The sequence below is a fragment of the Aphis gossypii genome, chromosome X (assembly GCF_020184175.1).
Source record: "Aphis gossypii isolate Hap1 chromosome X, ASM2018417v2, whole genome shotgun sequence".
NCBI classification, from domain to species: Eukaryota; Metazoa; Arthropoda; class Insecta; order Hemiptera; family Aphididae; genus Aphis; species Aphis gossypii.
In genome coordinates, this window is record NC_065533.1 from 51,128,606 (window position 1) to 51,184,128 (window position 55,523).

Sequence of the window (55,523 nt, forward strand, 5' to 3'; positions counted from 1 at the left end):
GTACAATTCCAATTCCTAATTAATAGATAGGCACCGACTATGAATTATGATATTTATTATTTGTATTGCAGATGGTGGATCCAATGCTGTATAATATAACTAATATTTGTTAGTTTATATTTAATAGTGTTTACATTACAATATTAGTTTACGATATCAACAACTAAAATTATTTATATGTAAAGTAAATAGGTACCAATATGTATACAGACGACAGTAACAAATGAATAGGTTTTAAAACACTAAAGAATTTAGACTATAGTAAGTAGGTAATAACTAATAATAAATAATTTACTAATATAGCTGGTGTCGGTGTATCAATGACACATATTGGGTCAGTTGATTATATGTCCATATTATTTTTCCGGTAAACGTTTAACGGATTAATATCATTAGGCATACTTCATTTTTCAGTTTACCTCTCTCGATGTTCTCAACATGTTCGCTTGTAATTTATGAATTGAAAATTAATTCGATACAAGCAACAAGATGGTATAATATAAGTAATATGTTAATAGAAAACACAATACAGTATAAATGTATAATATAGATTGAATTTGGCACGTCCACCCTGTCAGATGTAATATATTTTTTAAGGTTCCCTTGATAATATCATCTCATACCTACACATTGTCAATTATATGAAACAATATTTTTAAGGACGTGAAAAAAAACGTAAAGTTCTGTACAATAGGTATTACTGTATTAGTTAATAGTTTATATTATTAGATACAATACAAGAAGCGATTTAAAAGATTAGTAGATATATCATATACTTATGTTATACTGTGGTATAAAAAATAACGTGAAATTAATAAATTTTATAATTAGAAAGATAAAAAAAAATCCAGACGTAATATCTATCATACGAGTACCTGTGCATCAATTATACACTCGTGTTATATTGTAATAGATCCAAAAAATGTGAGTTTTTAATAATATGATGTCTGAATATCTACCTACCTAATTCTATAAACACGAGTTAATGGATTGTTCACCGACAGAAAATCGAGAAAACCACAATGTACAAATATAATAATAATTAATAAATCAGATTTTTCGAAGGCCGCCGCGCCACTGCACCGGGACTCGTTTACGCCGCTCCGCGATGAGTACAATGTGCACAGCCAGTCACCCCTTCCCGCCACCCGCTGAGAGACCAACCCGTTCGGTCGGTAGCTGCTGTAACAATTATTATATAATAACGTACACCTCCTGACAAAATTACTAAAAAAAAAAAAAAAAAAAAATCATAATATTATGTCGTTTAGCGGTGGCGGCCTTGGCCGGGTTACTCGATTTATTATGTCAACAATATTATTATAATATTTTCGACACGATAATATTTTGTACACGAGCGAGACGTAGCGAGTATAATATTATTATTTTGAACGCGCGGCTCTCGCGATCGTCGTCGTCGTCGTAGTCGTTTCGCAACGCGCGTCACAGCTTTTAAAACGCATTTACACACAAACGGCGTGTGTGCGTTGTGTTTTGGCCGTATCGCGTGTACGCAATAAGTCTATTATTTTTTTTTTTTTTTCCTATGTATACAAACCCGACGACTTGCGAGTAAGTTACGGTTACAACACCGCGGCGGCGGCGGCGGTAGGTAGGTATAGACGATTTTATTTGTTCGAGCGAACGCGCGCGCGCTCGCCCCTGACACCTCCTATTATTATACGTGTGAGAAAAAAAAAATATTAGATTAAATTGTATTTATTTTTTCATTATAGGAAATAGCGCGTCCGTCCGTTCATAGTAGACACATTGCCAACGCCAAACACACGTCTATTTACCACCGCCTCAGCGCCGCCGTCACCGTATCTATAGATAATAATATCATAGTCCAAGGGGCGGCCGGGCATCGGCAGGCGGCTGGCGTGCGGCGTTTGCGCGTGCGCGGCGCCGTCGACGACGTATTATCACAAGCCCGCACACGCACACACACACTCACGGGCGCACACTCGCACACCGACGGTATCATCAATCGTGTGTCTGTTTTTCTCCGTAAAAAAAAAAAATACAAAATATAGGTATTGAAAAAAATATCGTAGAGTCGTCGCGAACGGCCGACGGTTGCGCGCGCGTTGCTCACCGCTATCCAGGCACGGCGGGCTCGCGTTTTTGATTTGTGTGCGGCGACCGAGTGGACCGGACGGCCGTGGAGTTTAAAACGGCAGCAGTTAGGTAACCGACGACGGAGATTAGACGATTGTTTTTTTTTTGCAATTCGGGGTTTAATTTTTTTTTTTTTTTCGCGCTATCCGCGGGCACTCGCCGGCCAGCGGCCCCCTTTTGCAACACCTACACGCACACACACACACACGAGTGTTGAGAACGATTGTTGCGTGCACGTGATGAAAGTGATCGACGCGGACGGTACCGAACAGACCACTCTTCGGTACGTTTGGCCGCAAGACGACCGAGACTCCGTAGCCGTCGGTCCGCTGCTGCTGGCCGATTAGGACGATAACCACCCCAGCCGGGTGCCATGCATCGTGCCAACGTCGTCGGCGGTGGTAGCGGTGGAAACGGTCGTCGCTCTGCTGTGGCCGTCGAAGAGTCCGATGTGACGGCGTCTACAACGTTTATGGGAGTCAATGGACGTGACGATGACTTTGCCGTAGACGACGAGGCAACCACTACGACCCTGATTTATGTTAAAAAAGAGACTATGGATGATGACGATGAAAACAGCAAACATCAATTGATCCACTTGCAGCATCAACAGCAACACGACACTAACGAAATAGAAGACGTGAGTATTGTAGATATACAAGATGTGATCTATATTGTTATATTATGTAATTAATCAAAAGAAATTTGCCTGTTATAAATATGTCTTACGTCATAATAGAAAAAACAATCAAAGAAAAAAAAAATTTTGTTAGGAAATACCTATTGATAAAAAAAATTATAACTTTACTGTTATTTTATGTTCTTCACTGTGGTTTATAAAGTAATTTATCTAAGTATTTTATTAATTGTGATCAAAGTTTTTTACTTGTAATTGTCATTAAAAATGTTTTGTAATTATTATATTTTTTTTAAAAAATAAGAAAACTTAGTTATATCTAATTTCTTGTTTTTCTTTTTATGTAGATTTTTAAAAATCATCCACCAACTTAAATTTTTTAAATAGTTAAGTATTAGATTTTTTTTATTTATTATTGATCATATAAATACACAATGTACTGATGTTGATTATTAATTAATTTTAATTTAGTAAATAGTATGAATGAGAACACTATGGTGATTTAGAGTTAGGTTGAAATAAAAACTAATAGGTATATTTAATTAACTCAGTAAAAACCAAAATAGATATGAAAGTTTAAAACAATTTTTGTAGCTAATATTTTCTTAATTCATTTTTGATTTAGGTACTCACCTATAATATTAATTTTTTAAATTAATGTTTCCTTCAAGAAAATAACATAATTTATACTGATCTAAAACTAGATCATAAATCTACTCGCATCATATGGACAGTCCATAGGTGCAACTTTTAATTGATTTTAAGGAATGCTAAAATTGTTAATAGCCCACTAAAATCTATCTAATGAATCTTCATCCCATTTTTCAAAAAAATATTTAAATTAGATGTAAGTAAAATTCATTATTTAATTCATTTTATAATATATTTTTCCCTATTTTATAAATAGTTTTTTTTAAATGCTTATACAGTATAATAAATATCAACAAAAAGTAAAAATTAATACATCATGTTGGTTTTCATATGTATATATTTCAAAACTATTTCTTTTGTTTTTATACTGTACTTATCTAAAACTTAGTTAAACTTAAGTTATTCATAATAGATCATTGGAAAATTAAAAAAAAAAGATAAATCAGTGAACTGTTGTAACAAACTTATCTTTAATCAATTTTATAATCACCAAATGTTTGAAAAACTGCACTCGTGTTTTCCAAAGTTTGCTGCATGAAAGCAATTTGAAATAATTTATACAAGTTAAGAAAAAGTTATATTATTTTTGAAAAGTATTTCCCTAAGTGACTAAGTATAATAATATCATTAATAATAATGACTGTGGTAACTATTATTATTATCAAACTATTCTACAATTAATCTAAAATAAATGTTAAAATAACAAATTTGAATTACACTATACTTATTTTACTTATTTAAATTGAATATTTATCTATCTAAAATTGAGAATTATGGTTTGAAATTTTGGAGTCTGTGTGGGTGCTAAAGATCTCTTAATGCCCCCCTACTCTTACCTATAATTCAGTCAGCCTACTATTACTAATTAGTGGAGTACTGGAATAGGACTTAAGCACCTGAAATCATTAAAATAATGTTTAATTTAATACTTAAAAATATAAGAATAAGTAAAAAATAATAATCTCATTTTCTTAAATTCTAATAAAGCAATAGGTTCTCCCCTCATAAAATTGTATCTGTTTTCTCTTATGTTTTAAAATATTAGATATTTCTATGTATATTAAGTATATTTTACTAAGACTTATTAATCATAAACTCAGAGTAATCTTTTTTATTATTATTTGAAAACATCTTTATTCTATTTAAGTATTTGTTTACACTTAAAAGAAAATCACATCATTATAAAAACAAACATATTTTGATCTTAGCTTTTAATTTAAGTTTTTTATTTTTTAAAAATTAATAGTATTTAATATTGCTTATTGTAACCAGCAGTATACCAGTTATGAATTATAGTTTATTCTTCAATAATGAAGCGTTATCATTTGAATGTTTGAATATTTTTATTGCCTTATAATATATGTGACCAATATGTATAACAAATAAAAAAAAAAGATAGAATACATTGACATTTTTTTTTTAATTTTAGTCCCTGTACACTGAAAAAAATTATAGGAAAAAGATTTGTGTTTTTGTTTAATTATCATATGCATTATATCCATGTAAAAAATATAAAAAAACTAATTAAAAATAAATAATAAATAAAGACCTTCAGTTTTAATAATTGAAATTATAATAACATGACATAAATTTCAATAGCATTCTGCTATATTTTATGTCACACTAAAAAAAAAAAAAAATGTTTCATTTCTTGAACTTACTTATTATTAATTAAATATTATCTAGTTCCACTGTACTTAGAGATGCTTTACACAGAATACTTGAACTATCACTGTTAATTTTTATTTAATTATTTTCTTGTTTACAGATTTATCGTCGTCACCGCCGGCCAAGATTAACTGCTGCAGCCGCTAAACATCAACAACTCCAGATTCAACATAATCAGCAATTTGATAACATCACATCGTCATCAGCATCAACCACTACCACTAATCGCCAAGAAAGGCTTATGCTTGTATCTGTCGATTCTGGTAGTGTTGGAAGCAGCCGACACCGACAACCATCGTCATCGGTCGCTCAATTTTGTTGTTCAAGCACCACTGCAGCAGCAGGGATACAACAGCAACAGGTAAAATTGTTAAATATTAGTATTTTTATTTTTTTTTTTTTTAATTATAAAATATGCTGAATATTACCATTAATAACACTGGACTCAAATTTTTTAAAAAAAATAGACACATTTTCAAATAAGTGATTCAACTATGATATAATTTTGCATAGTAATTTTACTTATGGTATCTACATGAGCCATGAAATGTGTCGTAAAAGATGTCATTAATACTATTATTCACAATGTATTTCTCGCCGATATATATTCGCATGCAGATTAAATTTGACATTTAAATAATACTTGCGGATGCATTTGAATAATTCATAGCCGTATAATATCGTTATTGCACTATACTCTTGTGTGGTAATAATAGTGGATCACCGATATCGCGATGCAAATGCACATATTATTACGATATTATTGTTGTTATTAAGTCGTCAGTGGGTTGGTTATGTAATAATACTGATTTGTGCCGAGTTACGCTGTAATAAATCGGTTGTTGTCATTTTTTAGCGCTACGTACCTACTGATACAATTACACGTCCGCCACTCACAAAATGTGGGTACCTAGCAATATTTACTGTTACCGTGCACAATTGTAATAAGCAATAACCAATTTATATTACCTTCAATATAATCACATATTATGAGTATTAAGCTTTAAAAAATAATATTAAGTACTTACTTTTTCATTGTTTTGTTTTATCTGTAGCATCAACACCATCATAACCAACAGCAGCAGCAGCAACAAATTCCACCTTCTACTACCGTTGTAATGATCAAAGAAGAAGATGTATCCATGTCAGCTGTGGTCGGTGGTGATAGTTTGCATCACCATCACCATCATCATCAACAGCACCAACACCATCATCAGCAACAGCACAATATGAACGCGGCAGCGGCGGTGACAATTGTCACTAACAATAATAGCAACACCACCAATGCTACTTCCTCGTCACCACCTCCACCACGACGCCTGTGTCTGGTATGCGGCGACGTTGCTTCAGGCTTCCATTATGGCGTAGCATCGTGTGAAGCGTGCAAGGCGTTCTTCAAGCGCACCATACAGGGTTTGTACAAGCCCATGTTCAATTTTTTTTATATAAGCCTATTATCCTACACTGCACTCTCATTTTTTGTACTTAACCAATTCTTGAATTGCCTAACGTCTGCAAGACGTGGTATCCTATCACGTCACTATTTTAGTAACTACCACTGTTATTACAACCATTATCACTACCTCTAAATCCCCCGTCGTGCGCAATTGTGGAGTTCACAATGGCAATTGGTAGTTACTAACTATAAAAATTATAATACATACTGTATTTCTGTGATAAATTATGTTAGGTATGTATAACTATAATTAATTTTAATATGAAGGTAACATCGAATATACATGTCCTGCCAGTGGAGATTGTGAAATCAATAAACGACGGCGGAAAGCATGTCAGGCATGTCGTATGCAAAAGTGTCTGAGGACCGGTATGCTCAAAGAAGGCGTGCGACTGGATCGGGTGCGTGGCGGTCGTCAAAAGTACCGAAGACAGCCATCTACTCCTATACCTACTGCGGCGATATCTGTCGTTCAATCGGCACCGCAAACTGTGCATCAGCAACAGCAATCTACTGCAGCGACAACTGTCAATAATTCTATTCACCATCATCATCATCATCATACGCACAATAATGCCGCCTCGTCTATACATCATCACCACCATCAACAGCAGTCTTTTAACAATGCTTTTGGAAATAACAAAATTATCTCCGGAAATTATCATCACCACCATTCATATCACCATCAACAATTGAATTCAGTGCCTCGCCAAATGTGTTCAAACGGTAGTAATGGTACAACCGCGACAGTGTCAGTACACAACAACCAACATCATCACCACAGATTGCTTAACAGTAACGGAAGAGGAAGTGGTGGTTGGAACAACAATAATGACGATGGCGTGTGTATTAAACAAGAGTATGATCAGCAGTGTTGTTGTAATGATGCTGTAACTGCAGTGGATGCAATCAAGGAGTGTGGTGAGTTCTAAAGTTAATATTATAGTTATTTTATTCAATAATTTTAAAAGGTTTAAGTAAATTAGCTGTAGCATTTTTGAATTCAAAATTTTAAGTATTACTTTTATTCGTGTATAATATTTTATAACTTGTCAGTTGAATTAAATTGTGATAATAACTTAATAATATACATCGAACCCTTGTGTATTTATTCTATCTATCTTAAAAACACACACTTAACAAATAATATACGTTCTGCTTCTGCAGAACCAATTTTGTGTTATTAACTTACTGGATGGTTAACCTAATCTAATTTTAGCTAACCTAGATTACATTTACCTATTATCTCACATATTATTAAGCTTGAAAATAAAAATATTATCCAAGGCGATTTAAAATCGTTATTTATATTTCAATTTTAAAACAAGTTTTATCCATTTTAAAATTATAATATTTTACATACCTAATTATAACTCATTTTAAAATAAAAATATTAATATAACCCCACATAATTACTTATTTATATTATATTCTTACTGTTAAGTTTAAAAATATCAATTCACACTAATATTAAAGCTAATAATACAAAATTAATTTGCCTGAATGCAGATTTGGTATGTTTTACTAACATTCATAAGACTGAGACAACATGTTATGGGGATTTGGCGGCCTCTTAAATATTAAACATGTTAATATGTTCTGTAGTTATTGTTGTGAATGTCTTGTGTTTTTTACTAAAAAAATTAAGTAAATAATAATTTTGTTTGTTTGGTTTTCTTAGAAAAAATGTTGGAAGCCCTTAGACAATGTGAACCTGAGATGCCAACGTTATTAGGTGCCGGAGACGGATTAACTAACGCCGCCCTCACAATGGAGTTTTTCACACAGTCCTCGACCCTAGGTGTACAGCAAGGAACAGTGGTAACAATGGGTGGTGGTATAGTCGAAGACGGTATATCTTCAACGTCTTCGCCATCATCAACGTCATCATCATCGTCATCAGCATCAGCAGCGTCATCACAATCGGTGGCGGCCACTATGGTTGTGCACACGCTCGCTGAACTATATGACAGAGAGCTGGTAAGCACCATTGGTTGGGCCAAGCAGATACCCGGTACGTATACAAATTAATTTATACATGCATACATAATATATTAATATATAGTTATACAAGTATATAGATTATAGGTATATTATAAGTCCCGTGTTGATGAGAAATGTATTATTGAATAGAAAATGATAATGACAAATTCTCCAATTTTTAATCTATCTATTCTTATTTAAAATTAATTTATTAAAAGTAGAATTATCATAGGTATAAATACATTCAGAGTTTCTTCGTTTGTTACTTAAGGTACCTAAGTCATTTTAAGTGCGTTTGGTATACTTTTTTTTTAAGAAAAAGTCACTTGGTCTATGAGACAAATCGATTTGACATACGTTTATATATCGATATATACGTGATTTAATATCGACAAAATGTATTTTTACCTGTAGGGTTCACTGACCTATCGCTCAATGACCAAATGCGCTTATTGCAATCAACTTGGGCGGAACTGTTGACATTAACCACGGCATTCCGTTCCTTGGAACAGTTTAATGGTCAAAGTGGTGACGGCGGTAGTGACATTAATAGTATTGGCGTTGTCAGTGAAGAATGTAGTGGCAATGGTCTTAGGTTGCGGTATGCTACAGATTATTGGTTGGACGAGAAGTTAGCTAGAGAGTGTTGTTCTGCAACTAACGGCGCTTCTTCATCGTCAAATGGTACAACTGGTGGTTCGGGAGTGATCACGACTCCAACTGTGCTGGACATTTACAACTTGGTAAGTATCATGAACCGAACAAACTTCGAGATATAATTAAAATAAATGTATGAGTCCTTAATGTTTTCTTTTCCTTAAAAAATCCACCAAATAATTGTTTACTATAGTAAAATAAAAAATGTGAAAGAATATTAACTAAATCATACTTATCTAACTAATTTTAATCACGTCTTAAAAATCATCCACCAACTTAAATTTTTTAAATAGTTAAGTATTAGATTTTTTTATTTATTATAGACGTTTTATACACGTCTTATAAAATTTATCAATAACAATTAATAATTGAATTGCTTGTTTAAAAAATGATCAAAATAATGTTTATTTACTAAAATATTCTATAAATAAAAGCAATTCATTAACATTCTTTAAAAATATATTTATACATTTTTCTTCTTAAAATAACTAATTAAATTTTATAAATTATGATTTATATTTTAAGAAATACAAGCATTTGTATTACTTTTATTTATTCTTAAGTTATTAAATACCTATAATATAATTTGTATGATAATTTTCTGACTTGTATAAATGAGAAATGTGTTTCCAAAAACTATTGACAAGATAAAATATTCTTATTATTTATATTAAAAGCAAAGTGTTTTATCTTATTTATATTAAGTATTATGTAATTTATTATCAAAATTTACAAAAGTATCCGTTAAATAGAAATCGTTAATAATATACTCGTACATTTAACTGTACGATACAAGTTCGACATGATAGTGCGTATTATTCTTTCATCCTCAGTACATCGGGCTCATATTAGATTTATTGTCCCTATATCAACCTAATACTTATTTACTTTATATGCCGATTAATTAATCGGCTTCGTATGAGTTGATTACCGGGTTATTTAATTTTTTTTTCAATATTTATATATAATATATATTGTATTATATTATATTTATTATTTATAAAAAAAAATATTATTAAATATTTTTAGTAATTTTGTAATCATTTATAACAAATTGTTTCAAAAATATGGTATTTGGTAATGAGATTACCAGTATAACGTAACATAATTTCTCTCAAAAATTTGTTTTTCTTGGTTTTTCTTAAATTTTCTAGTCCTATTGCTCCTGAATTTTATATATGTTTTCGACTGCGTTTATAACAATAGAAATTCAACTCGTATATATCTAATAATAACCCGAGAATCAACTAATATGTAAAGTAGGCTTGGGAATCAACTCACTTACTACGAATTAATTATCATTACTGCATAAACTATTGATCGTAGTTTCATCGTATTTCACTTACATCAACAATTGTTAATAAAACTAATAATATGTTTTTTTCGTGTATTTACTAGTATAATATAAAAAGTAAAACATCGTTATTTATGAACCATTTTATGTGATCACTTTATTATTGTATATATTTTGTGCTGATACTTACACAGAATAATAATGCAGATTTTTTCGATGCTCTTTACTGAGCAGCGCCTTAAATATAATAATATCTGTAAAATATCTAATTAGGTTTAATTGCTTGAAAGCAACAAAATCAATGTTTAGTGTACTTGATTTAAGATTGTAAAATAATAATAATAATAAACTTATTTTATAATAATAAGTATAAAAATGAATACTGTATAGTTGTGACTTATAAATAATGTATATAATTGTATATAAATATAACATTAACAATGATCTGATTTTTGTTTTTGTGCTGCTTAGTCGGCTCATATAGTTCGACAATTTAGAGCAGTAAATGGTGGAGAAGGTTTAACTTCAGATCAATATTATCTACTCAAGGCGTTAGTCTTGGCTAATTCAGATGATCTAACATTAGCATCATCGGCGATGACAACAGCAGCTGCTGGAAAGAATCATGGTACCAATAGAACAGTGTCTAAAGGCGATGATGTGGTGGTTCAGCAGCAGCAGCAGCAGTCAGCTGTCAAACAGTTTCGTGCTACCATTGCCCGTGCTCTTCAAACGCATCTGGAGATGACTGTGGCTGTGGCGGCAGTATCAAATTGTTGTTGTTGTGATGGTAGTTCTAATTGTTGTTCTACACCAGCCGTGACTATGGATTGTTGTAGCAACAATGGAGCCACCACTGCAGACGGCAGTGGAATGACTACCAATTGTTGTAGCTGTTGCTGCAAAAGCAACAGCAACAACAATACTACATCTAATCAACTTGACAATGGTGGTGAAATTGTTGTCGTTGTTGACAATCATCAACAGCAAGTTCATCGCCAGCCACAACAACATATGGATACCTCAGGCATATCCACTACAGATGCTTCTGCGGCTACAGTCGTTGTCGTCGGGTTAGTAACATATTTAGAACTATCAATGTGTAATATTGTTTGTCTATTCATTAATAGTATTATTATATTAATTAATACATTTTAACTTTAACAGTACCACCAACAACGTAGTGATGGACGATGACGATTGTTGTGGAGGCACTCCATTAATTGACAACCAACAACACCATCATCACCATTCTCATCAAACAGAATCCACAGACTCTGCTTCGTCAAAACTCATTCAACTGCTTATGTGCTTGCCCGCACTACGACAGGCTGATCAACTAATCCGGCAGTACTGGACCCGGGTTCACCGGGAAAATCAGCAGCAATTAGCTGCCACCACTCAACCACCACAACCACAAAACACAGTTGCTCCAGGTTCTGGAGTAGGTTTTACTAGGCAATCTGCAGCTGCTGACCGACCATCATCTATAGGTAATGGCAGTGGTAGCAATAGTACAGCTGTAGTCAAAATGAACAAATTGTTTGTCGAAATGCTGGAGGCCTGTCTGCGGTAATTACATTATTCAGTGGTCGTCATATTGCTCTTCTGTATTCTGGGTGGTGTTGCGGCATTAATAGCAGATGTAGACATCACAGACTTTTAAACTACATAAGATAAAATAAAAACTCGTGTAATCAAATAAGGCATCATGACACATTTATTTGGTTGGAAAATTAACATAGATATAAATAGTCATTGATATTGTATAATATGTAATAATATATAATATATATATCTATGGATTTTTTAAACAACCAAAAACATGATAGATAAACATCAACTTTTTATATACATTCCGGGTTATTTATCTAGTTTAGTCTAAAAGTCTGTGGGTAGTGTTTAATTAGTTTTACAATAGTGGTAGTGTTTTGTTTTGTTTTATTATTATTTTTTTTTTTTATCAATATTTATAGCGGTGGCAACAGTGAACGTTGATATAAGCGTTTATATATTTCCAATAAATAATAAATTCGCTACTGCCATATATCTTTATTTTTTGTTAGAATTTTTGTGACACTTGCGTTATCTTTTTTTTCATAATTATTTTCCACAATACCCTCCTCTCATAAACACACCCAAATCATTGTTGTATGTGTAAATTGTATACGAACATTGTGGATGTACGTTTATGTATTAAAATATAATAGATATTTATATTATGATTATTTTAATTATAGACGAACATATATTTTTAAAAATATGTACATACATATATATACAATTTATACAATATATATGTATGTATAGTTTTAGTTTTGTAATAATATTTTATTGCCAATCGTTGTTATTGTTGAGATTGTTATAGTTTTTTTCTCTTTTATCATCGTTTGTTGTTAAATATTTATAATAATATAAAATATACGTAACTATACGAATATCCATAAAATGTATTTTAATATATTTTTGTATTTTATTGAGAAATTTAAGAATGGTAGCCACTAGCCAGTGGTAAGCCTTTACTTGTATGTAATCACATATCATTTATCAGAAACTATTTTAAACTATGTTATTTATCTTCTCTGCAGCATCTGGATGTGGTTTCCAGCATTTAAACGTCCATTCCAGGATATGATCAATGTTTAATGTCTATCGTCTAGACTATCTAACACTACAGGAAAAATTTACTTATCGCTAATATATACAACACAAAGTATGATACTATATAATTTTATCTTTTTCCAAGGTAATAAGTTATATTAAACCCCAAAAATCCTCGCTATTTGTGTCTTAGGTTTTACCCTTTTGAACCAATAGATAATTGTAGTCTACAGTTTCATACCATCACTCTTATACTTCTTGTTTCTAAAATTAAACCATATAATAAACTACTTACAGTAGTTAATAGTAATAGATTTATAGTATGATTTTATAAAAATTATGACTTCATAATAACTCCCATTTTAATATTTTTATTTTATTGTTACAATTTATTTTGATACAACACCAATAATTTTTTTTTTTTACAAAATAATTCAAATTTTGTATACATATTATATAAAACAAATTTTTAAATTTATAAATTGTTAGTAAAACAATTTAACTCAAAATGTAATAACTAATAAGTAATTTTGTTGGATTTTTAATTCTTCTTGATAGTATTATTTTTGACATTTTTCTTTAGAAAATAAACTTTAGAAAAGTCTATACCAGCGGTTCTCAAATTGTTTTTATTGCGTACCACTTAGGTGTATTATTAATCTGTCACGTACCACTAATGACTAAAAATAGAACGATCCAAATTTTAAATACTTTACTTATTAGTTAAATACATTTATTTTAAATAATAAGGCAGTAAAATACTACAATTAATTATTATTTTTATTTATTAGTTTTTTAAAATAAGATATGAATTAAATAACACATTTTCAATGAGATTAGAATCAAATATTTATTTTTAGTTTTCCGTTCTAACACTATGTGTTCATGCGGCCTTCGCATTCCATCGTGTAATCTTTCGCGTACCACTGGTTTATTCTAATTATTGTTAGTGGATGTTTTATGATATAAAAAAAAGTATACGTATACCTATGTACTTTTTAATACACATACAAATCATTTAGTATAGTAAGATTCTATAATTTTAAAATAAGATAAAATTTATAAAAATGATATAATATTAACAATAAACACCTATAGGTACTGATTTCAGTTATTTTGTTGTAATTCAACTTTTTTTTTGTGGAGACTTAGAAAGTTAAAACTTTTACTTATAGGTACCTATTAATATATTTTTATATACCTAACCTTCACAACTACTACGATGATAATTGTATAAATACCTATATACAAGTATATTAATACTTAGTAATTAGTGCCTACTTATAATATCCCGATATCCAAACTCTCTCCGCTCAAAATCGTTTTGTAAATGCAATGATTTATCATTGAGTTCAAATTGAATTCATATTTTTTTTAGATTATAGTGACCAACTCAATGACGAACTAAGCTACATTCCTCGACTCGTATTACGCAGTAGAATAGTTACTTACATACTCACTTTTTCAACTAGGTATATAGTTATTTTGATTGTCACTGCATAATAACGATATTGACGTAAGTACTAATATTACAATATTTATAGTACCTATTTTTTTTATAACCTATACCTCTATAAAACTTCAAATTTACTATAAATTATTCAAATTCAAGGATAATAAGCTGATAAGCGTTTCGATGATAATAATAATGTTTTTTTTATTATTATGTTCTTTAAATGAAAAATGAAAAGAACTAATATATTTTAATTTGACTATATTGAAAAATTGACAATTGTGTTTTTTTTTTAAAGATAAAAATTTGTTTTACAGGATTTGAGCGTAGTTAACTCAGCTAAGTCAGCTTAGACATCATCGAAACGTATTGTTGGAGCCAATGCATTCTTCTTAGATAAAATAGCAAATTAGTTAAATCGTTTTGACTCATTGTTAATATTTGTCGTGTTTTCAGTGAATATTCCAACTTATAGAAAGACTTTTCTACTTCTGCTACAGATACTATAGTACTATAATACGCCTATGTTTGATGTATAGGCGTATAGCTACGAGGTAAGAGGATAGGTAATAAAATGCAAAAAAAAAACGATTTATATAATATATTTAAAAATATGTATATATAATATGTTTGAATTTATGTAAATCATATTTTATTTTATCATTTGGAGTAAAGAAATCATAGTTCCTGTTGCTTATTGATGATAAATTAAAAATAATTACCTAAATATACCTATTACCTAGTATTAATTTTTCAATAACCTGGAGAATAATTCACTAAAATCGTATCCTGTAGATTTATATATAAACCCGAATTATCTGGGTGAAACGCGGAGAAGTGGTAACCCTGGATTCAATACACATTTGATTTACATTTTTTCTAAACTTTTGAAAATTAAGTAGTATTAAACTATTCTTACTATAAAATTACCTTGAGGGGATCAGATTCTAACCGTTTTTAAGTAGTTTAATAGAATAAGTAATTATATGTGTACCTACTGTACCGTCTGTACCTATTATTGTAAGTGTGTGAGTACAAATGATCATCTGACATCTTCATATAAAAATGGTGTATAAAATAAATAGAAGAGAAGATAGTGGATAGCTAGTTGAATTTATTTTATATTTTAGAAAGGTCAAAATTCGAAATTCTTTAAATAATTGGTAAAAAAATACAGTATTATTAAATAAAAAAAAAACGAGAAATTATATGCAAAACCAATTTTCGACAAAATAATCTAGATATTTTGTTTTTGTAGTCTAACTTAAAATAGATTACCTTAAATACTTGAAATTTTTGGAAAATGTGTATGTTGGCGTTTCTTGTGCATAATATAATATTATTTTTCTAAATATGCATGTACAATTCTCTAAATCAGAATTTTTGAAAATTTAATACCGATACGAGATTTCATATATGATCTTATATCTGCTTAAAAATTAATTTTATACAACTAGGTACAATAATTTACAATAAGATGTTATTACATTTTGAGTTACATAAATTGATATTATAAGGCATAAATTAATTTTTTTATAATAATTGAATATACTAATAAGTAATAAATAATAATATAATACATTAATGCAATATTTTCAGAAACAATTGTATCCGACCTACCTTCGGTTAGGTTAAAATTAGTTTAAATATTAAATGTAGAATTGTGTTAAACTTTTTGTAAAATTCTTTTAAGAGAAAGTTATGTGGAACTTTGTAAATATTAGGTACCCCCTACTCCTAAAAGTCTTAATTATCCAAGAATAATGGGTAGGTACAGTGCCGGCGGAAGGCATGTGCGACTGCATAAGGTGGCAAATTTTTTTGGAATTTTAGGGGCGGCATTGCTTATAAATAATAATATATAAATTATATAAGAGCGGCATATTATAGGTAATTAGCACAGAGCAGCGAAAAACCTAACGCCGGCACTGGGTAGATAAATATGTATAATATTAGTTTATAAAATGACCATAGAAAAATATAGGCTAATTTATCGTTTTCATTCAGAGTAGGTAGTTGTTCCTGTAATAATCTCTTAAAGAATTTTAAATGTTAAAACTAATTACATTGAAAAACAAAATTTGTATGTTTACATACTAAACTTTTATTACGCTGTGTTAATTTTTGTTATATAGGTATAAGTATATTTATAAATAGATTATTGTTTGTGAAATTCTTCGCCTTTTTTGTCAATGTACTCCATCAATCGTAAATTGTTAGGCTCATATACACCATTAGGTGTTTTAATGGTACGTAAAAATTGTACTACTGAAATAGCTTGCATTTCATCAAAATCGCTGGAATCTGCCTCTGGCTTAGATGCTAAAAGTACTATGAAATTGATCGCTTCTTCGAGATTATCCATGAGATTGGTGTCATTAGCTGGTGCAGTTTCATCCAACCATTTTTCGTACTCATTTTGCGTTTCACCTTCATAAAATTTAAATTATTGATTTTAAAATTGTTGAATAGTTAAAAAATAATTTAAAAATATTAATAAAACAAAGTAGGCAAATCTGATGTACAGTATGCGTTTGTGTATTATATAATATACACTTATATCACAGGCCATAGCTCAAGTACATCATTTTTGAGTAGGTAAGTTGTAAGTTACTAAAAATATAAATGTAATAAATTTGAATTCAATGATAAATCATTGCGAGTACCTATGAAAAATGATTCTCGACGCAGACATCAGCCTGTATAGTGTAGTTAATAATACTTGTCATATTGAATTATTTTTTCAAAAATATTCATTTGAAAACGTCATTATGAGTATATTGTATAAAATATAATAATAATAATATATTATGTTAAAGTAGGTATTCACAATATTATTTTTAAGTTTCAAAAAAATAACAAAAACATTGTTATTCGTATAAATATTTTTCAACTTCTTGTGAGGAACCCTGTATTAATATGAATATATTACCAATCGATATTTGCGACATTTAGGTATAGTAACAAAATAAAATAAAAATGTCAAATGTCTATAAATAGGTCAAAAAGACTCAAAATATTTAAATAATTAAGCCATGTATAATAAATTGATAATACTAAAAGCTTACTGAAGTATTTAAATGTCTATAGAACTATAGGGTCTTTCGTTTTTGAATTAGGTACTCTAAAAAAAAAATAAAAATTAAAGTGAGTTTTTTTGGTTAATGTTATTTCTTCTTTATAAAATTTCTATTTAATGAGTATTTTTTTTGATTTATAGAAGTTAAATTATATTTAAAAAAAATCTTGATAAAAACGTAATTAAAAATATTATACTACATATTCACAGCATAGGTTTAACATAGGAAAAATATGTACCTAGTTCCTAGTCATAAAATTAAAATGAGCTATAGTTATTCATAATATCTAGTAGGTATGTCAGGTACCTATGTGTTTGTTTCTTCAGAGTCAATACTGCCGTTTTCTTCACTCAAATAGCCAATAGGTACTCAAAATTTAAAAATTAAAACTTTCAAGATAAATTGCATAGGTATTCCTAAGCTCTCAAGTGTCAATGAGAATTGAGAAATTCACACTAGTCACAGTGAGTCACACCATGACACAAAGCAATTTACGATGTATAAAACTTTCGATCACGCATTTTTTTAAATTTTTTTTTATATTGTAAGCTTAAGTTATATAATAATTAATTACTATGTTGTTAGTAAAATAGTTGATATTATACACTGTTCAGTGTACGTTACCTCTATTATTACATTATTAAATATTTATATACCACTATCTTCATTTTCAATTAGACATTTGTCAAACAGCGATTCCTGAGAAATTTTTGGTAAATTTAAATTTCTTATCGGTGTTATCGTTGGTGGCGTAGGGTTTTTAACAACCGTCTTTTCAGTGTTAAATTTATTCTTTTCCATATCTTCTACTCTACTTATTATATTTTGGTATTGATCGAATTGGAGTACTTTATTCTTCTTTTCTTTTACATCTAATTTGATTTTCAAAAAACCCCCAGGTCGTGGAGTTGGCCTAAAAGATGACCAATGTGTTTAAGTGATACACAAACAAAAATTTAAGTAGGTATAATTACGTAAAACCCATTTCAGTAACTTTCTTGTCTTCTCCTTGTGGTTGCTTAGTCATTTTAAAGTATGTTAATTATTTTCTCTTTAAATGTATTTTAAAAATAAATGTTAATTAATTAAGTACTTAATTCAGATTTAAAAAACGAGTTATTATATTACCTGCTAAAATGTTATAAAACTATTAGTTTATATTACCGTTGTTACTGTTTATATATTTACCCAATTTATTTAGCCATTAAGTAAATATTTCTTTTTTATTATTATTTTTATAATAGCTCAAAATTATAATGATAAAAATATAAAAATTATAACATATTAACATTAACGTACAATTATTTAATATAAACATATTTATCTTAAAACATTAAAAGATTTCTCGTAAGTAGTCCATATAGAAACCATAAAATGTAAATGTATGTATAATGTATAAAGGCAATTAATTTTTAATTTTTTATAGAATCGATATTATTTTAGTTCAAATTTTTACAAAATTACTTATTAAAATTTTAAATAATAAATAACTAAGCTAATTATTTTGTTATAATTTAAAAAAAAAACATTATTTGCGGAAATTTCAAATTTTTACGTCATTATAGCAATACGAATTTTACTATACTTACACAATACACAATGACGTTTTTAATTTATTTTAACTTTAAGATATTATCTATTTATGCTATGAATTTATTTATACTGTTTCATGGTATTTACAAATAGGTAGGTAGTGATAATAATATAATATCAGCATAGTAATAAGACATCATTTTTACATATTCAGATCTCGTAGTAGTATTTTCATTGTATTGATCAATAATTTTGTCCATTGTTTGAATTTTTTTTTTTTTGATTTGGTGTTTTGAAATTTATAAGGTTAATTTATACTATTAATTTTTATTTAAATTTCGGACTGTAACTCTAATATTTTATCCATAAAATTATAATTATGAAGATGAAAAGTATAAATGCTTTTTTTTTAAATTATTGTGGAAAGATTCACGAGCATTAGTAGTTCGTGTTAATATTGAAGAAGCTGATGCCCAAATATTCGGAGGAAGATTAGCAAATAAAATTGCTAATATTATAATAATTAACGGTTAATTAACAGTTTATTGGCTTTTACACCAATAAATGTATAAAAGTATTTAAAATGGATGAATTCAAGGTCGCACTTAGATTAGGTATCACGGGTGCATTTCACTACATAAAAATGTATACCTGAAAATTACCGGGCGCAATTTACAATCGCCCAAACTTTTACGTAGGTATATTAAGAATTTAACTATTTACACAATTAAAATTTTAAAATATATAGATTAATTTTAAGTAAGGTATCTGTTTATAATATGCACTTATCCACAATATTTCTTCTATACAGAATAACATTTTTATATTTTTTTAATGAATTATTTACACAAAAGTATTTTTGTTAAAAAAAAGCTCGTTAGTCGTTATGTACTTACACGAGCATCATATTTAGAGCAATTTATTTAAAAATCGTTTACCATTGCAATATAAATTTATTATTAACTTACAAGTAGGTAACAATTTTGTTTGCCTATAGGTAGCTTTATTATCTTGTGAGTAAAGTTATCAAAGTATATTGACCAAGTGGAATTTACAAGTAGATAAGCTGAAATTATAATTTTGGAACATTGGGTTAAATTTCGTGCCTTTTTTAAAATATGACGGAATAATATTTGATAGATACCTCATTATTTTTCTTAAAATATTTATGTATTTTTTAGGCATTAGCTTCTCTATCACTGAGTTTTTAATCAGATAAAATACCTATACATTGTAGTCTTTTATTATTATTCTACTTATATTTTGTACCAAAGGTAATTCAAATTGTAGTACACTAGTACCTATATTAAATAACGTTACCGCTATTCTGCAAAGTAGATAAGTATTTGTTTTATAAATTGTTATAATGATGTGTGTGTTTTTTAAATTAAATATATGTCTCTAAACATGTGCCTGAAGACACCTTTTATATTAGAGTAAATACTTCAATCTTCAATGTAAGTCTGTTTCTGCCTTTCCATTAGCAGATTGGAAATCGGTACAGAGTGTCAGAGTATATCTATATTTGGTATAATTCAAGTATAAGTACTTTTCTTAATAGTCAGATTAAAAAACAATAAGATAACTAAAATATTTAATATGCAATATCAGTTTAAAAAAAAAAATATTTTGTGTTTAATTTAACAAAAAAAATGTAAGTATCAACAAAAAATAAAAATGTTTATGCTTATTAAAAAAGTTTGAAAATTAAATTAAAGATCTTTATTATAAATTGTACATAATTGAAATAGTTCAAATAATTTTATATAATTAAAAATTCATAATATTTCTAATTTAATGCTTGAAAATATAATACAATTTTCCACATTAATCAATCTTATAATAATAACATAATAACCTCTAAAATACATCAAAAGCAATATTTTCTTATGATATTATAATATATAGTTAATAGCAGACTCGTAGTTTACCTTTTTTAGGAGGGTGGGCACAAGCCAAGTAGCGGCATGTCTTAGGGGCACCAAAATGAAATTTTAGTACCTATAATATTAATGTTGTTAATTATTGGGGAGTGTAACATAAATTGGAGCTCCAGTTTTAAATACGGTCCTAGTTAAACTAAAGAAAAAATATATTATTTGTTTGCATTTGAAATGCTTCACCATTGTGTGTATTATTACTTAAGTACTATATGACATTTTTATAATCATATTTACATAATTTTAAGCTATTTATTACAGTCATTACACCATAACCTATTCACACCATTCTACGGTACTTTGGTATTGACTTATAAGTTATAAGATGTAACTTATATAAGTAAATAACAGCTGACAAATGCAATCCAGGATAAGAAGCAGCAAATCACCTAGTACAACTCGGTGATCCGAACTATATTTTGGTAGATTTAGTATTAAATTTATTTATTCTAAATAATGTAACAGGATTTTGGCTAATACAAATATTAAAACTCGGTGGAGTGGTATTTACTATTAAAGTCTATCTAGCACTGTATAAATGGTAATATACTTTACTCAGTGGTGTAATGTACGGTACACGTTAGTTTATGTACCCATCTAAACATTTGTTATTTGTCCATGTACTCTAATAGCGAAAATGATGCTACACAAACACGGGCCATGGGAAAAACGTATTAAGTTACCCCTTTCCTAAAGAAGTTAAGACTATATTGAAAATTGGCTAACCAAGATGATTGATATACAAATACTTATGACAAGTCAAGAAAAGTAAATATCAGCATGATAATAAGACTAAAATCTACCAATTATTGTATAATTTACAAATTGTGTAAAATTTGTTACCTAATAATAAAAATGTTTAATTTTTATATTTTTATTAAATTATACTGTTTTTCAGTTTTTATTTAGCATAATATGTTTTTAACATTATTCACGGATTAACAAGTTTTAACATCAATATTTTTTTTATTAGGTAATATTGTATACGTAAAAATATAAACGGGATAGTAATGATAGTGAGAGCCGAGAGGTGTGAGGGGTCACAGCCTCTACATTGTTTCTATTAATGATTTAGACATGTACTCGCATACATTTTTTAGGACTCACCATTAAGGTATTAACTATACTTAAACTTAGACAGAAGTGATATATTTTTGGCAAAATTCAGTATAACCTACTAACTGGCACTCGACATCTACATATTACACTACACGGCAGAATGTCTAGTTTTGATATTAGAATAAGGGGCTGCTTAACCTACCCTAGTAGGGTTGGGATTTTTTTTAACTTGCGGGACACACAATTTTTAAAATTTAATATTGTAAAATGTCGTCATATTGACGTCCCGCTTTATTAAAAAGCGGGAATCGGAACACTAAAAAAAAAAAATTATAAATAAATAAGGTATCGAAAATAAAGTAAAATAACTATGAAAAATTATGAATATTCTTAAATTAATACAACTGATATAAATTTATAATAATATATAATATATTAATATATAAATAGGTAGGTAGTAATAATAGTCTATACGATAAGATTAAACTTAAACGATTGCCGAAGGTAGTTATTTCCTATAATTTATAGACTATAATCTGTTTTAATGTTAGATGCTACAAATTTTTTTTGCTCCAAGTACTTGTAAAAAAATCGGGACTTTCTTGTCCCACTGGCTTGTAAAACGGGACACGGGACAACAATTAAAAAAATCGTGACATATGCGTCCCGCTAAAAATTTAAGCGGTATGGGACAAGTATATTAAAAATCAGAATGTCCCGCCAAATCGGGACGTATCCCAACTACAAACTCTTTTTTTTTGAATACGTCACTAGCTGTATTGAATATTTTATAATAAGCTAATAACTAATTTTTCATAGGTGAAAAGTAAAAAGTAAAAATCATATAATTTCTTATAAATTATCAGATTATTTTAACATACGGTATTGAACAAATTACAGATGTAAGTATGTATTCGTATAGTAAATACTAAATAGTAATTACCTGTTTATATAGGCTATGTAGGAACCTTCAAATTATTTTAATTTGATTTTACAACATTTAAAATAATATTATTATTATGTAAAGTAAATAGTAAATATAATTGTTCATAAATCATAATTCATAATAGTTTTAAGTTATATAATTATACACTGATAATTACTATTATTTGTTTATGGGAAATATATATTTTCTTCATTCCTAGTTGGCAAGTTATAGTTGATAATTATGTAACCATATACAAGTTATAATAGTTACTTTAATTACTAATTAGTCTAATTATAGGTATCTACTATCTAAATACAAGTTTTACATTATATAACAATTTATTAAGAGTAGGTACTTATAACTAGTGTTGTATCGTGCATATTGTATATAAACATAAACATTATTGATATTAAAACTATTAACTAGGTTAAATAAACGTACGTATGTGTAACAAAATTTAGTATTAAGACTTAGTCAGTAAGTTTAAGTAAATAGTTAAATATTCTTACTTTTTTAAAGATATTTATAGACAATTGAAATTTTCAATTTTTTTTTTTTTTTGAAATGTCAATAAAAATGTTTAGTTATATTTCTATTATAGTGACCAATTAATTATTATACAGCAGAGCGTTACTCACTTGACCGACCGCGTTTTTTTCTTGGTAATAATAAAATTACTAAGAATTACAACATTTTAATTTTGATTCACCAAAACACCAATTACTAGATCTATTTTTTTTATTCTAATCGTCTCCATTCCAATTGTTGAAAATCAAAACATTTTTTTTTCTCAAAAGTTGATGACAGATAGAAAAAAACACATACAGCATTGTAAAATCAATACATTCATTGCTCCGCTGAGAATCTGAAATCTATTTGTATTATGTAAATATATGTAATTTATAATACATATCACATAATATGTGCAATGTGCATTGTGCATACTATTTACATCACATACAGGCATTATACAATAAATTATAGTTATGAATTCATTATTAAGATGAATTGTATTTGATCGCCATCGATGCCAGCCGTCTGATGGAATACTTAGCAGCTTATTTGCAAGAATAGCGCAATGTAGCTGCGTATTTAATCCTGATTGTTCAGACAAAAAACAATCGACTTTAACTCATCTATAAAATATAATTTAAATCATATTAATATATTATTATTATAGGCTATAGCAGATACGTACACCGTTAATGGCGTACGGTATGAATATTCATTGCTTAAATGCGTAATGTTAGATAGAATAGGTTTAAAATATATAATTTGAATGTTTAAAGATAAAATAAAATAATATTAAATATACCTATATTGCTATATAAATATATAATATAATATTTAATATATTATGATATAGGTACCTAGTATACCTACATGACATTATCGGTATTTCTAAACGAAATAATGGAAAAAACGTAGATTCTTGCCCTCAGAAATATTGTCACAATTCAATTTTATAATAAGTATATTTATACTGTAGAACCAAAATTGTGCGAGTTGTACTCAGACTGCGTAAACGCGTTTTGTCTATGTCGTATGTGTGTAAGACGGAGACAATACACGCGGGTATGGACCTCCACACCAACATTTATTTTCTTTGTCTATCTCCCACATATTATAGGAACAAAGATATTCCATATTTCCAGGATTACGACTCTCTGGTTTAGTTTATCGCAAAAGCAACTATTATATATTTTATAAAGAAGAATATTTCCTATTTGCATCGACCGAATACCTAGATTTTTAATATTAATATTTTTTAATAAGTTATATTAATAGTTAAAAATAATCGAAATAATTTTAAATTAAAACATGTTTATATCTATAAAAAATGTAAGTATTAAAAATCCATACAGTAAACGAACAGGAAATTTTCTTCTTTAAAAATATATTATAGGTGCCTTGGCCCTAAGGCCTAAACAGAATCAGAGAGACAGAGAGTCGTAATCGTGGAAATATAAAACATCTTTGTTCTTATATTATGTAAGAGATAGACAGAGAAAACAAAATAAATGTTGGTGTGGCGGCCTCTTAACAAAATTCACGTAGGTACTAATACTTATATTATCAATACTACTCAAATGACTGTTAAAAATATGTGTAGCTTTCATCTAACGGAGTTTAAAATAGAATAAATGGATAACCCGTCAGAATATCTTTAACAACAAAAATACCTTTGAATATAACATCAATAATACTGGTTTTTATAGACTTAATGAATATATTACATTTGAAAATGATATTTTATACTTAATTTTAAATAATATTTAAAAATTTGAAAAATTAGTTTTCAACTAGTTTTCTAGGTTAATATTATCTACATATTATAAATTATGCCATTAAAATAAAAATTGTATGGTCCATACCAGCAGTTTTCAACCTGTACGTAACGCCTCCCAAGGGTGTCGTTGTTTATTAAGGGAGCCGGGCCCCATCAATTATTTAATTTATTTTTATACGAAACCTCAAAAAAAAAAAAAAATGATTCTTATTAGTTTTTATTATTAATTACATGTTTATTTCGTCATTAAATAATACAGTATACTTTACAGTAAATATAGTACAATAATACTTTACCGTCTGTGTACACCATAATTTGTCAAAATAAATGCTTCAATTTAAAATTTCAGAGTTGATTTCCAATGCCAAATTTAATATTCATTCTTGATTCATTACACAGGTCAAAAGTTTTCAAAAAAATCGGGAAAATTTACAAAAAAGTAATGGAAAATCTTCCCTCAGTTTAAAATTTATCTAATCATGTTTTTGACTATGTATCACGGACATGGATTACAGATACAGATAAAAAAAACACACACACACATCATTGTAAAACCAATATAAACATTGATCACTCTGCTCAAAATCTAATGTAATATTAATATACCCAGAACAATTATAAAAAATATTTTCTAATCCTTTTGATTACATTATATAATAGGAATTAATCTTTAAAATGTATAAAGAAGTCAAATAGACTTCAAAAATATTTGAAAGCAATAAAAATTACTTCATACAACATTTATAAAATCTACAAGATAAATCTACACCTAAAATAAATTTACATTTTAATATGTAGCTTTAGAAATTATATGAACTTAATTATCTAATTATTTAGTAAGCTTTAAAATATAATAATAATTAATCATTTTATATAGATACATGCAATACTAATTTATGACGGAAACAATTAGAATTTATTTTGTTATGTAAAATGTTATACTTAAAAAAAAACTTATGATTTTGAATTAATAGTTCAGTCATCTATTTTGATAAAAGATTAAAATATGAACAACTGATATGTATAAATTAAAATGTTGTAATAACATGTTGTATTGATAATTTTTTTATATTATATTTGCTATTTTATATTCCGAATAATTCATATAAATATAATTTGTTAATTGTTTTAATTACTAATTGACCTGGACACAGTATTTTGTTTATAATAATTAAAAAATATGTATATTTAAGATTAACTTATTAAGTTGAAAATTCTCACTTTTATTCATACAATTAATTGTAATAGCAATTACCCAAATTTTGTATAGGATAACTTATTTAAAGGTAACACATTATAATAAAATAACATTTATTTATATTATACACGATTTATTATTGTTCACAAGACAAAAAAAACATCATACACATTTACATTTGGTTGAAATAATATTGGTTGTATATATATATATTATATATATATATTTAAGATTAATTATTATAATTAATCGTCAATATATTTCTATTACATTATAAAAACCCTTAAACGCGAATCAATCGTTATGTTATACATATTCTTATCGTGATTTATTTATATATATACATTGATAATAATAATAATCAAATTAATTATATCTAAATGCGGACGAAAAATCTTAATTGTAAAAAATGTAATTATTTTTTAAACCATTTCAAGTAATAATATATACACACACAATATATTGTTGTAGTCACAATAGTGTAATAATAATTAATATAATGTATAATCAATATTGATAGAATAGTAATAATAATATTAAGTAATAATAGTAGTCAAAAATTGTCCGCGTCTATAAAAATTCTAAAAATGAATTTCTTTCAATTATAATAATTGTCACTGTATTTACAAGATAATATTAATAATAATAATAATATAATAATAATAATAATAATAATAATGATAAAATAAAAATAAAACAATCAATAAAATTCGCCGATTTTTGCGTATACTTATTAAGCGATGTAAATATTTTGATATTAACATTGTTTGTTTTATACTGTGTATGTTTGGTGTGCACATGAACAAAAAATGACAAGACATTTTAAGTATTATGTGTATTGATTGGCAGTGTTATTTACAATCCCATGTGTTGTTGTTGTTGGGAAGCGGCAGATGCTGGAGACTTTTTATCTCCACCGCCAGATGATATAGAATCACCGACGCTATTTGGACCACCATTGCTTCCAGGGTTACCGTTACCTCCAATAGATGATCCACCTCCGGCTCCAGGATTACTTCCTGGATTTTGTTGCTGTTGCCCACCACCACTATTTTGTCCAGATTGGCCACCATTTGGAGGTCCCCCACCACTGCCACCACCACTAGGTGGTCCAGTGACCCAAGAGTTTTGTTGTTGTTGCTGAAGGCCATTGGGATTATTTGAAGATGACGACTGAGAAACTACACCTCCACCACCACCACCACCAGTTGGCGTGCCTGGAGCGCTGCCATCTGCTCCAGATCCAGGTGGTGGAAATAGAGAATCGCTACCCATAAGACCTCCTGGTCCCATTTGTCCTCCAGGTCCACCAACATTCATCGGTCCTCCAGGTCCCATCGGTCCTCCTCCGCCACTAACTGATCCCATACCACCAGGTCCACCTCCACTACCTGGTCCCATACCGCCAGGTCCGCCTCCGCCACCACCTATATGCTGTTGAAGATCATTGCCTCCAGCTGATCCTACAGATCCTGGACCACCAGGACCAACACCCATTACTGAAACCGCAGCTGAGTTAGCAGCTGCAGCTGCCGCTGCAGCGGCGGCGGCGGCGGCAGCAGCTGCTGCAGCAGCATCATACTGGGTGTTTTCCAGTCGCGTGATCAAACGTTCATCTTCGTCCCCAAATTCACCGCCCATCAGCGATGGTTCTCCAACAACCATCACGTCCTGCTTAGTACAAATACAATAATAAATACAAATAAATATATAATTCAACATTAAATTAATTATTAGAACACGATTACACACGTCATGTTTGTTGTTATATACCGTAACCATACCTGTGATGCTAGGTTGAACCCTGCGCCACCAGCTCCACCGCCCCCACCACCACCACCATTTGGTCCAGGGCTCCGTTTCTTCGAAGCAGCAGTCGGCCCGCCACCGGGTCCGCCACCAGGTCCACCACCACCAAGTGTAGTAGGAGGACCTCCGCCAGCTCCAGAGTTACTACCCTTGCGCTTGCGCCTTTTATTGGCCGGTCTCTGCGATTCTATTAAGTACACAGAAAACATGTATATGTAATAATTTTTATCTCACAAAATCTGCAATACATGTTACTGAATGTGTTTATATGCTACAATATTATTATCTTAATGTTAATATTACCTGGTGGTGCAACCATACGTTGCCACTTTTGAAATAAAGTAGTCTTCAGACAATCTCTAGGACTGAGTGCATAAGCTTTGTGCCTGGACATCAATTCTTGCATGGGTTCCAATATGACACATAACTATTGGAAAATATTTAATAAATTTAAAAAATTTAAACTAATATAACTAAAGCTAAATATAATAAAAAATAGCAAATGTTCATTAAAAAGAAAAGTAATGGTGAATTTTTATAGAAAAACTTAAATAGTTTCTACCTGAAATGGTATGTCACTGATTAGGCTTAATGTAAATTAATGTTAAAGCATCTTCTTTTAAAAAAGTATAATTTTATTACTATAATTAAATTGGATATAAAAAAAACATGTTAGTTATTTGGTTTCTATATCTATTGCACTATATCATATTAATCATCAACATTGCAAGTTGCCTATAATTTAAAACTAAATAAATAAAGTTTTGTGTTTTATAATTCTTATTTCCTGGAAGGTAGAAATTGCTACTCCATTGTGATAACTAGTGAGTTAAGGAGGAATAATAATATTAAAAATTAGCACCTAGTTGTCCAATACTTACTCTTAGATAATTAAGCGTTGAGTTTGTAATGCCCTGTCGCGTGATATTTTTTGCTACTTGTTGGTGAACAATTTCAGCATTAGGTGGTGGGGGTCCACCTGGTGGCCCTCCATCACCACCACCTCCAGGACCTCCTTGCTGCATCATAACAACAGCTGCAACAGCTGCGGCTGCAGATGATCTTGGAACCAATTCCCTGTGTTGTCTGACTGCTAAATGCCACGTCCGAATACGCATCATATCATCATATGTAAATTCTAAGGTTAATCTACCCTCAGTGCACACCCTGGTATATACAGGCGGTGATGGAGGTCCTCCGGCACCACCCATCGGTCCACCGCCACCAAGCACTGTGAAAAAATTAAAAATTTACTTATTATATGCCTACATAAAATTATGAACTATATTAAAACAGATATTATGTAACTACTTTATTTTCAAATTCAATAGAAATAATAACAAGCCACATGGTGTCTATTGAGTATAAAATACTACAAAATGGAATATATTTAATAGCCTGGTATCAAATAGAACTAGGATATTTTTATTTGTTCCTGGGACAAACAGACTTCTTAAAAAATACACCAAGAATAGTAAAAAACAACGTTTTTCATTAGTTTGATGACCATATTAACACATTTTTTTGTTTTTATTATCTATTTATATAATTTTTTTTTTTTTATTTTAGTATAATATGTATAATTAATATTATAACTCAGCTTCGAAATTTTAAATCAATAAATAAATAACAATAGTTATAACCTATAATGATAAAATAAAACTGACCCATCATTTATATGATAATAACTTTTCCCAATTTTTAATTTTTTTAACTCGAATCGAAAAACTAGCTTGTATTTTATTCTTTTAATAAGAAGTACAACATAATATTGACATAACTTGCAATTATTTGCTTGATTTCTACACAAGCCTCATTAAATAATTGTAATGTAAAAAATTATATTTATTGTAACATACATTTGGTTATGTAAATCATTAAAACAATTTAAATGTATTTACCTGATTGCTGTGATGACGGAGGACCCTGAGCCACCAAAGATTTCTGCATTCCAATACCACCGTTTAGTGATGTAGGAGGTCCTCCTCCGACACTACCTGGACCACCAGGTCCTGGCGACTGAGGAATGGAAGACGGTGGCCCACTACCTGGACTTGATGTCAAATGCGTGGTCACCATGGTACAGTGATCACAGTCTAGAGTAAGGCTGGTATTGTGAAAAGATTCTTTAGTGGCATTAGCTCTCAAATGATAATATAGATCAGTAACTCCGCCCTCAAATATTGACCTAAAGTATCTAGGAATCAGGGTTCGTCCGATGGCTGTTCAATGTTGGTTAAATGTGTCAAAATATAAATAAACGCAATTAGTATTGTACTAAATAGAATCTTGAAAAGTGATTATTATACTTACAGTAGCGCTTGGGACCATCTTCTAAGCAAAACGTAAGTGTCAATGTGGCATCATCTTCGAAAAATTCAGTGGCAAACTGGTCCCACCATACATTGTCACTGTCCTATAATCAAACAAATAGATTATATAAGTAAAATCCATATAAATATGTGTATTTTAATTTAATCATATTTTTCATAAAAATCATAAAGTGCCTAAGTCAAAATAAAATTTTTTTATAATTCTAGAGTTAATATCGGCCATGTTACCTCATTACGATTTTGCAGCCTCTTATTTAATTCAAATATTCGATAATCAGGCTGCACATGATGTGCATGTGGTGGATGTGGGTGTGGAGGTGGTGGAGGTCCATGTGGACCACCATGATGCGGAGGGCCATGCGGATGATGTGGTGGCCCATGAGGTGGAACTCCTGCGCCCCCATGTGGGTGAAGAGGAACGCCACCTCCATGGTGTGGTGGTCCGCCACCACCATGTGGGTGAGGTGGTCCACCATGGGGCCCACTTCCAGGTGGGCCACCATGGTGTGGAGGACCTCCGTGATGTCCCGGGGGTCCACCACCACCGTGATGAGGAGGACCACCAGGTGGTCCTCCGTGATGTCCTGAAGGACCACTGTGATGCACTCCACCCCCTAAATGTCCTGGAGGTCCCCCATGAGGACCTCCTAACACACTACCACCATGATGTCCTGGTGGTCCACCACCATGATGACCAGGTGGTCCACCACCATATCCTCCTGGTCCACCATACCCTCGCCGACCTCCACCACCACCACCAGGTCCACTGGGTCCTCCAACCATTGATGATGGAAAACACCTGAATACAAAAAAAATTATTAAATTATTATAAATTATACAACAGAATTATACATATAATTAAATATTGTGTTAGAAATTAATTATCTTTAAGTAATGATTAACTTACGAAGGATGGTCAACCATCATGCGACCGCCAGGACCAGAGTCCCCAGCATTCATCATTCCTCCGCCCGCTCCACCACCACCGTGATGATTCATCATTTGTTGTTGCTGACTAAACGGTGAACCTGGAGGCATGGGACCACCACCACTACCCCCATAAAATTGCTGACCGCCAAATGGTGATTGTTGCGGGGGCGGAGGACCAGATCCGGGTCTATTGCTTCCGGGGCCACCACTGCCGAATCCTCCACCACCAGAACTGACTGAAGATGGAGATCCAAATGGCATCTGTGCTCCACCACCACCACCATTAAATGGTCCACCGCCACCTCCGTGCTGGCTATTTGGAGTGCCCGGTCCACCACCATAAGGTACAGGGGTTGAAGAACCACCGCCTCCAGGTGTTGATGGGCTGTAGTGTTGCTGTTGTTGGTGTTGTGGAGTACTATTACCACCGCCACCGCCTCCATAAGGGCCACCTCCTGGTGCGGGCGAACCTTGTTGCTGATGGAACAATGACGGAGACTGGTGACCTTGTTGTTGATGATGTTGCTGGTATGGACCACCACCTCCAGGTCCTCCAGGGCCACCCCCATAACCCATGCCGAATGGATCTCCTGGACCACTGCCTGGTCCTCCTGGACCGCCACCAGTTTTCCATGATGAAGCAGCTGCCGCTGCAGCAGCAGCAGCAGCAGCGGCTGCGGCTGCTGCTGAACCTCCAGGTCCTCCAGGTACACCGCCGCCACCTATACCATCATCTACTAAAGTTGCAGCTAAAGCTACAGCTGAACCACCACCACCTCCTGTATTACCGGCTCCACCAACACTTCCACCTCCAGCTCCTCCACCTCGTCTACTGCATCCAGCTAAAATAAAGCAACAAGAAAAATTATCATAATTATATAGGTATTTGGAATATTTATAATTTTATCACATCATGTTTATGCTTTTATTAAAAGGTTACAACTAACAAAATTGTTGGCAAGTTAAAAATAATTTTGTACCGGTGATTATATTCTGAACATATTATACCTTTATTAATCATTTCTTACATATGTAGTAGTAAATTAGGAATTTGACTTAGAATTATTATACTTCAATCTTTAATAAATCTTTTATAGATGTTTATCTACCATAAATTCAGTGTCTTAATTTTTATATTCATGTATGAGGGAAATAAAATTAATTGAATTACCTATTAGAATGATAAAAATTACAAATGATATACTTAATACAACAGTACTCAAAGGTATTTTTTCTTATAAATTAATATTTAATCAATATAATGCATCTAGGCATAAATTTACATCAAATTATTTTTTGAATGGTACAACATTTTTCAATCGCAATATTGTACTAAAATTTTGAGTTTCCTACTGTGATTTGGTTTCATACTGACTGAATTTTATTTTCATTTCTATAAATTAAAATTATTAATGCCTAACTAATATTTAATATATCACAGTAGTAGGTTGTCCTGTTTCTATACATACATAATATTAATACCACATTGCATGAACACAAATGTATTAATGAAATATTTAATAAATCAATATAGCAATCAAATGTTAATTTAAACATTATTTAATGGCCTATAATTGGTCCAATACTTTAATACATTTTTTATACAAGCCATAGCATAATAATTAACCCTAGACCACACACATCATGGTCAAAAAGACAGGGCTTTTAAAATTTTGTTCATTGTTTCAAAAATATGAAATATTAATCTAACCTTTTAATTACATTCTAATTAGGTGATAAACTAAAATTAGATACAACTCCCAATTCAATACACAATTTGATATCTGTACTATAGAAGGGTTCAAAGTTCATAATCTATTGAAAAAACTGTCTAAAAGACTGTGTGCATGGTATACTGTGATGTAACCTTATATGTAATAACATTTATATGAAAGTTTAATTTATTTATGTTAAGTATCAATACAAGCATTTGACAATTTTTATTTATTTAAGAGCAATAAGATAATGATTATTTCAATTTATCGAGTTTTAATTAATATGTTTCAATACACGGTCAAAAAGACCGTGTGCATATTATAATCTAGGGTTAATATTATACCTAATACCTTATAATTTTAATTTTTAATAATTTTAACTTTATAACTTTTAAAATAAAATGTTAAAATATAAAAAATATATTGTTATTAAAGATGTTTACTGGTTAGGTACCAACAAATATACTAATATGAGTAGTGCTGTAGCGCAATTCTCATTGGTCATTACCAATATCACATCCATAACAGAGTTACTATTTCTATTTACCAATTGTTTGGGTTACGTGTACAGATATAAAATATATTGAATTTATCTCATAAATGTATTTGTCTATATTTTGACGGTAGTATTGGTTATTAACCACCTAATTACATTTGTCATTAATAATCCTACCGTAGACATATAAATAAATGTAGATACTCTAGAGTCTAGAAAATGAATACCAAGTATAATTATACTTACACTTTTTACTACGTTGGCCTCCTCGTCCCTGCCTCATATTAGTCTTTTTTCGGTAAATGGTGAATATTTTTTGATTCCAATTTCTAAAATGAAAATTCTACTCTTTGAGCGATCGTGTGCAGACAGTTTCCGATGTCGTCGATTTCAGTACCAGTGCTTGTGACGATAACCGCCACCGCTGCCACTCGTATCTGGCACCGTCATTGCATCATTGACTGCAGCCGTCGACTCCTCTGACATGTCTGCGATTTCGCGAACGAACAAGCTAATCGGAGCGTGAACAAAACACTGCTCGTTCGCTGGCAGTACGTGCGTTTTGAGTGCGTCGAGCTGAAATTACCTACCGAACGGACGGATTTGTATATCGGCGGCGGTCACGATTCGCCGGCGACGCTGAAACAAAACGCCGTGCCACTCGGTCGGGCGGGCGGCTCGAAACGGTCGTACCGCACTGGCAAAGGACCGGCGCGGACGGAGCGTATACTTACGGCGGGCGCGCCGCGAACGCCAAAACGACAACGGCGACAACAAACGTCAACGACAATGACGACTCGCGAACGAGACGAGTTGAACAACACGGGTCGGCACTCGGAATCGGATGTACACTCAGCCGCGAACTGCGATCATCGTGGTGTCGGGCACCGTCACACAGTGGTTCCGCGCGCGTCGTTCGGCCGCGGCGACGTGTTTACGGCCAAAGTCGTCGTCGTCGTCGTCGTCGTAGACGGTGCTCGGCGTGTCGGCGAGAACGGACGCGGGCAGAGTGGAAGACGGGTACGGGAATCGCGGCGGTGACTGGTGGTCGTGGTCGGTTGGTGGTTTGCCGCCGCTAATATTACTATATTACAATGCACAGAGATAGACGCCGTACGAGACGCTGCCGCTGCTACCTTGTCATCACCGCCGTAGCCGTCGGCCGCCGAGAGATATCGATAATAATGTGCGCGCGCGTGAGCGTGTGTGCGTGCGTGCGTCCGTCCGTGTGTATAATACATATACGTGTGCGCTATAATAATAGCGGTCGGTGGGCGGTCGGCGGTGTTGTCGCACTGGCGGGTGGACTGGCGGGCGGGTGGTTTGGCGGGTGGACTGGCGGGCGGGTGGTTTGGCGGGCGGGCGGCGGCGGCGGCGGCGCGGTGGGTACGGACGGGTACGGCGTTGCGGCGGCGGCGGTGGGGTTACGAGATCGGTAGACGGTGATGGCGTTGTGTGCGCGGGGGGAGTGTGGAAGGCGATCGAGCGACGGCGTCGCCGCACCGACGCGCAACGGACGCGCCGCAACGGTACGCGCACCGGTTCCGGACCGCGGTCGGCCGGCCTCCGTACGCGACGGATATTACCTCCACCGCCGGGCGCCGACTCACTTTCCGCGTATAATATTATATAAGTAGGTACTGGATAACGTGTTTCTCCAGAGTCCGACGTTTGGAGTAGTCACATATTTTATACTGTTATTCGCTATCGTGCAATGGCACTCGTTGCGCCCGTGTTGGCGGCCGCTGTGATCGTTATAATTAATAAGTTTTAATACCGCGGTATTGTAGTACAAAAGTAGATAGCGCTATTATAATAGGTATACCGTGACGCGCTGTGCAGACGACCGCTACCCGCTCGTGTGGTATCCCAGAAACTGCAGATCGTATGTGGACGGTGGCTTAATGGTGTCGGCTGAATGTAAAAAAAAAACTATAATAAATTAAATGAAAATTTGTCAAAAATCATTTTCTAGTGCCAAGAGTTCTAATTTTGGGTCTCATCACTAAATATAAGGGATTATTTCCAATTATATTAAAATTAATATAATCACATGATAACTGTGCAAAGTTTTAAAGATTTTCAATGAAATTTAGTAACTTGTAAATTTTGTGAAGTTCATTTAATATACCATGGCAATGGCATTTTAAGAAAGTCTTTTGAGATCCACGTTTTGATCTCATGGCAGTCTAGTTGTTAAAGAACTTACAAAAAGGTTAATCTTTATTTACGGAACTAAAATAATTAAATAAACAATTAAAAATATAAAAGTTCATATTTTACCATTTTAGGTATTATATAATAACAAATATATTCTTAAAAAAAAAAGTTGTGTTTACTGTAGTAACAAACTGCAGTATTTTGGTTTTGTTTTGATTTCAAATTTTGATTACATAAACGAAACGTTTAGTAGAGATCGATTTAAATTCCTAAATGTTGTAGAGTTTTTGTTTCTTATTATATTTGTGTTAATTATCAAGGTACATAGGTAATCCTGCCGGATAGAAGAATTCCAAAAGCAGTATTATTAAAATTATGTATTAGTTTTAAACAATTTTTTAATAAGAAGGACTTGCTTAAAAAAAAACACTTAACAATTTTATTTTATTTCTATATATTTTCTGAGTTACAAAGTTCTTAAATTATATTACGTTATTATTATAAATGATACCATCATGAGGATATGATACAATTTAGTGTTTACTTAATACTGCTAAAGTATTTATATATTTTTTTAGTTAACATTATAAAGTATAGTAACAAGTCACAAAATATAAAAATATACGTAGGTTATATTAATTGTGTAGGTAATTTATAGAGAATTATTAAAACAACGATATCTTTTAATAAATTAAATAAACAGCTCCTTATTTTCTCTACCTTTAAATATGGCTATATCAACAATAAAATATAATTAATTATCTACCTATAGGAATACCAGGTATAATTGATACCTAAGTAAAATCTATACTAAATAATTATTTTTATAATAATTAAATGATAATATAATATTATACAGGTATTATAATATACTTAAGCCTTTAACTGAAAAATAAAGAATCATATATTGTCAATATATGCTACTAAGAACTGTAATATCTGTTAGGTACTACATTTAAACAGTTTGATTTTAAATCTTTTGTTATAAATAATTTTAATAATAAATAAATAAACATCGATTATTTTTTGAAAGTACTTTGATTTTTATTTATTAATTGAGACGGTAATTTATGTAAAATATATTATTTTTTTTATGTTTATGTGGTATACTGGTATCGGATTACCCGATTTGAAATTTTTATTGTATAATTTTTGTTATAAGGGGATTCATCTCGACTGTGTTTTCTACAAATATGAAATTCTTATGCCAATTGTATCGATTATCCTAGTTATAAGATAAAATGTCAGAAACATAATATTATTGAATTTGTTATGAAGTTAATTTAAAAATGACGTGATCACTGTTTTGAAATTTAACTCTTGTCAAGACTCATACATTTTTCATACTAAAATGTTGATAACATTGAAGTTAAAAATAAATTTAAAAATATAAGAAAGTAATTTTTATTTCATTGCGAATTCAAATGTTTTCAGAAATTGTATCTGATAAATAAATAAATTAATACAACAATTGAAAAAATATTGATACTTTAGAATTTTAGATAAAAAATTAATAATATTTAGGTATGTTGTTTTATTGGCATGACGTGAATTCTGAATGCATGTGCGAAAGCGCTCTATTATTTTTCACTACTGTTTCATATCATCGGCAGTCAGTAGTCACACACTCACACAGTCACACACATTGTAATCACTTAAGTACTACGCACACATTTACACGATATTCACTCGTTTTCTAATGAACTCCTTAAAACCGCTTAGTACCGAATTTTCATTTAATGAAATTAATGTATAGTGTATACGACGATTACTATGAAAAAACCTATATAATAATATGTAATGTTGACATTTAAAAATAAATTTATCTTGATCTTTGATCCCTGATTATTTATTATGATGATTAATTATCATACATTATCAGTATCAATGCTATACGTCATTCTATGTCGTTTGACATATTATTTAATAAGTCATTTATTAATATACATAAAATAAATTAGAAATTTGACCAGTTAATAACAATAATAGCCTCGAGATTAAAATTATTCACTTCATATCAACTGCACGGTGAGATAAAATTATATCATACATCAAGATTTTACGGTTTACATTATGAATTATAACGAATATAAAAACTGTAAGTACAAAATAATGGACTAGGATAAAAAAAACTACTACTATAAAATTGTTAACTATTTTACTTAAAAATTGTATAATTTGATATAGCCGCTTAAATAAGTTAATTTGTTAAACTTGTACTTTGACAAAACTGTACCTATGCCTCATAGTTTTATTTATTTTCATTATTGATTTTTATACAACAACTCGGTTTCAAAGGCCATTAGTTAGAATTACTTAGATAATAGATTATGATTAATTACGGTATTTAAAATAGTTTACATTTTAATCATAAAGACTCATAATTTATCAGCTTCACTGTTGATTAGTGTTGACTATATTGTCAAAATTATAACATATTTTTTTGTACAGTTATTTATGCTTTTATAATATTTAAACATTTCAACTTCTGCTTTATTCTAAAAGGTCAAATCGTAATTCGTATTTGTCATATATATGTATATGTATACCTTATAAATTATGCTTTGGAATAAAATATTTATTAAACAGCATAATTTTGATTTTATACTAATGATATTGAATTTTGAGCGACTAATCCTCCCCACTCCTCCCAATATCCCCTTAATTTGTTCCCTAGTCTCTACCACGAAGAATAAAGACCTGCGCACACCTGCGCACGCCCATGATCCTACACATTATAAAAATATACATTCTTTAATAATACTACGCTATACTAGTATATTATTTTTTTAACGATTTCAGACGTCGAACTATACAAATCGAATTAAATTTTTTCTCACGGATTTATGTTGCGATTAAATTTTTTTTTTTTGAGGGCTCTATCGGTGAAAAATACGTGTCCGTGAGGCTATTTAGAATTTACACGTCTCGCCAACTGACCGACATCGGTAGTATAGTATAATATATTAGTAAAAAAAAAAAAAATGTATATCAATAGCAGTACCTATATCTGTGTAGTACACGTCTTGTCGAATAAAATTTTTAGATTTTTATAAAATCACAATCACAATCACAATGTATCGTTACTCGTTATAGTCGTTAGTTTTCTTTCATCCGATATAAGGTAATGACATGCGAATATACGTCAATTTATTTTTACAATAACGCCGTACGTTTTACCTGTGACTATATTCTATTGGCTACCGTTTTAATATGCCTACCTATAATATTATACGGGTAAGTAGCAAATTTACAACGTACAGATAATGTTATAAAATAAAACGTTCGTTGTACGCACATGAAAATCAGTAGCCGTGTGTGTATTTGTTTAATAATTTTAGAATATATAATACTGTTTGTCTATTGCTATAGATTAAAATATTATTAATAGTAGTTATATAACACAACGAGTTCTACACACAAATGTCGTATTATTATCACAACCGTTATTATTATTATTATTATTGTGTATTTGTACGTAAAGAGCCTCTCGTCCGATGACATATATAACGTATTTTTATGTGTACACACGACTTCTATATATTATTTTCTATGTACACGAGCGAGTGTAGTATATATATATGTACATAATCTCGGGAAAAGCAATCTTTTTCTCCTCCGCTCCCGTAGTCGGCGGCGCAACTATGCGGCGGCGGCGGCGGCGGTGGTGGAGGCGGAGGCGGTAGCGACGGGCGCCCGTCGCCGCGACCGTGGTGGCGGTGCTCTCGCCCCCTCCGATCCACCATTCCACCATCGCCGCCGCCGCCGCCGCTGCCACCAACGAGCGACGGCCGACGGCGGCGGCGGCGGCGACGACGACGACGAAATCGAAATTCACTCTCCTGCTGCAGCCGAGCTATAGACTCCTCTTCCTAATAGCTCTCCCCGGCGGCCGAATCCATCGCCACCCGTCGCTTCCCGCGAAGACCCGTCGTACCATTCTTACCGTACAGTCCACTGCCGAACGCAGCAGCTAGACGGCCGCCGCCGCCGCCGCCACCACCGCCACCACTGGCCCGGCCCACCTTTTCCAGCCATCAACACCGCCCGCCGCCACCACAGCCACCGCGCACCGCGGAACGGTCCGTGGCGGCGGCGCTCCCAGACCCGCACCGCACTCAAAAACATCTCTAGCTCGACAAAGTCTGTGAGCTATATAGGAGTGCGGTGGCTACTACAAAGTATAATATTATAGTTAGAAACGGCGGCCACTCGCGGGCGAGTACGACGTTTACGTATAATAATATATTAATATTATACTATAATATTGTACAGAGTATATTAATATTTTTACTGTTTTACGTTCGTTTGGCTTACCCTCCCCAACCCTCCCCAATGATAGGTAGACGACGTTTCTCTGTGCTGGCAGCCGCCGCGACTGTAGTGTGGTATAGTGGCGAGCCATCACGTAGGCCCGTCATAAAGTCAACCTCTACACGGCCGCCGCCGCCGCCGCCATGAAAGATGAAACGAAAATAATATAATAATAATAATATCTACAAAATACAAAATTAACTATTTTTATTATTTTTTATTTTTATTTTTATTTTTATCATTATTTATCTATTTATGTGTCCGCGCTCGACCCCCCTCGACGCCGCCGCCGCCGCCGCCGAAGACCGTACGGTCCGCACACAATCTATTCGTTAGTCAAACTTGTTATTGTAGTATTGGTATATAGATTATAATATATACATATATACATATATATATATATTATAACACAGTCACACAGACGCACACGGACGCACACGCACGCACAAGCTCGTCTCTCACACACGCGCATGCACGCACAACCGTACACACTCGCGCGCGCACACACGCACACGCTCGCAGCGCACCGCAGCGCGCGCGCATATAATTATTTTATTAAAATATATATTATTTACCCGATAGTGAACCTATAACAATAATAATGTATACAATAAATTTCATTCCGATAACAGCAGAAAAAAAATAATAAATATAATATCACAATAGTTTAAAATTATACTTCCACTCGCGTTAATTATTATAATGCCGCGACAATTTACGCGTAAATCGACGACGGTGACTAATTAAATTGATGTTATTATTCAGTCGTGTATGTGTACCGCGTCGTATTCGTACACGAATATTTTTTTTTTATTTATTTGTTATTATTTTAACGCTATTTCGATAAATTAATTTTCGTTTCTCCGCGATATAATTGTTCGACGATAATCAGCTCGGCAATCCGGTTTCAGATACCAAAGTTTTTTGACTCGGCTTGTCGCGTACGAGCTTATTATTAACGAGCGTTCGACGCCGACGGGATGGACGACGTTTGACACGACCAAACAATCTTTCAAACTATACAATATTGGGTATGTTACAATACTAAAATATTATTTTGTATTTTATTTTTTAGTCGTTGACGTTACGACCGATTAATCGTACAATTATTAACATAAAATAATTGTGTGAAAAAATAATACACGTACTTAAAAAATATTTTTTGTTTCTTGTGTATGTGTGTATGTATGTTTGTGTATGTGTGTGTGTGTGTGTGTTTGTGTGTGTATATTTCTAATTTAGTAATTTACTAAATCTTATTTTTATTATAACAAAGCAATAGTTATATTCTTAAATGAAACAAAAATTATAATACCTTGTTATTTGGATAAAATTAACATTTTGTTTTTTTCTCATTCCGTGTAAGAATACATTCGACTTATCATTTTTTTTAAATTAAAAATGTTCTGTTCTCTATTGCAATTTGTTAAATTAAATACGTTGTGATTTCAATTGTTTTTTTCGAATTAATATTTACTAATATAATTTTTTCTAACTTAAACTATAAGATTGTTAAATACGTTTAAGTTGTGCTCAATGGTTTCTTATAATTATAATTGTGTACATTTTTTGATTGAAAATTGAATTCAAGAATTGTATACCTTTTGGATATAATTTAAGACTAGAATAAAAAACATATAGGTGTATTAGATTAAACATAACATTTTATAAGTACTTTTCTATGCTCTTTACGTGTACAAGGTCCCCGACTTATAGATTAGATATCATAAGTATAATTTTCTCATTTTTAATTCAACTACCAAGTATTTTGAGTACTTACTACATAATAGAAGTGATGTTATTTACTAGAGGTCCTATTTGTCCTGATTTTATTCATTATTGGGACAATACCAGTTTTAAGTACATGGAACTTGTATCTTTTAAATCTCGGTAAATCACAACAACATAATGATTTTTAAAAATGTATCCTATGTATTTATTTGTGTACCTACTGTGTAAGTACACAGCCAAATTTAAATTTGTCAATTGACGAAAAAAAATAAAACTTGAATAGAACTTAAGCTGTTCAAAATATTGCACTTCTAAAGTATCCAACTCCATTTATCTCCTTACTTTTCATAGTAATTTTACTATAAAAATTATTGTAGAAAAAGCATATATCTTCTATATTGTGTGTTTTTGTACTTGACTTTAAAGTCATTCTATTAACTAGTAAAATATCTTTCCATTTTAACAGTGTTTGGAAATCTTTGAAAAATATTAAAAAATAAGAAGTGTTACGAACATTTATTAAACTAATAATATTAAAGTTATAATACAAATTTGAATAAAAATTATAAAAAATATTATTTATAAACAAGTTATTATCATAAAAAAAAAAATTAATTTCAACATCACTTAAGGGTTGATTTATACAATTCTTTCATGTTTGTACCCTTACTATTAACTTATGAACTTATATTGCATTACTTTGTATAGATTGTTTATTTTAAATAATTGTTGATAAAAATTTATATTTTAAACTTACTAATATATAATACAACGTATTCATTCCCGTGTAGATGTATGTATCCACCTGTCAGGATGCAACAATAGTAATATAACTAATTAATTTAAAATATTATATTTGTTTATTTATTAAAATTTTATATGCAAGAATTTAAGCCTTTAATGTCAAGATTTTAATACTACTAGTAAATAATATCTAGTATTGTAAAATATTCCCTAATAGAACTTTTAAATAGTAAATGTTGTTTTGGGAACAAATTATAAACTTTCAATAAATTGAACCCTCTGAGTAGAAAAAAATTCACTGACCAAGCCAAGACTGTCCAGTGTTTAGTTGTTTTACTGTGTTATTAATTATTTGAGTAAAAAATAAAATTTTTATTTGCGCTACTTATTTAAATATTATTTTGAGAATGATTTGTAAAAAACAACAAAATTTACATTAAAGTAATCCAAAAATTAATTAATTTTTAAATTAAAATTGTACCACAAAAATAAAACTTATTTAAGTTTATGATTTAATATTTTTTCATTTTTATTTAATCCTAGATTCAAACATAGGTTTTTTTTATTAAGATATTTTGAAATAATATAAACAATTATAAGTTCAAATTAACAAGGTTACCTATTTATTATTATTTTTAATTAAATATTTTTTTTTATAATTTGATATTCAAACTACATTATTGGATTTGTAGTTATTGGAAAGGAGAATGTTTAAAAAATCACCATTTTGAACGTAACAAAGTATTCTTTGTGACATTAAATTTATTAAATTTAATTTAATAAGTGACTTACAGCTTTTAAAAGAATAAGTATAAGTAACACAACAATAAGTCTAATTTATCCTAAATTTAGTCTAATTTGCATTCTAAATGTTTATTCTGATGTTAATATGTAATTATAGTATTTAGTTACCATTTAAAATAATTCTATTCTTAGAAATTGTATTTACATAACTTGAAATTATTTACCTTAATACACATTGTTTCTTCAGTGTTATTTTTCTATGTTCTAGTATAATTATCTACAATCCAAAACAAAATAAATCAACTTTTTACTTTTATTAAGTATTGAAATGCATATAGGTGTATGTAGTATACTTCAACCAATTTGTAATAGGTAAATAATTAATAATATAAGTTTTTAGACATTACTCATTGAGTCCAATGAATTTACATCAAAGTTTAATATTATGTATTGAATAATTATTAATTAAATACTTGGTAAATTTAATAACACAATAGATACAGTTAAAAACTGAAAATTAATTTAATGTAGGGCACAAGTGTATAATGTACATGGTATACAGATAAATTTAATTTGTGGTATAAATATTTGTTTTCAATTAATAAATTCCTAATACAATTTAGTAAAAATAATTATAAATTAAAACTTAGTATTTTTTCTTTTAATATTATGATTTAAAGTACTTTATATAAAACTAATTAGGAACTATATTCAATATTAATCTGTTATTTTATTTTTGATCCATGTATTACAAGATAATCTGTGCTATCTGTAATTAGTCCGTTTTGGTTTAACATTTTCATAGTTACATTTAAAAATATTTCCGTATTAGTAACTGTCTAAAATTAAAAAAAAAAAATTAATAATGTTAGATTAAAAAATACAAATAACTCCTAATGTAATGTAATAATGTTCTTGTTTTATTTTTAAGTAATTATATTATGTTCTATATATAACATATTATACTTATCTGTATACATTTATTATATTATTGTACTATATTAATTATAATGTAGAATTTTCAACATTTCAAATTAATAAAAAAAAAATAATGATAATTTATTCAAATATATATTATCTTTCATAAAAATATATTTAAAGAATGAATTACATTTCCTAATCTATAGTTTATACCAATAATTAATAAGAATTTTTCATAAGTTGTCTTTTTGCTAGGCAGTAGATATAATATATTTAAATATCTCATCAATGTTATTCTGTACATAATTAATATTCTATTTAATATGCTCGTGTTTTACATATTTTTACCTATATATATTGTATATACCAGTGGTTCCCAACACATGAGCTGCGGCCCACTTCTAGGCCACCAGCAGCATGGTACTGGACCGTGAACCATATAATATTAAATATAATATATTATATTATATGCATATGAATACATATATAGGTGTGCTATTTGTGGGCCTCATAAATTTTTTTACAATATTGGTGGTCCGCACAACTATCACAATTATAAAGGTTAGGAATAGCTGGTATATACAAATAAGCTAAGTATTGTGGTACAATTTACATCTTGTACATCAACAATATTAATCAAAACTTTCTGTTGTTATTATAATATAAAATGAATCAATCAACATACAAAATACATAATATTCTTTTACTTAAATTAAATTTCAATTATATTTTAATTGATACTTCTTCAAATATTAATATCTAAAAAAAAAAAAATAAATAATAATGACTTGTTTTGGAATATATTTGTTTAGTCCAAATGTGGTCTTTGATATAAAATGAAAATATTATAATGTTTTAATGTTTATCAATGATAATATCTATCTTTAATTTTGTTTCTATAATTATAAATAGATCTGTTACTTTTTTTAACAAGGTTTTTTATATAGTGAATTATTTTTACAAATATTTTTGTTTTATATTATACAGTGTACTCTAGATTATCCGTGAGCAGAATATCCATTATCTTCCGTGAAATCATCTACATATATATAATATGTATACAAAAAAAAAATATATATTATATATAATATATTATCCTTACATTATACATAATTATCAGTTTAATTGAGTTGTGATATTGACGTAAAATACAATAGGCTTGTTTAATATTAATACTGTTGATATGTTTAATAAAAAAAAATCATAATTCGCGTATCTGTTGATGTCCTGCCACCCTATTCTGCAGATAATTGAGAGTATACTGTATAAGTACAATATGAAACTTATTAGAATAAATAAAAAATATTGTTTGTTTTTTGTGTAGCTAAAAGCGGTAACAGTGAAACAATTGCAGACAAAGACTCAATGAGCAACGTGAATGATGAAGTCAAAGCTGTTGGTGACAAAAGTATTGAGGAGCAGAAGGCGTCACCAAAAGTTGTCGAAGCTGACATTCCAATGACATTTGTAGAGACTGAGCAGCACGATTCCCTAGAACACCCTAAGAAAAATAATGATAATGAAGAAAAGGAAGATGAACCGTCGAAAGAGAACGAAATGTTAACCACTATGCGTCTGGTAGGTGAGCCACTGGCCACACACGGCCCGTACACATTTTACAGTGCGTTAGCCTACCGTAAACGCGAAGACATAACAAAAAAGAAGAGACGGCGATGGAAAAAGCCTAAGACAGGGGTGGACAACGGAAGTGATAATGCTGCTGAGTCTTACGATTCGTCGTCGTCATGTTGTTGTGCCAATAATGATGCTGGTAGTGATCTGTGTTTCTGTGATGATGGATTGTCTTCGTCATCATCTAATTCTGAATGGTCCGTTGTACGCATGAATCATTTCTATGCAGTTCGCCCATGGTATAGCAAGAGAAATAGCAGTAGCAATGACCGCCAGCAGCTGCGACAGCGAAGACGTCAACGAAAAAATTCACCGAAATTGTCGAAAACAACTAATGCAGTAGCAGAGAGGCGACAACATCACTATCAGCAATCCGTTTGTATTGGTGAATTGGAGTTATTATGGCGTGACGATAGTGTGTTAACATCAACAACAGCTTCATCATCTTCGTCACAGCTCAAGAAACGCAATAGTAACAGAATTGTGCCACCTACACTGTTAACAGAGGCATCAAATGACGGCGGTGATAAAACAGATACTATGATAAGCAGTAGCAACATCCAAAGTGGTGCTGTGGCCAGTTCAGATGATGACGACGGTGTTAGTGGTGGATTTGATGATGATTCGGCAACATTATTGCCACGTCGTCGTACTTTACCAAGACGCACTCGTCAGCCATCAGCTAAGAAACTTGAAGCTGCAGAATCTTATGCTGCAGTGACAGCTGCGGCATCGTCTGATAACCACCTCTCTTCACAGTCGCCGTACAACCGCAATCGGGTATCTACAGCTATGCCATCGGATCCTACCTCTGTGAGTGTTCCACTATTGTCTCCAGACGCTCAGTATAATCATGGAAACATACTGTGTAGTGTTCGGTTATACGTTATGCCTGATCAGACAGCTGCCGGTCGACTTGGTGGTGTACATGGTGAGGACGAAGTGTTAGAGATCAACACTTGGAATGCCAGTGGTGGTGCAGATAGATGGCCAAGTAACATTTTTATTAATGGTAGCAGTGGTGTAGGATCTATCTACAATGGCGGTGGTAGTGTTGATGATTATGGATATGGTAGTGGAAGTCATTCGTCAGGAACACTGCCATCTGGCTGTTCAGGATTAGTATTACGAGCTGAAGATTTTGTCGAATGGGTTCGCGGTGGACTGATGAATGATGATGATGAAAATGAAGACACTGAGTCTGATGATGAGTCATCAGAATCAGAATGTAATGATAACAGTTCTAATGATCAAAAATCCAACAGAATAGAAACTTTGAAAACTATGGATGAACAGCAACTATCAGAACTACCAACATTAATAACGGACATAAAGGGTGATGTAAAACAATGTCAGAAAGTGAAATTAGAATCGACACAGGACATAAATGTTGTAGTAAAAGAAGATTTACTTTCTGTAAATCCAGTTAAGGTAAAAGAAGAACAAGAAGATTTACTCTCTTTAAATCCAGTTAAAGTTAAAGAAGAACAAGAAGATTTAATCACAGCTGATGGAAGTAATTATTACTCTAAATATACTGTTGAAGAAGCTGTAGAAGCAGAACATGTTCCTTTAGCTGCAGCTAGAATTCACAAAAAGCACTGCGAAGGTATTACTAACCGTCATCGGCATTGCCATCGTCAGCGCCATCGCTTAAATCATGAGTCGTTGGTTAATGGTGATAGCACGAGTTCTGTTGCTAAGAAAGAAGATCATCCCCATTATAATGTATCAACAGCAGTAAACAAAGGTACAATTCAATAATTTACAATGTATTCAATCAATAATAATGTTGTTTTTTGTTTTTTTTACTAATATATTTTTATTATTTTTACAGTTGAAAAGAAACTGGACAGTGATCAAAAATGTTGTTGCTATTGTTGTAAACGTCGTCGCCAAAATTACCAACGTAATGGTAAAAAAATGAAAAGCAATGTCAGTGGGGGTAATAATATAAAACAACGATTAGTGGTTATGAGCTACTCTAGGTACTGCCGATATAGAGCTCAATTGCAACGTAAACGTGAAGAACAAATGATCAAAGGAGATACTGCTGTTGTCAAAGATGATGATAAAGAAAAGTTAATGACACCCACATACCGTGGAGTAGATTCTATGACCCGAGTTTTATTTTGTCGAGACACGTATGACTATCCAGCTGAACTTCTGTTAGAACCTTTTAATGCACAACAAAACCATCAGCAAAACACTGCAGTGTTGGTCAACCACATGGGTATGTGTATATTTATTACCATATTTATTCCAATATTAGTAATCATATAATACAAAACATTAAAATAATGTAAAATGTCATAAATTTTAAGCAAGGAGTAAGAACAAGGTCTAGAAAGTTTATACTCCTAATATTCAATTAGTATGCAAAAAATTTAGAAGCATAATCATATTATAAAATTTAAAAAAATCCCCAATATTTCTGTTTTATCTTAGTATTTATCCCAACAATTAAAAAAAAAGGCTGCGTAAGTTTGATGAATTTTAGTGTTATGTGATATTTTAAAAGATAATTAAAATTAAAAAAAAATGTCAAGTACTTATATGTAGAATAATTGGATTTTAGATTAATTTTTTTTTTATTTTGTTAAGAACTCATATATTTTAAATGATTTTTTTTATGTGTTATAAACACATTTTTATTTTATTTATTACTCATTTTCTAATATTTATTCGTTTTAGTTAAACAATAATGGTTAATGAAGTATTATATTATATATCATGTATATTGTATACTGATATCAAAATTATCTAAATGTGAGTAATTTAGTTTTGAGCTTAATTTTTAAAATATATTATAAATAATAATAATAAAATAAAATATTATTGAAATAATTCATGCATAATTATAGCTCCTGATAAAACTTAATAAGAATGATATAGAAAATATAATATACTCTGTTAATTTACTTATTATATTATAACGGTTAAACTATTATTATTATTTTTTTTTTGAATTTTCAATAGCTGGTTTATTGATTAATACTCGTACTTATATACTTACTACTTAGTATTTGTTATTATAATTGTGATATTATATATTATTTGTATCATCATTTATATTATGTTTTTCATTACTTTTACAGCGCCTAAACTCAAAGGCTGGCCTTCTCACCCAGCATCTTGGATGTCATTCAGATGGAACCGAGTGCGCCGCCGGTTACGACACTTAGAACGTGGTGGTGACAGTAATGATGACCGACGTAGGCGTCATCGACGCCGAAAGCTTAAGAAGAAATGTAGTCGACAACAAAATGGAGCCAGTGGGGCGACAGTGGGAATGAATTATTCGTCATCAACCGAAGACGATGATTCAGACGATTCAGATTCTGATGATGGGTCTTCTGCAACAAACGATGCTGCCACAAATACTACTACCGAAGCTTCTACCTCAGATTCAGATAGCGCACCGCCGCCATCAACAGTAGTATCTAAAACTACCAATAAGAATAATTCCACTACAAAAGTTAACATTCATCACAGCAACAAAAAAACTGTTTCGACATCATCTACCGGAAACATGATCGTGGTTAACGGTGCTACTACTGTATCTGCGGCTGTGATTAACAAGCGTCCAGCAACAGCTGTCGGGCAACCTGGTCAGCCACATCCGACTAAACGTCGCCGCGTAGTTTATACCACAGAACAACTTCAGAATCAACAACCGCGAGTAATTTACCAACAGCAACAATCACATCCAAGACCTAGACAGCCGCAACAACAGCAACAGTCTACTCATCGATCTAAACAATTGGAACAATTAAATCAACTTAACCAATCTCAACGTCAACAGCACATCTTTGCTGCACAGCAGCAACAACAAAGATTACAGCCGTTAAACAGGCGGTTACCACCACCTATTTCGTCATTACAATCATCAACGACTAGAATAATACATCATCACCTACCACCTTCGGTATCTATTATGCCAGTCATAGTCCCCTCAACCAATAGTTCTCCTCATCAACAACTTCAAAAATTCAACAATCGACTACAAAACCGGCAAAAAATTCATGCTTCGGCTACAGTTTTACCGGTCACTTCTCAGCGAAGAAATAATAACCTTGAACGACAACAAACACAACTTCCGCCTGTTATAATAGAATATGATGATGACGATGACAACCGAGAGTATGGATCTGATGATAATGGTCGATACAAAAAATCTACAGTAGCGGCTGCTATGGCAGCTTGCCAAAGACGTGTTTCACACCAACATTTCAATGACGAGCAAAGACAACAGCGAGAAGATGAAGAGAGGCAGCGTCGATGGCTGGTAGATGCTTTGCGATTAGGTGGGTTGGAAGTGACAGCAGTACCTTTAAATGCAACTGCTAGTAGTGGAAATAGCGTTGGAAGAGAAGCTAGTGCTGCAGTAACCTCTCAACAGCGTCGACGGCGTGGTGTTTCATTCGAATCATTGTTGTCCACCAATAATGAAGACTTCAACGGTGGTGTTCGAAATGAACCATGCCATGGTGGTACAGATGATGACTCAAATGTAGATTCTGACTCAGATTCTGTGGTGATGACCGTAACGCCTGATGTCGTATGCCTATTAAGCAAGTCTCAGCAACATCAACAGCAAATATCTCATCAAAGACAGACATCGCCTGGAAATAGTTCCACGTCAACAACCTCGGTAACAATGAGTCATCGCAATCAGCAACGACGGCGATCAGTAAATATGAACCACAGTACCATTGGTGATCAACAGCCTACCACAGCAGCGGCAGCAGCAGCATTGCATGACAAAATAAATCGAGCAATTGATTCACTAAAACTGCAACAACAGCAACAAAAGCCAAACCAAGACACACCAGTCAGTAATAACACTAATAATGTATTATTGACTGGTGGCACTAATAATAGAAATCCTATTGGTGAAATGAATAGGCAACAGCAACGACCACGCAAGAATGGTGGCGTAGTCCGGCAACAGCAGACAGCGGCTGGCCTACTGGACCTTTCTGTTAAGCCATTAACAGCACTTAACACCACAAAGCAACAAAGATCAACTTCAACAATCATGAACAGCAACCTACAAAATCAGCAAAACCGTAAAGGTATAATACCATTCCATTCTACTACAACTACTACTACTACTACTACTACTACAGGACCATCAACTGCTGCAACTAACTTAGAAATCACAATTGTACCTGTTACAACTTCTGTCTCAACCAATTCGTTGAGGCTTCTATCACAGCAGCAACATAAACGTAGTTCATCAGCAGTAACCCATAATAATTCAACTAGTGGTGGTTCTGCTGCTAGTTCATTTGGTCCTATGACGGTTAGGCAACAGTTACAACGTCGTAATGCAGCAGCAGTTTCAACAACTTCTGCATCAGCATCAATCGTAGACATGTCATGTGGAGGCAGAAATCGAAACCATCAACAACGTAATGGTAGTAGTATGTCTGTTACAGCGACATCTTCTATTACTACTACTACTACTACTACTACTACTTCTTCTACAACTTCCTCTTTGCAGCAAAATCAGCAGCAACAAATTCTCATAATGGCTGCTACTGCAATGGCTACTCAACAACAGAAAACTGATAAACGTAAATCACAACCTAATAAAAAAGATTAAAATAATCTTCTACTAATTGTTCATTGTGTAAAATAATAGTGTAGAAGATGGAGAAAATGCAATTTTTTGTGTATTAAGTATAATTTATTTATACATAATATATTATATGTCCTATAATTTTAAGAATAACACGCATGTTAGAGTTAAGTATAATGTATCTGGTATATTTTCTATAAAAATTGTAAACAATGGTGTGTGTATGTGTGTGTGTGTGTATGTGTTTGTTTTGTTACAACTATAACATTATTTTTTTCAACTTATAAACTTAATTAATAATTATATAAAATGCATGTATTGTAAAATGTTAATGGTATTAATAATAAAAATTAAAGAACAATCAATTTTATTATAATAATTATATTGGTATTAAAAATATGTTTATTTACATTAGTATGTTACATAGTACCTGTATTGTAAATACCTGCTGTACATAATTAAATAATATTATGTTGGACCTTATCAATTTTATATTATATAAATATAATAGTATGTATCTACTATGTAGGATAGGTTAAGATTTTTCATTTTATACAGTTATAGTTTTTCATGCAGTTATTAAATATAAACTGTTAATGTATAACTTATGTATTGAAAAAAATAACATGAAATACTACAAATATGGAAATTGAATTATTTGATTTAAAATACTATATTAATACATACATATATATATATATATGAAATTATATGTATATACAATACACATATATATTTAAACATTAATAATGTAAATATAATAATTATTACAATTCATATGACAAGCACATAATTTATGTCTGTTTTATTTGATAATTAATGTTATTTTAGTTCTTGCATAAAAATATCTCAGCTATTACCTAACATGATTAAAGATGAATAAAGAATAACTAGGTTTACAATAACTAAAAAATGTAACGCACTTGTATATTACATAGAAGTTAACACCTAAACGTATGATTATATAATACATTAAGTTGAATATGCATAATATACATACTATAACTAATATAGGCGCAACTAGATCTCTAAAACGTGGGATGCTACAACTGTTAATACCTCAGAAAAATTGAGGAACTTTTCAATTTCATAATCATATTAAATAAATAAAATAATATATTACACATTTTAAATCAACATAATTGTTCTGGCTTTTTTGAAATATTATATTTTACTAAAACAGTAATAGTTTGGTATAAAAAAATAAGAGGTGCTAAATTTGAACTAGGGGGTGCTAAAGACCTTTTTGCACCCTCTTAGTTGCGCTACTGAATTACCTAATAAATTGAAAATATTTTATTGTATCATCAAAATTGTCTAAAAACAATATTAATTTTGTATACCCACGCTATACAACATTTTTGTTTTATACTTTATAGCATAAATATATGCTTACAATTCCAAATAAATATTTATTATTAAGGTCTTGGCTTACTTATTATCAAAATGTATAAATAATTGTTTTCACTAATGTTTTTAAATAATAAAAAGAATAATATTTAAATTAAATTAAATTTATGAATATTTACTTGGTGTCTAGGTATCACCTTTTTATTATTTTGGCATAAAATAACATAATGAGTTATTCAATATAACTTACCATTTGTATACCATAATAAAGTTTTTAATTAAAATTAAGTGATCGAGTGATTTAGAATATTATTTTATTGACAATATTATTTATGCATAAATTAGATATACATAACTCTCTGATTTAACTGTTAAGGTTAATATTAAATCTACTGCTTAAATTATAATTTAATAATTATTAAATTAAAATATTTATTTTAAAAACAAATTAAATCTTATTATTTTAAATAAAATATTGTAATGTGTATTTTACACATTTTAAATTTTTAGCTAAGTGATGAATATATTAATTTAAAAATATGGGTTTTTGTCTATAATCACTCATCCTGTTTTTGAAAAAAAAATATTATACCTCTCACATTACTTTAAGGAGCAGTGGAAAAGCTTAAATCTTATACAAATTATATCAAGTATTTTTTTTTTTTTGATTGACGGGGAAAGCATATTATTTTAATTTTGAAACACTTCTCTACGAAATTGAACTTTTTTTTTTTTTGCTGTAATTCAAAAATGAATAATTACAGAAACCTTAAATTTACTTTATGTAACTTAGTATACACCTAACTTATGGGAATTTTGGAAGCTGTGATTACACATGGAGTATAGGAATTTAGACATGTTTACATTCTAATGTACTATTTGATCTGGAGAAAAGTTAAAAATTTAAATCAACTCTTCTTAGGAGTAACTTTCCTAGATTTTTTATTTTTTTTTATTTTAACTCATTCATTTTTTTATTTCATTTTTTAATTACTTCTTTTATAGTTTATGTCTGACAACTCTGACTATGTGACTTTCTTAAGATTTAGAGTATAAAATAAAAAAATGTGGGAAAGTTGATCTTAAGTAGACTTGGTCACAAATTCAAATCTGTTTTTAGAATTTTTATTGCTTTACTAGATCAATCGGTACATTAGAATGAAAATATGTCTAATTTTCTGTATTCCACGTATGTTAGACAGACAGAAAATCTCCCCTTCCAATTCCCTTAACAGTATTATTATTTATATAATTTTTTGAGGATATTTACCCAAACCCAATAGTTGAATATTTCTAAATAATTAAACACAACCAATTTTCCATTTAGATACAATAATTTATTTAAAAATAATTATACATCATAATTCATAATAATAAAATATACATGTGTGTTATTAATAGTGTATTATGAGTTGTTTAGTATTTAGTATTTAAATGTAAGCTGCGAACAAAACAAAATGGTTTTTTTTTTTTAATTTGGTGGCTCTGAAAAATGTTCCTATACCAAAAAAACTGATTATCATTTTAGTTTAATCTAATGGTTTCTCTTGACTTCCTCAGTTTGTTAAGCTAAAGTAAACATACAGTCATAATCGAGAAACATCTGTTTTATTATAATATTAACTATTTAATTACATAACATACTTTTTTAATACCCATCAGTAATATGAACAAAAAAGAAAGAATTTAAAAAACTCCTTTGCAGTACCTATAGGGTATTAACTTATAGTATGTGTCAAATGAACTTCTCAAATGAGTAATAATTACTAACCTAGATCCAAAGTTTCTGTAATAGTGTAGGTATTAAATCTGAATTCAATGATAAATCATTGCATAAGAAAACAATTGTGAAAGAAAATAGTTTATCAGCCTATATATAATATATAGGCAGGTATTAAATATTTATTACTAACTACTAAGTATATTTCATATTTATAATATTATCTATACAATATTCATCATTAAATATTTAAATTTAAGTGTATAAAAAGTTGTTCTTACATATTGTTATACAGACATACAGTAGATAAGTAGGTGTCAAATTGTCTACTCTAATTGATGAGTTAAATTTAAACTTAATAATATAGGTACCTACCCATCATTATATACAAAAAAAAAGTATCATTGCTAAATTTATTTCATTATAATATGTTTATCGATATTGTTATTAAAGTAATCTATTTTTATTAATAAATAGTTTATCTGTAGCTAGGTTTATTTTAACCTTTATCTACATAGGTAATATAGGAACAAAGATACCTATTCTGTATTTCCACGATTACGACTTTCTGGTTCAGTTTAGAGTAAAGGCACCTATTATATATTATGTTATAAAGAAGAATGATTTCTATTTGTATCGACCGGATAGATTTTTAATATTTGTATTTTTAAATAAGTTATTAATAGTTAAAAATAATCGAAATAATTTTAAATTAAAACATGCTAATATTTATAAAAATTTAAGTATTAAAAATATGCCTTGTTTAGTGCCTTAAACTGAACTAGAGA

The 55,523-nt window shown here is 30.7% G+C and overlaps 4 protein-coding genes across 7 annotated transcripts; 2 read left to right on the top strand and 2 right to left on the bottom strand.

Moving 5' to 3' along the window:
• The first annotated feature begins 1,864 nt into the window (after positions 1–1,864).
• LOC114125949 (uncharacterized) lies at positions 1,865–12,916 on the top strand. The gene is made up of 8 exons (XM_027989785.2): positions 1,865–2,761; positions 5,178–5,438; positions 6,133–6,490; positions 6,801–7,454; positions 8,215–8,547; positions 8,931–9,259; positions 10,939–11,540; positions 11,635–12,916. Exons 1-8 carry the CDS (start codon positions 2,495–2,497, stop codon positions 12,041–12,043), a joined length of 3,213 nt encoding a protein of 1,070 aa, XP_027845586.2. The 5' UTR covers positions 1,865–2,494; the 3' UTR covers positions 12,044–12,916.
• A 3,740-nt stretch (positions 12,917–16,656) lies between these two features.
• LOC114125957 (uncharacterized) lies at positions 16,657–18,761 on the bottom strand. The gene is made up of 3 exons (XM_027989795.2): positions 18,576–18,761; positions 18,258–18,514; positions 16,657–16,951 (listed from the first exon to the last, which is right to left on the bottom strand). Exons 1-3 carry the CDS (start codon positions 18,626–18,628, stop codon positions 16,680–16,682), a joined length of 582 nt encoding a protein of 193 aa, XP_027845596.2. The 5' UTR covers positions 18,629–18,761; the 3' UTR covers positions 16,657–16,679.
• Positions 18,762–26,716: 7,955 nt separating this feature from the next.
• LOC114125964 (AT-rich interactive domain-containing protein 1A) lies at positions 26,717–35,040 on the bottom strand. 3 transcript variants are annotated; one of them, XM_027989804.2, is made up of 10 exons: positions 34,079–35,040; positions 32,410–32,463; positions 31,599–32,343; positions 30,920–31,490; positions 30,672–30,774; positions 30,260–30,580; positions 29,240–29,589; positions 28,662–28,785; positions 28,334–28,545; positions 26,717–28,220 (listed from the first exon to the last, which is right to left on the bottom strand). In XM_027989804.2, the coding sequence occupies exons 1-10, from the start codon at positions 34,113–34,115 to the stop codon at positions 27,405–27,407; spliced, it is 3,333 nt and encodes a 1,110-aa protein (XP_027845605.1). In that variant the 5' UTR covers positions 34,116–35,040; the 3' UTR covers positions 26,717–27,404. The 3 variants fall into 3 exon arrangements, with proteins under 3 accessions (XP_027845605.1, XP_050061488.1, XP_027845604.1); XM_050205531.1 differs by having other exon boundaries at positions 32,398–32,463; XM_027989803.2 differs by having other exon boundaries at positions 31,599–32,463.
• Positions 35,041–37,977: 2,937 nt separating this feature from the next.
• LOC114125965 (uncharacterized) lies at positions 37,978–52,064 on the top strand. Of its 2 annotated transcripts, none has more exons than XM_050205504.1 (4): positions 37,978–38,090; positions 45,771–47,828; positions 47,916–48,311; positions 49,177–52,064. In XM_050205504.1, exons 1-4 carry the CDS (start codon positions 38,066–38,068, stop codon positions 51,687–51,689), a joined length of 4,992 nt encoding a protein of 1,663 aa, XP_050061461.1. In that variant the 5' UTR covers positions 37,978–38,065; the 3' UTR covers positions 51,690–52,064. The 2 variants fall into 2 exon arrangements, with proteins under 2 accessions (XP_050061461.1, XP_027845606.2); XM_027989805.2 differs by lacking the exon at positions 37,978–38,090 and adding an exon at positions 40,777–41,337.
• Positions 52,065–55,523: the final 3,459 nt, after the last annotated feature.

What these genes read in the sequence shown, in the direction of transcription:
- LOC114125949 (XM_027989785.2), top strand. Translation starts at nt 2,495, where the DNA reads ATGCATCGTGCCAACGTCGTCGGCGGTGGTAGCGGTGGAAACGGTCGT. An exon ending in ACACTAACGAAATAGAAGAC is followed by an intron (nt 2,762 to 5,177) that starts GTGAGTATTGTA and finishes TCTTGTTTACAG; the next exon opens with ATTTATCGTCGTCACCGCCG. An exon ending in CAGGGATACAACAGCAACAG is followed by an intron (nt 5,439 to 6,132) that starts GTAAAATTGTTA and finishes TTTTATCTGTAG; the next exon opens with CATCAACACCATCATAACCA.
- LOC114125957 (XM_027989795.2), bottom strand. Translation starts at nt 18,628, where the DNA reads ATGACTAAGCAACCACAAGGAGAAGACAAGAAAGTTACTGAAATGGGT. An exon ending in GTTACTGAAATGGGTTTTAC is followed by an intron (nt 18,515 to 18,575) that starts GTAATTATACCT and finishes GTCATCTTTTAG; the next exon opens with GCCAACTCCACGACCTGGGG. An exon ending in AATTGAAAATGAAGATAGTG is followed by an intron (nt 16,952 to 18,257) that starts GTATATAAATAT and finishes AATTTTATGAAG; the next exon opens with GTGAAACGCAAAATGAGTAC.
- LOC114125964 (XM_027989803.2), bottom strand. Translation starts at nt 34,115, where the DNA reads ATGAGGCAGGGACGAGGAGGCCAACGTAGTAAAAAGT. An exon ending in ATGATGGTTGACCATCCTTC is followed by an intron (nt 31,491 to 31,598) that starts GTAAGTTAATCA and finishes TTTTGTATTCAG; the next exon opens with GTGTTTTCCATCATCAATGG. An exon ending in CAACGCTTAATTATCTAAGA is followed by an intron (nt 28,786 to 29,239) that starts GTAAGTATTGGA and finishes ATTTTCCAATAG; the next exon opens with TTATGTGTCATATTGGAACC.
- LOC114125965 (XM_050205504.1), top strand. Translation starts at nt 38,066, where the DNA reads ATGAATTATAACGAATATAAAAACT. An exon ending in ATCAACAGCAGTAAACAAAG is followed by an intron (nt 47,829 to 47,915) that starts GTACAATTCAAT and finishes TTATTTTTACAG; the next exon opens with TTGAAAAGAAACTGGACAGT. An exon ending in AGTGTTGGTCAACCACATGG is followed by an intron (nt 48,312 to 49,176) that starts GTATGTGTATAT and finishes TTACTTTTACAG; the next exon opens with CGCCTAAACTCAAAGGCTGG.